This window comes from Stegastes partitus, unplaced genomic scaffold (assembly GCF_000690725.1).
Source record: "Stegastes partitus isolate 25-593 unplaced genomic scaffold, Stegastes_partitus-1.0.2 Scaffold44, whole genome shotgun sequence".
Taxonomy (NCBI): Eukaryota; Metazoa; Chordata; class Actinopteri; family Pomacentridae; genus Stegastes; species Stegastes partitus.
Genome location: NW_007577775.1, coordinates 566,466 through 627,622, shown reverse-complemented (window position 1 = coordinate 627,622; position 61,157 = coordinate 566,466). Strand labels below are relative to the sequence as shown.

At 42.4% G+C, this 61,157-nt stretch overlaps 1 protein-coding gene across 3 annotated transcripts; it reads right to left on the bottom strand.

The window, feature by feature from the left end:
• Nucleotides 1–1,515: 1,515 nt before the first annotated feature.
• Nucleotides 1,516–49,016, bottom strand: lmx1bb (LIM homeobox transcription factor 1, beta b). 3 transcript variants are annotated; one of them, XM_008305992.1, is made up of 10 exons: nucleotides 48,962–49,016; nucleotides 47,317–47,348; nucleotides 46,819–46,941; nucleotides 46,206–46,392; nucleotides 8,735–8,967; nucleotides 6,024–6,199; nucleotides 5,442–5,519; nucleotides 4,984–5,050; nucleotides 3,952–4,113; nucleotides 1,516–2,768 (listed from the first exon to the last, which is right to left on the bottom strand). In XM_008305992.1, the coding sequence occupies exons 3-10, from the start codon at nucleotides 46,886–46,888 to the stop codon at nucleotides 2,611–2,613; spliced, it is 1,131 nt and encodes a 376-aa protein (XP_008304214.1). In that variant the 5' UTR covers nucleotides 46,889–46,941; nucleotides 47,317–47,348; nucleotides 48,962–49,016; the 3' UTR covers nucleotides 1,516–2,610. The 3 variants fall into 3 exon arrangements, with proteins under 3 accessions (XP_008304214.1, XP_008304206.1, XP_008304201.1); XM_008305984.1 differs by lacking the exon at nucleotides 48,962–49,016 and having other exon boundaries at nucleotides 47,317–47,429; XM_008305979.1 differs by lacking the exons at nucleotides 47,317–47,348; nucleotides 48,962–49,016 and having other exon boundaries at nucleotides 46,819–46,986.
• Nucleotides 49,017–61,157: the final 12,141 nt, after the last annotated feature.

Sequence of the window (61,157 nt, the reverse complement as noted above, 5' to 3'; positions counted from 1 at the left end):
TTTATAGATATGACGATTTCACATTCTCCTCCTGCTGAGGAATAGCAGTTGAGTTTATTAAAGCCTGTCATGAGCATGACATTAGAAATATATTGTGTGTGTGTGTGTGTGTATATATATATATATATATATATATAGACCACAGCGCACTAATGCTCTGTTCCTTTATAGATATGACGATTTCACATTCTCCTCCTGCTGAGGAATAGCAGTTGAGTTTATTAAAGCCTGTCATGAGCATGACATTAGAAATATATTGAGTCACAGTGACACGGAACATCGTGAATGCATTGTTTATCTGCACGGCCACGTGACTCCACAGACAGTGGGTGGAAGCCTGCCTGGCCACATTGAAGAGCTGTCAGAGAGATGAAGGAGCACCCAGATGGTACATCCAAGCAACCGCCCGACAAGCCCTGAGGTTATAGGTGGGGTTTGCTCTCTAGCCGTGCAGCTGTATTGGTATGTCACCTGAACTTTTCGTCGACCTCGCCCTAAATACATAATGTTTATGCCTTAACGTCTTCTTTCTGTTACAGGCAAGCAACAAAATGAAGTTATTTGTTCCATTCTTAAGGTCAAGTCGAATAATAAACTAGATCGTTGAATTAAGAGATCGTTGAATGTGCTCAGATGTGGCTGAACTTTGAGTACCATTGACATGCTCAGAAGAAGCGGCAACCTCCGGGGCTCAAACATTAAGCCAACAGGGAAGTACCAAAACCTGCAGTACCTCGACTGGCCACCTGAGGCTGGTTTTAAAAGTGAGTCAACCCCCATTGACCCCCATGTTAAAATATCCAACTTTACAGCAAAAATAAACATATTATAGCTTGCTGTTTTGTTCTATCTATTCTTCGTGTTCATGACAATTGTATGGGTGTGAATTTTTATGTAATTCTATTTGTATTGGGGCTTAAAGTTACGCATAATTAAGGGTGGGGCTGCATGGGTGCCTGATTGGTGCCATAATATGACAGTCCATGGTTCTTGTCAGCCCCAATCATGCTCCATCTTTTTGCTCATTTTTGGACAAGCCGGAAGTTAGGAAGAATCAAGGACTAAAAAAGATCTTGATAGTTGAAGACAATGAGCTTTAAAACCGGTCTTGAGGAAACTAATGGTGACGACACAGAGGGTTCATTCATCCTTATATACAGCACAGTCACTGCTTCACAAAAATAATTCTAACATACTCATGTTTAATAGATATCCTAAGTATGGTGACCGTCTTAGTTATGCTGAGACATTTGCTAATTACAGTAGCATTAAACACAGTTGTGGTTTGTCGTAAACTAAAGGACCGATGCAAGAGGACAAGTCAAGGAGATCACCTGAGTCACTAGGATTTGTCCTTTTGCAAAAACAGACATCTGCACCAAATTTTGCGAGAATCCATCCAATAGCATGCAGACCAATAGACAACAATGGTATTGTTGGAGTCATGCCAGTAGCACGACGGAAAATCTTGATATTCTGAGGGCCCATTCACGAAAGCAGGTAATATGGGACTTGAAGTGTTTCCATGTGAATGGTCACTGGTGGTATTTATTTAATGTTATCAGGAGAAAGACATTGTTTATTCATCAAACCAGTCAACTTTGGTCAATTAGCAACTTTAACATTTTGAGAATGCACAAATGACAATGACAACAAAAGTTTTATGGACTGTACGAAATAAATAGCAACTTTGCTCATTTACAGCTTGGCTGAAGAAAACAAAAACAAAAACAAAAACAAAAACAAAAAAAACCAAAAGGGTTAATCTTCATATTGAAAAGGTATACAGATGAGTTGTGATACTCAGGAACTCACTAATTGCTCAACAAAAAAAATGCTCTCCTTTTAAATAAAGCTTTTCAGTTTTAATATGTACCTTCAAGAGCCTGTTATAGTTAAATAAATAGAATGCTTTCCATTTTTAACATGCACATCCAATTTGCCTGGGGAAAGTATTTACACTTCACTGATCCTACTTGTCCATCAAATGCTCTGCTTTTTTTTCTCCTCTAAACAATTCTTTCTCATCACAAGCTCTCATACATACACAAATGTACAGTCACTCTTGCAGACATGCTGCACCTATTTACTATTAACACGATATCTAAACCTATGGAAAGTGATCAAAATGCTAACGGTGAACATGGGAGTCCATGTAGTGTGAAGAAGAAACAGTCCAAACACCACATCTTAACCAGGGGGGGCTTACAAAAAGTTTTAGTTTACAATTGATCATGCACTGTATAAATTCACTGTGTTATTTGGTTCGAGAGTGTGTAATCAGTGGCTTCAATATCTACTTGTTTTCTTTAAGTGAACAAAGAAAAGAGTAATATCTCCTGTGACAAATAAGCAATCCTACCAAGTAATCTCTACCAATATTTAAGTCTTTTTTTTCCCCAGGAATCTTCACTGTCCTACAACAAGTGGTTTTACTATCTTTGAGTAAGCTTCCGCACATAACCAGGAGCTACTGCAAGGAGGTGTTTCTTCTGTCATGTCCGTGCTAGTGTAGAAGCTCCAGGCCGTCGCGCTTCAGGTTGAGATGGGCAGTTTATTCTGTGCTGACGTTTTTTTTTCTTTCTTTCATTCTCTTTCGCTCTTCTCTTTTCATGACGCAAAATAAGAGTTCTGCATGGAGTAGAGGCGGTCGATGGGGTTCCCCACGCGGGCCTGCATGGAGTTGACTTCCGACGATGCCATGAAGCAGTCACTGAGGCTGGTTAAAGACGTGTCGCTGTCTATGTCATGGAATGCAGAATCATTACCTGCGGAGGGAGGATGCGGAGATAGCCGTCAGGATTCGGAGCCAGAGGCGTCATTCAAAAAGAAAAGAAAAAAAAAAAACAACAACACCCCGCTCTGACTAAGAAATCAATGCAATCTTGTATTTGAGATTTATTGCAGCATTGGGAAATTATAATTACTAATAGTCACTTTGAGAAATTGCTGTTGGGTGTCATCACAATTGTGAGAGCTGTTTTGTTAGATATCATCAAAGCTCACTTTTTGCTGCCCTCGCTGGGACAATTGCGGTCTATGAGGGAGCATGTAAACAAGGGGCATCCTCCTAAAAGATCTGGTTAATAGCAACTGTTTACGCCTTTCATAAAACCTCAACATGTTATTTCTCTGGAGGGAATAGTTAACTTTATTACACTCTGGATCTTAATGATAGTGTTGCACAAAATGGGGACAGTGTTTTGAGACATATCTTTTAATGCCTTGCCAATATTGTTCTTTTCCCCAAACCAAAGGAGAGTGATGAGACTGGGGATTTGGGTTCTTACTACCGAGAAGAACTAAATGGAGGCAAATTATAAGGAAGTTATGAACTTCAGGAAATGGTCCCTCTGGGACATGTTGAGGACATCACTCAGAAATGTGTTATTCCAGTTACATCCTGTGGACTAACACTTGATTGACTGATTCTTTCCCCCCATGTCCTTGTTTGCATTTTAATTCTTTCCTGTATCAAACAGAAATCAGAGGCTTGTTGTTTTCCCATTCTGATTCATTAGCTCGCACAGCCCTCAATCATTGTCTTGGACTGTAGTTTATCCGAAGCTGTCCACACAGACCACATGTTTTTACCAACATTAAGAAACACCATCAGTAACGGGGCATGTCTCAGAAGTGGAGGCGAGGACTTGAAACCATATTAAACAGATTTGAAAATGCAACTTCAAAACCCAACAGCTTATGAGAACGCTTGTGTTATCTCATGTGGGAGGAGAAGCTGCTCGTTCTTCCCTGTGAGCGGCTTAAATCAGGGGGCTGTGGCCTGAGCACATGTCCCACACTGGGGAGCTATGAGGTTGATCAAGGGACAGGCATGTGTGCATTTTGTGAGCAGCAGTGGGCCTTTTTCTCGTTGGAGGGTGGAGGGGGGGGAGGATAGTGTATGTATGTGTGTGTGTGTGTGGGGGGTGGGAGTTGGTGGATGCTCACCATATGGGTTCATATGGTCCCCGGGCATCTGTGGGGGGGTGAGCCCCTGTTGGAACGGGTCTGTGCTGTAACCGTTCTGATCCATGGCGACCAGCTGCTGCTGCGGCGGAGCCAGGGGTGTAAAGGAGTTCATCATCCCCTCCATCCGATTAGACATCACCTCTGCAGGGCAATGAAAGCAAATGAGGAAAAAAAAAAAACAATAAGAAAAATGTATATATTTTAAAAACTTGATAAGACAGAAAACTGTAGCCAATGGGTGTACACAGAGGGAAACTATTAGGATTAGAGAATTAAGAGTAGGGAGATATGTTCCTTCCTTGTAGATTTAATTTCTGTTTTGCAGAGGAAAATGCCTAAAAATAAATATAGGTGCTTGCGAGATAGCTATTTTAACCTCCGAATACCTGGATCGCTGGCTTGGCTCAGTGTCTGTTAGCATTTCCATGGAAACCTACAGTAGTTCTTCCTGTGGCTTCTCCCACAATTCCCTTTACAAACACTGCTCTTGGCTAACCGACTGGTGAGAGGGACACAAAGCTCTTGCGGCTTCATCGCTGGAGCCCATCCCTCTCTGCTTCCCTTTGCAGCGGTTTTTTGCAAAATGATGTCTGCCATTCATTTTATTTGGCTTCCAAACCAAATTTTCCATCTCGCGTTTGAAGTCTTCTTGTTTACACAGTGATATATTTGTAATCTGTTATTTAGCTATTGAACACACATTTGATTACACTGAAACATAAGTCAAGAGGAGGAAAGTTTGTATTTTCTGATTCAGCAGTCACCAGAAAGAAGGACTTGTGTATGCCTTCTCACTGGGATGACATCAGCTTGAAGATCCCGAAGTAAAAATACTCTGTGATGAATTAAAACTTGTGTTTTCTTTGCAGAAAAAAGTTTTGGGGGAAAAAAAATCCGTTCATTCTCATTCTTCTTCAAAACACCCAGAATCTATTAATACTGCATTTCATCGCCAAGCTGCTTAAGATGATGAGGCTTTATTGTGTGTGCAGGGTATGTACAGTATCGTACCTTGGCCAAGTCTCTGAGAATTCTGTTGTTCTTGTTGTTGCTGCTGTCTTCTTGCCAACTTCTTCATCTGCAACGAAGGAGTCAAAGTTGTGAGGAACTCCCAAAACTAACATGCTCTCTTTAATTTAAAAAGGATGCTCCTCGCTGTTCACCCTTGAATGAACTGCATAAAATCTGTATCTGAGTGCACTCCATTGTCAAGTATCAAAGGTTTTCACAAGATAATAATCAGAAAAGAGGAGGGCGTAGACATTTAATGCAAGAGTGAGCTAGATTTGCAACTCCTTGCTCTCTTTTTTTTTTGCATTTCTGAAAGGAATGCAGTGATAAGTTTAACACACATAGTTGTGGTGATTTATTATTAGCTGGACTTTAAGATGGAACAAAGCTGTGTGTGTGTGTTTTTTTTTTTTTTTGACAACACAAAGTGTAATTCACCCTGCGTTAGTAGCTCTCACCTTAGCTCTCTGGTTCTGAAACCACACCTGGACCACCCGAACGCTGAGTCCCGTCTCTGCAGCCAGCGTCTCTCTCACCTGAAGACATCCAGACAAAATACTTTCGGCATCACACGAGAAAAACAAAACACCCTGAAATACTTTGCCTCTTTAACGTATCTGCCACATTTGCCAGCAGGCGCATTGCCTCTTTGATTTGCTTTGATTCCAGCGAACGTTGAATGAATGCAGTGGTCTTTTTTGGACCTCTTGCTTATTGCCTCTTCAAAGCCTTGGACCGGTTGCAGCGGCTGTTTTAGGGCCCCGGCTATGGAGGCAGCTCTCCTATCTCAGTGTGACATTTGGTGCAGACGGACTGCGTTACACCAGCCTGCCTCAGTTAACACAGAACAGAATGCTGCTTGCCACTTCAAAGCTCAGCTCTGAGGTGGGGGAGATTTTTTTAATTTGAGAATTTTATTTGTCAAACTACTGTAGGGCTCGTGGTTGGCATCTAAATCTCCCCTTCCCCCAATGAAAACCAGGGAATAAAAAAACTAAACAAAACCCCTCACTTTGCCGATTATTTGGGCTCCGTCTTACCTTTCTGCAGGGTTTTGAGGAGACCTCAAAGGAGGCCTTGAAGGCCCGTCTCTGCTGAGTGGTCAGAATGGTTCGTGGTCTTTTGGGCCTCCTTGGATCCTTCCCATCGTCCCCCTTCCCCTGGCTTCCTATGCCTTTCTCTGGCTTGATGTCCAACTCCTCATCGTCACTTTTCTCTGCAGAAAGAGACATATTTTCTGTTTCATCAGCACAAGCTTGAACTGACTACACCCTTTTTAGTCAGTGACAGTCCGCTGATAAATCTATTTTCATTCTTCCCTTTTCCGGGAGATTCACACACCACAAGTGCCTAATCAAAGGAGACACATGTGTTTTTGATACTTTGTTATCAATTTATTACAAAAGGAAAAGGCCACATGTACGATTAGACTTACAGAAGTCTGTGGAGAGCACAGTGAAGTATGCACATTTGTCACTGAACTGGACACTGTGTCACTGGTAATTTATTGCTCTCAGCTTTGTCTGATTTACACTAAATCAATCTCTGATAAGAATACTACATCAAGTGCAACATGAAAAAGGCAACACGAGTACATGTGGGAAATGCACCTCCTGCGACACGGTAAGCAGATGGAAGTTTCGCTCTGTTTTAAAGCTTAAAGTAATGATGGAACCTACAGTGTATGGCTTGATAAACTTTCACTGTCAACAGCAGGATATTAGAGTTTAGGGTAGTAAAATCTGTGTCATTTTTATTCCTGTATCCTACAACGTACTATTAAAACTAAATTATATAACAGGTATCTTTATAGGTTTTTAGAGCCGGCTGTTCAGCCAACTGTTTGCAGACATACCAAACTAAAACTTAAATATTTAGCAATTTATTTCCTAAAGAGCAACCCTCTAATTTTTTGGGGGGAATGATCATAAATATTTCTTTGTTGTTGAATACAGCATGAAAACATTGTGAAACTAGTTGCCACAGCCACACAACTAGTTCTTCCAGTACTAAAGGTGGAGCCTGCCATTCTGGAGAAAGATTATTTACATTTCGCTGGTTAGCATTTTTAGATAGCATGTGCCAGATTTACTGTCCCCTCTCTCTTCATCTTCCCCCTTCCTTTTCCCCTGTCCTGTGCACGAGCATGAATGTGCACAAGTGTGAATGTGCACAGGACAGGGCAGTGTATGATTATTTTCCAGACTGAGAGGATTTAACAAATAGTGTATTGGATGAAAATCATACACGCCACCTTACTTTCATTTGCAGTTTTTAAACACTTAAATTACAGTCACTTATTATAAGATTTGGGCTTCCCTTGAAGCTTCTCAAATAAAGAGTACAAACTTCTTTCTTTAAACAGGCACTTCAGAGTCCCTTAATGTATATGTAATAGGCTGGAAAAACTACTACTATTTTCCTGCTTAACCAGAACTAGGGTGCTGCCAAATGAGATTTTTTTATACTCTAAAAATGTTGTCTGTTTACATTTGTTAATGCTGTTATGTACATGATTATTATGTACGAGGGGTGGGTAAAGTGGGTCACATATGAGTTGCGTTAGTAACTGTGCATTCACCTCTTCAACCGAGTTGGCCTTAAGGATGAAAAATGAATTTCAGTGTAAGCTGAAAATAAAGTTGTATCATATCGTACATGTCACTTAATTCAACAAATATGGTGGTTTAATTCTGCAGGGAACCAAGCATTTCGTTTGCCACAGCGGCCACACAGCCGTGTAAGCATAACATGAAAAATAAATGAATGGATTTTTAAAAAAAACAAAAAAACATTAATTATCATTGTACGTGACGTGTCTCCAAATCAGAACCAGCAGTGCTGTTAACAAACCCTAATGATTTTGGGGTGTAGTGGCTACAAGCGGAGAGGCACACGCATGATGGCTCAGTGTCTCCTGTCATCTGGTTCTGATATGTATCTACATTTCTCCACTGAAAACCTACATTTCATCTGCCGCATGCCGAGGTTAACCTCTGTTCATGTCGACATTTTCTCCGTCTTGAAAATCTGGAGACGCACACAAAAGACGAGCCTGCGCGATGCGAGCGGGACGCGAGCGAACGAGCAAGACGCCGGAGCAAATATTCCCACAAGTTGACAAAAGTTGACACAGGCACAGATGTATTTGACAAATTCCCCGCTTTTGTGCATGTTTAAATGTGAGCCAGATGGTAGTGAACAGTGAGGCTTGGCGAGATGCCTCATTGTGTGTGGAGGCTATAGGCGAGGAACACTAGAGCTGATAAGAGTGGAGGCGCAGGCTTTCTGCAGAAAGGCCCCAAATCCCTCTGTCACTCACCATGATACAGTGATTTAATTCTTTCCAGCACCAGATCCTGCCCACGCATGGAGAGCCATTAATACGGGGTGGCTTGGCTTCGTCCTGTTTCCACTTCCTACTGTATCATAAACCTACGCTCCCTCCTTGAGTGAATGCTGCAAAAATCAGCCATTGAAAAGCTGCAGATGGAGCCATTTTAGAAGGGCTGGGCTGCATACAAGAACTCAGATGTCTCAGCAAAAGATCTGGCAGCTAGGATTGTTTGTTTCTTTTAATATTAATAACATAGCCCTAAAAATCAGCAAGATTCAGTGTGGGCTCATGGTGGAGGATGTTGGCGACCGCTGTGATGGAACAGAGCATACAGAATACAACACCTCGGTGCCATGTGATGATAGCACCACCGTGTTGTTCTCACTAGTGTGCGAGAGGGTGCAGAGGGCTCACCTGAGTCTGAGTCATCGGGGCTGACCGAGCTGAGTAAGTCTTTCTCCCTCTCGTAGTCAATCTTGCAGAGCAGCTGACCCTCCTTCAGGACAAACTCGTCACCCTTCCTCAGCTGGCGGTCGCACACGCAGCAGCAAAAGCAGTTCAGGTGGTAGACGCACTCCAGAGCCCGCATCACAAACTCTGTGGGGGCGATTTTCTCCATGCAGCCGCTACACTTGGTAGCAAACAACCTACAGAAAGAAAAAAAAAAAAAAGAGGATTACTGAGGTGCGCTCATGACGGAGAATTTACACTGAGTAACCTCTGCGAAAAGAAACGATTGTGTATTTTACTTTTATCTGGTAACCGCCTGCAGCCACAGTGGTCGCTGTGCTCAATAAAAGCTGTAAAAAGTGTCACTTTAAGTGCTTTTCTTTATTTTGTCCAATAACCTTGCTTTATCTGCCCATCAAGGATTTTGGAAGTTGGCTTGTTGATCCCGTGGGCGGCCAAAGAGGTGACTCCTTTGGCAGCAGCTCGTCTGGTAAAAGTTCTAGGGCGGGCCCGGCCCTGCATCATTTCAAGTGAGCTCAGTCGTGGTCACCGAAACCCCCCTCGCAAATCTAAAAAAAGAGCCCAGGTCATGTTCTAAGGGCACCAATCGAGCCTTTTTATACATTTCTTTCATATCCACAACACTCTATATGCATCAGATACCGTATCAGAGAGCATGATTCATCGCTGGCTACTGGGCTGCCTTCCACTCTGTTCATATCTCATCTTACTGCCTAATATCGTGCCTCCATGGTGCAACACTACCTCTATCACCATTTCCTAGACAACACTTCCATCTTCTTTTATATCCTTTCAGGAAGATGTTTGCATTGTTTTATTGGCGACTGAGAGGCATTTAATTCGTCCTCTGTTGTTCAGAAGAAGCCACATTAAATGGAGCAAGAAGGCAGGGAGTGTGGTTGATCTTGTCCAGCCGTAAAGCTGGATTTATTAGCGGCCTCTTTGTTTGCCCTGGTCTGGAAGACAGCTGGCAACCGCCTATCTATTTGTGGTGAACATCTATTTCATTGTGCAAGGCAGGGAGGCAGCGAGAGGAGCAATTGACATCATCTGCTGGTTCGGGACAGGGATGAGCGATAGTGATGAATATAATGTGTAAATATGAGAGGAGGGAAACCAAAGGATGGTTTTGTTATGGTAATGCTGTTATAGGTACTGATTGAGTACTGATATGGCTTGCGTGTGTGTGTGTGCGTGCATGTGTTCGCACGTGTAAATGCATGTGTATGAGCAGCTGTATGCGGGCAGGAAACAAGCGCGGTTTCTGTGTGCTTTCTAAAATAATTGCTTCACTACCGCTCATCAGATCTGAATCAGGAGAGCTACATTTTATGCCATCTTAATTACATCTCAACAATTAAAAGGCCATTTCACTCCTTTCTGGATATTAATCCATTATAGTAAAAATTACAACCTGTAATCTGCCAGCAAAAGACAGTTACAGCATCTTATTTTCTTTTTTTAACCATCACGCAGCAGCAAAACAACAGAGATGTCAGAACTGGCACTCTCAGGGTTCATGAAATCCTTTAATCTTTCATTTATTACAATAAGTTAAGAAGATTATTATTGAACTATGGAAAAACCTCAAGGATAATCCCTTGAAAAAGAAATTTTGGCATGTTTCTCAAACAAGCAGGGTTCTTGTTTAAGTGACCTGCCAACCTGGATCTGTCTTCTAAACAAACCACCAAATTTGGTCACTGGAAAATAAAAGACAAGCACAGCACTTTAAATTAAAAAAAAAAAAAAAATTAGAAAAAAAAAAGTGAAAGAGAGAAATCTCACATTGACTTATTCCTACAAATGAAGAAGTGAATATTCAGGGGCTTGTTTCTAGTTTTTAGAAGGATTAGTGTGTTACATGCTGGGATCAGGGGAAAGAGGTGATGAATCTGTCAAGACAAGTTCCCAGCTCTAACTCTAATGTTTAGCTAATGATTGCCGGCTTAGGCTCAGAAAGCGAGCAAAAAGTTGAGGAAATGACTTGTTAGCACGGTTTTGATACGTCCAGGACTTCGCATTCACCTACGACCGCTCTCTCAAATCTTCTCATCTAGATGAAAACATTCTCATTCAGCCCTCTTTCCTTTCTTCTTTCTCCTCGCCGAGTCTAATCTTGTAAGCCATTATTTTTCTATTTCCCCTCTCTGTCACTTTGCATTATTTTTGCTGCTGTAATTCCTATTCGTCCCTTCTGGAATCTTCCTGTCCTGCTTTGTCCTCGGGTCTAATCCGGACTTTCTGCCTGTTTTCAGTCCCCGGTCCCCATTCTCAGCAGGGTTCAGATGGAATAGCCATGCATGACGCCCCTTCTATGGCAACCACACCTCCACAGGAAGGCAACGCCGACTTTTCGGATGGGCAGAGAAGGCCTTTGAGAAGCTGGCAGCAGAAGTAAATCCTTCTCTAAGGAACAAGGAGAATTAGCAGGGAGCAGTGGACTAGGGATTTAACCCTACCCCTCTCCTTTGAAAGGCACAGTCAGTCCCACTCCTGCGGCTAGCCACAATCAAACAGAGGAGGAGTGGGGAGGTGGCAGCGGGGAGAGGAGAACACAAACTCCCTGAATGACACAAGCAGTGGATTGTGGAGGAGCCTAATCCCACTTTAATACCTTTCCAAGTTCAGCTGCTAAAGAATGCTCTTTAAAACAACACCACTGTGTGAGCAGTGAAGGTTGACCAGGGGGAGGCACGCCATTCAACCTCCCCAACATTACCTGATTAGTGGTTTGAGGACCAGGCCTCTGGGCCAGCATGCCAACAGGAGACAGAGTGGAAGATGTAAATGATGATTTTATATATAGAAAAACACATCGACAGGGGCCGGTGATGACATTAGCCGGAAAAGAGACCACACATCCCTCCGCGAGGATCCGCGGGGATATTAAAGATATTATAGAAGCTGTAGGTGCGACTGAAATCAGACTTAAAGTGATTTAGGTGATCATTTACCACTTTCTCCCTCTACTTGATCCCGGTGACCCATCCCACTAAGACGTGTATCCGCCTAAAATCCACTTTCTGGACGTTCAGCTGCTTTGGTAACACGATCCCAAGTGTTGCAAGAAGAAAAGCTAGTCTGAGTATAAAAGACAACCACAAAGGAGGACCACCAGGATGACATCCCTGCGTCCCGGCTCGAGCTTTTCCTCCTCCCACACCTGAGCGCACAGATCAAGTGATGAGACCCTCCTGTGTGGATCAATGGCCGCATCTCAAGCACAGAGAACTGTCAATATTTACCCAGGCCTCCCCACAACGGGACTCATAAATGAAAAAAAGAGCCCATCTCAGCACATACCTCTCTCCCAGAGGAATCATTACGTCCCTCTTTTTAATCCTGTGTCCGCATACCTGTAATCCCTTGTCTGTTCTTTTTTTTTTTTTTTTTTATCATTATCGGCGGTTGTCTCTCCATCTCCGTGACAGATTATCGCACTGTTGAGGCTTGTAATGCTGCAAGCAAATGCAAGAAAAAACAGGAACAAAAAAAAAAAAAAGAGAGAGAGAGCGAGAGCATTATGAGGAAGACAAAAGCCAACAAGGAGCGAGGGTTGTTTTGTCTGATGAACACTTTAGCCGAGCAAAGTGCAGCTGAGAGACATCGGCCTCTCGCCTGCTCTTCTTCTTCCCCCCTTTTTCCAGGCACTTTGGAGAACTATGCACTCTCCCTTTGAACAGATTATAGGCAACTTAAAGTGTGACAACATCTTAAGCTCTCACCACATGTTGCCAATGATTTCCCTTCTGCAGACATTACATTTAATGCTTCTGCCGCAGTGATAAGCATCAGGAGGACTGGGCGGGATAAAAGAAACCCTGAAGAATAAGAGAGAAGAGGAGGAGGAGGAGGGGGGGAGTATGGAGCTGCTTATGGCGCTTGATAATCATGCTACATTTAGCAACACGTGCAACAGTCTCACCTACTCCCCCTTTTTGCTATTGAACAACACTCTGAGAAATACCATAACAATTTAGGGAAGAATAGCCGGGGCTATTATGTCACCGCATCCCTTCAAAGACAGAGGGGATGAGGATTATCCAGGCAGCAGCTGTAAGCTATTACTTTGAAGATGGGCTCTCGTGTTTGGGCAGGAAACCTGTGGCCATGCCAATCATACAGAGGTGAGAGATGAGGCCCGTGAGGCAGGTCAGGGAAGGGCCTCGGGGCAGGACGGAGAGAATCGACTGGTTTAGCGACCGCGTCTCAAATCAGTCTTTTTCTCGACAGCTGAACGGAGCATATTTTCAAGTTTCTTTTCTTTTCCAGGCAGATTAGAATAGTTCAAAGTTTGGAGAGCGCTCGCATTCTTGCAAAGAATTAGATAATAAGATTAATATCACTTGCATCACGACCAGAGTCTGCACAGCACAGATGAAAACTGAAACAAGGATGATAGAGCAACGTTGTTCAACATTTTAGGAAACACACTGAACATGTTTTCTGCTCTGACGTTTTTCTAATTATCAGGGCAGTCAGTTGGTTTAGCTTAGCATTAACACTATTAGATTACTAATAGTAGTACTTAGTAAAGTTCACTAATTAACACTTTATAAGCATTTATTTAATAGTCTTTGTGTTGAGCTTATTTCTTAAAAACTGGGGGTCGACCAACATGCTTTTTCTTAAAGCTGATATCGATGCTGTTGATAAGTAATCGAGGGTTTTAGATATTACAAATACATTTGCAGTCAGAATTAAAATTTTGGTGTTCAAATTTTATTTTATTTAATTCCAAGCTACCTTGAAATACCTTTATTTGTTTATGTCTTATATATTTTTAGAGAGGAAGAAGAATTTAAAGAATTTAACCGTCAGTGCTGATTGGCTATTTCTCATGATGTGTAAGCAATTCAATAGTGCTGTGAGGAAGACATTGCTCATGACTACAAAATGACTACAGATTTCTTTTGTAATCTGCATTTTTAAATCCATTGATTTTACTGAGAACCAGTTAAAAGCAACAACATCGCCTATCTGTCAAACTACTGCTTGAAAGTTTTTACCTACTTCTTCAAAGAAATATCAGCTCTTTGTGGCATTTTTGTGCCTTTATTGCACGTCACAGTAGAGATAAAAATCACGGGGAATGACATATAATAAATAATCTGGTCGGCTGTGTTTCATTATTTTTCCCAAATGCCTGCATTTAATGAGTAGCTAAATTCTCATCCAATTTTTCAGGTGGAATCTTGTCCTGTTTGCTGTCTGGAAAGACAACAAACAAGCCTGTCACAGCAGAGATCTCTAAATGGTTGAAAAGCCGTTTCTCAGCTCCTCACGAGACACGCCTTAGAATGTCAAAATTGGTTTTTAGCAACAGTATCAAGAGCTTTAGGTTTGGAGGAAAACATTTGATCCCCAGATGTTTAGCTACACGCGGCTGAAACCTTTTCAACTCGGTCTCAACGTCACGAAAATGCTCCGCTCTCTATGTAGTCCTCAGCATGCAGCTATTGCTAGATGTTGGCCGCACCAGGCTAAAAATAGCCGGCTCAATTCAGCTAATACAAGTGTTTAATTGCTTGCAGAGGGAGGCACGATAAAAGTAGTTTCCAAAAAGAGAGTTTAATACAAATCTTTACCTACGAAAAGGAGGTTAAAACAAACTTTCAGCCTGTGCGAGTAGTAAAGTGCAAAAAAAATAAAAAAAGTAGTAGTGATGATGCTGTCTGCATAAATGATCTCAGTAGCTGACCTTGTTTCATAGTATCAGCATTTCTCTTTGGAGCATAGATTCATGGAGAGTAATGAAGCCAAATAAAAAGTGCCATCCTTCTGCTCCCAAGGGCCAACTCCAGTCAGCTCTAAAAGCTGCTTAATCACCATCCCGTGCTTACTACATTAGCATAATAATGGCCTTTAAATTGAGGCTCTTTGTTTTTTAATTAAACTCCCAGCAGGTAAAAGTAAAACACATTAACGGGAGATGTGTACACCACTAATGGCCCAAAGGTGCCTTCTTCATCACGCGGCTCTGGCCACAGGGTTCTGCATGTTCCCCGCGCTGAAGCGCAGCACCGGCAGCCTGCGAGCTCACAGGGGAGGAATGAGACAAGCTGATTGCACTTGGCATAGCAAAGATAATAGCAGAGACGTGTTCGACGTGTTAGAGTATGCATATGCACCTGCCCTGCATCTCAGAGGGGAACGCACTTAGTAAGAGCTGCTGAACGGAGCTCTACTAAATCTGTTAAAAATGACGCTGGTTACAGTTAGTCTGGAGTGAAGTGTTTCCAGGATCCATCCATCCCACATGTCCGCTATTGTGAAAATAAATACGGCCACTTTATTTCTATGGCAGCGTGAGCTCCTTTGTGCTGGAATGCGCAGCTCCTCAGACGGGTCCCCGGCCAGACGGACATCCCAGGCATATCTGCACATAATGCTGCACTGCACAGCTGCAAAAAGAAATCCTAACCCTTGAGTCGTTATTCAAATGATCTCATTCCAGGGGCTGTGAGTTTCACAGATTACTCAACACTTGAGTTTAGCAGGGATGTGGTCTTCATGTGTGTTCTAACTTGCTGCGAGAGCCTAAAAATATTCAAATCGTACCTCTATCTTTTGTGATTTAGTCTAGAAAACGCTTCCGTTCTTGGTGGTGTAACTGAAGTGGTGTGACGCTACATGAGATATAAGGCTACACACATATAGTCAATACTGCATGTTCATACAAAGCACTAAAAGCAACAGCGGAATGCAGAGAATTGTCTTGCAGCATCAAGCGACCCGGTGCGTCTCCCTCACATGTATCTACTAATGAGTCGCCAGAAAAACAGCGTGGAAATAATCCTCCCCAGCCACACAGGTAGAACAAAGCTCACGGAGTGAAAAGGACAGTGTGTTGGGCAGCAGAGGAGGCTAAGTACACATCTAAATACAAGAGTAAAGCAGGCAAGCACACATGATGCTGTTTGGACAGCTGGTGTTCCTGAGTATGTAAAATGAGTGCAACATCGCATTTAGGCTCAGTTTTTAGAGCTCAGAACAAACAATATGGTCGCACACTCCCAGTTACAGCATCAGTGAAGAAATTATGACTGCAAGGATTTTTTTTTTTTTCATTTTGGCATTTTTTTTCTTCCTTATTTTTAATATTTTTTTTACCTGTTCTTAAAGAGAAGCTGATCCTTAAACAAATAAATGAAAAGACTGTTCATTACAAGGCCGGTATGAAGCGCTTTTGCTCTGCCTTTTGTCACCGGTGTAAGTGAAGCCGTTTGTAAAGGGCAGCACTGCTGGAGATGTGACATATTTACAACACCAGGCTATCAAATGAGCTCCTGTTAAAATACCTTTAAAATCATCTGCACCCATTTTATATATATATATCCATTTAATAATTCAGTTTGTTTACCAATTTCCAAGCTAATTGGAATAAGGTGAAGCGGAGTCCACGATTGATGAGACAAAGCGAGCTGCCTCTGTGAGAGCAGAGAGAATGACGGCTACAGTGGATGTAATGGCTATCACATGTTAAAGAACTACAACATGGCTGACGATAACCTCCCAGAGCAATTATGATTTTTTTTCAATTCGAGGTTGACTCCGAGTTCTCTTCAAGTCATAACGCTTTTGCAGCAATGAAAACAATTATGACCTCATGTCCAGTCAAACAGCGCTAAGTTCTCAGATTAAATCATGAAGCGAATAAGTAGGAGAGGCTTCATCCAACTCGAAGATACTTTACTTTCTTTATTGTAGGAAAATAAATGGACTCATCTCTCAGATTCAGTGCTGGAATGGTTAAAAAACAACATTTGGATTGGAGGGCTTTATAATTACTATTGACCCAGAGGTTCTGGGTCTAAGAAATAAAACAAACAGTAATATGAGGTGTTCTAAAGCACAAGTCTGCAAATATGCAAAGACAGGGTCTGGTGGAGAGCATCACGCTTTGGCTTCTTTTCTCCGCTCCTAATCTGTGGGCCTACACAATATTAAGACGGCTTTGGAGCCACTTGTGACCCAGCTGTGCACTAATGAAAAATTCCACAGCTCTGTGCAGAGGCCAATGGAGCTTGACCCCTTTCCACCCTGAACCAAGCAATGTCCATCTTGAGGAGTTTACCAGGGCTGAAAGATAGTGGATTAATAGGTAGAAAAGGAGAAAGAGAGACAATCTGGGAAAGTCTAAAAAAAAAAAAAAAAGCCCTTGTGTGGTTTCTCCCTTTTTTTTCTCCTCTTCCTCCAATCTTTAGTATATTGGTGTGAAGTAAAGTGTTTGCGCAGGTTTTAATGGGCAGAGATGATCTGGAGATCATTGTGACAGAGGATGGTTGTATGAGAGGGGCTCTGTTTATTTAACAGAGATTCAGTCTAAGCCCAAAATTAGTTTGGAGGGAGAGAATGTGAGGCAACCAGGAATTAGACGTTGTTCACAAGATCCGGATTCGTGCGTTTGTGATCCTGCCTGCCCCTTGATTCTCTGTCTCCGAGTCTAGACCAAGACAAAAGTCAGCGCTATAGAAGCAGATACCAAAAGAACAGCAAAAAAAAGTCTGCAGAGCTTTATACAGCAACGGACATCATCATGGTAACTGCTCGGAAAGGTCAATAAGCAGGAAGGGGTTTTTATAAGGATGTATATGTTTTGCTCTCGTCTGTCTTTCATTATCTTCTCCTTTTTTTTTTCTTGGCATTTATTTATCCCAACTTAAACATAATTTAAAGAACACCCAGATCAGCCACCCACTCATCGTTTTTAGCTGCTAACATTCAGACACACAGATGCATAGCCGTAGCAGATAACCATCTAGGAAAATAGCCAAGAAATGCAGAGGAAAATAGACAAAAAAAAAAGCAAGTCGGAGGTTGAAAGAGAGGGATAGATGAAAAGAAAAATGCGGCTCGTGCTTCATTTTTCAGGACAATGCATCTCACAAAATTCACCTCTCATATTTATAATCCATCCAAAAGAGGCTATCAAGGATTTTAATTATTTCATAATAATATATAATTAACTGAACTAGAAAGCAGAAAACGGTGACTGTAGATCAATTGAGCGGGATCGATACTCGGCACCTCACCCAGGAAAAAACCTTAGCTGTCAACTTAAATTCTCATCAGAATGAATGATAATAATCTGCCTCTCTAGGAGCATCCGAATCATCGACGCTCTCAAATTGTCACATACTTTAAAGGATGCGTCCACCGTTCCTTCAGGGAATAGAGCTAAATGTGCAACGGGGTGGGGCTGGGGGGGGGGGCGGAGGGGCGCACGGGTGAGAGAAAATGAAAAAGAGAAAGCAAATGAAAAATAAACATTGTTATTGAAAGACAGGATGCTTTAAGACCCGGGGGCCAGGGATTAACATTCAGATTAGCATTCAAATAATATATTTGAATTTCTGATCAGCAATCCTCTTCAAAGAGCTAAATCCCAAGATTAGCAGGTGTTATGCTAAAAAGCTGTGTTTTTTTGTCGGGAACGTAGCTACACTAGCCAAACAAATATGTCTTTGAGTGTGAAGAGCTGGCATGGATGTATGCTTGTAACCATGGCGACTGACTGGTAGTTAGGAGCCTTGGAGAGGGGTGCAGTGTTGGAATGTGTCAAACAGACAGAGGGGCGCACATACACCGCAGAGCAAACCAAAAACCTGCTGCTTCACTAAAGACCATCAGCTACATTATTGAGACCACCTACAAATTCCTCGGAGCTTTGGGCCGAGAGGGAGAGAAAGGTCATTTTGCATCATCATCATCTTTTTTTTTTCTTCTTTTTTTTTCAAATATATTTCTTTTATCTGTTCTTTTCCAGCTGCTTTGATTTAAGAGAGCCTGGCCTGACAGAGGGAGTCACACATTAAAGTGATGGATTTATGTCTACACAAAGATGAAGTAAAAAAAAAAAAAAAAAGAAAGGAAGAAAGAAAGAAAAGAACAACCCATTCTACCTAACATTCAGTTACTTCTGACTAAATGAAATGAAAGTGTTTCAAAATGCAGAGACACATATGTTAGATGTTTTAAATGTCAATTCAATTTACTGCAATGTATTTGATATGTCTATTGAGCTATTAAGAGCTCCATTATCTGCAACAGTGCAGTTATTTATTCCATTTAAGCTTCATGTTATTCAATTCTTTCGTCAAAATGGTTTACATTTGTATATTCACGTGCACATCCTCACACATGCATCACAGACAATTCTTACCTCTAATACATACAGAAAAATGCAGTTTTTTTAAAAAGCAATTTTGTTGACTATATGAGATAATCCATTAACTTCGGTATAAAAGTGCATTTCTAAAGAATTTACTACATTCAGAAGGCATTTTTCATCCACTATATACATTCACTAGTAAATTTTCAAATTAAAACTTTAGATTAAAAAAACAAAAAATATTAAACATATGTTGGTATTTATAATATAGCTCCAACTTGACCAACTGCGACATAAAAATTATGTTGATAATTCTGACACATATATAATTGTGTAATCATACACAGAGGCACTTTCTCAGAATTCTAAAAACTTTTAAGAGCTTTTAATTTTAGGGTCTTCTCACTGCTTATAATGCAGCATTGCTAATATCTCCTTGTGTAAAAAGTCTGATTTTCTTCACCGCTGACCAAGATCGACATGTTATTCAAAGCGGTTAGTGGTTTCTCGTCATACACATTCACAGAGCGTTAGTCATTGTTGTCATTACTCTGCCTCACACAAGGTACAAATAGCCCGAAAAGAACAATAAATGAATTGTCTGTGCTTGCTGCAACCTGCATTGTGTATGTGGGTGTTTGTGTGTTTAATCTTGAAAGGGAAATTTCTCTCTCCATCGTAGCAGCTAAAGTTACTGTGAAACTATTTTGTTCATGTCTTAAAGTATTCAAGCATGCATTTTGCCCCAGGAGGTCTGGCAGAAGAGCTGTCTGATGCCCTTGCTGCTCTTTCTCTCTGACTTTCCCCTGTCTTTCCCACACACAGAGAGACACACACACCGAAGCATTTCTCTGTCATGTGGTTGCTGGAGTGTAAAATCTCATCTCTCCAGCTGGAAGAGAACAGGTTCGACAAAATTCCCTTTTCTCCACGTGGAGCCTTTAAGGCACAGTGTGGAATGGTGAAGCATGGCACGGCACGCCTGGCCTCTCTACAAACCAACTGACAGTGTATCTGCATGGCCCCGCGGCGCTTACCTCGAGTCAACTCAGTGGCCTCACCGCAGCCCTTTAGTGACTGCATTATGACCCCTAACAGAGCACTGACACGGTTTATTTTCCCCTTTGCTTTGGCTCTGGATTCAATAAATTGACAATGTATTGTGGCGAAGTGCACGGAAGATACAGATGCCTCGACTCGGATGATTCATACATATAAGGCCTGGTTAAACAGCCTGATATGAATTCTCAAGAGAGTGTGATGCGCAGCAGCTGTAGTTATGCATATTTGCCTGCGAACAAGGCCGATCCGACTGGTGCCCCTGCTACTCATTGTACACCCCGATTCGGCTGATATGGATCCTTATTTGTCTTCAGACGCGATGACAATGTCTCCCGCCACAGTGACACCCGCGGTCGGCCCTCTCAGCAAGCAGAAAGGTTTGTATTCACCCACCAATTTTACACTCTCTTTAGGTCCAGGAGTGTCTTTGTGTGCTGGGGAGCAGCCCCATTCTCTGTGGCTGTCTGAAAAAGCAGCTGTTTCTATAATGCTGTGGCAGCACTTTATGTTGCAGAATGATAAATGAAGGGGAAGAGGCAGAGCTGAGGTGCAGCTGAAGCACACACACGCAGAAACAATGGCATAGGAGGGTCCATGAGCTACATGGATATGCTCTCTACGCCTCTCTCTTTCAAGCCTCTGCCTCTCTCTCTGCAGGTTAGGCTCCTGGAGCTCACCCATAGCCAGAGGTTATGAGAGCGTGTTGGAGCAGGGGGGGCTAACAGACTGACACGTCCCACCAGTCCCCGTGCAGACCCAGGGGGAATGAGGGGTCGCGCTCGCTGTCCCACCGGGACCTGTCGCTCCTCTGTCCTCGGGGCAGTCATCTTCCTTTCCACCACCGACCTAATGACAGAGCCCCGAGGCCTCATCACTCCACCTCCTCCCCTCCCGCCTCACCTCCCAGCTCCACACTTCTCTCTCCCCGTTGTCCTACCCAGGTGCCTGTCAGAGGGGTGTCTGCTCTGCGACTGGTGTAGCTGTCCACATAAAGGCCCTCCTCCCCACCCACCCCCCCCCCCCCACCGCCGCCGTGCCTCCTCCCCATGGCCTCGGGCTCAGCCTTTCATTTTGAAGTGGCGCGGGCCAGCTCTGCACCAGCCTGGGCCCTCGGCCTGCAGCCTGCTCCATTGTTTGGCCTCAGAGAAAGACTATTATTTCAACTCAATTTACTGTGAGTAAACACTGAGTGATAAGGCCCCCTGTCCTATCCCTCACACACACACGCTTCTCTGATCCCTCCCTCCCTGACCGTGGGCTGTAATATACGCTGCCAACAAATCACTGCTCTCAGCCCATTGCTATCACTGGCTTTAGAATGGAGCTTACTAATTCACTTTCCAACACAGATCAGAGGACAGGCCTCATGTGTTTCAGAATATGGCCCCACCACTGAGCGGCATTTAAGGGGCTTGTGGCCCTATGGTGGACTGTTATAAATTTCGAGCAACAGCATTTTCACATCCCTAAGATACTATTCACATGCTAAACCTGTGCTAATCAGATGTAAATATGCAAAGATATCGACTGTGAAACAGTGCGGCGACAGTTTATTAAAAGGGAGAATTTTAATCATTTTTGGCATCAGTAATATCAAAGACGAGCCATATGATGAATGGCTCATCTGCTCAGATAGATCAGTTGAGCTCACAATAATCATGACGGTAGCTTTTTGTGTTTCCAAGACAATGGACGCAGAGTGACTCACAGCTGCAGGAATGAGACGCTGTGGCCAAGTCTGCAATGTTGGGACTAACATGCAGCCAAAGCAGAGAACACGACTGAAGGTAGAAATCTACACAGATACATGTGATGAGACTTCTCAGTTTGGCTCTTTTTGCTTCTTTAAAAAAGCCTCACAAAAGAGCCCTGTTTGTTCTGTTTTTCATTGTCTCACCACAGAAAAGCCCTCGGTCCCTCTTCTGTGTGAGGAGCTGTACTATGTCTTAATTATACGGAATAATCAGCCAGCTTTAAATAGCAGTCGTTTGCTCTGTCTCCACCTTATGTGGCTAATATAATTATTCGGAGCCTCCTTTATCTTAGGCAGAAAGAGGCTGACACAGTAGCACAAACTAATGTGATAAAAGCTTAGCATATCACGGCTTGATTCAAGGATTTTAAAGGTAAGTGTTTATGACAAGGTAATAATGCCTCATGCAAAAGGCTGGACTGTAAATTGGTTAGTTAGGCCATGATGGATGAGGGGGAGCCTAACCTTATTTCCAATAGAGCCTCTTGATTTCTAGAGCTGAGGATAATGAATTTGATTTAATTAGGCCATCCCTCATCTAATTAAGAGTGGGAGAAATCTGACCCTGTGTGTAGTCTTAAAACCGGCTCTACTTTGAACCATATGGACATATCTGAACAAAGACAGCAAGTTAACCGTTTTGAACGAGAGGGATGCCGCTATAAAGAGTCATCACATTAGCCGTGATTCCTATTCATCTAACCCACGCTTCATGAAATAAGTAAACTTAATCACTTAAAAAAAAAAAAAAAAAAAAAAAGATTATTGTGTCAAATAAAAACAAACTACCTTCCCATTAAGAATGGAGTTGAGAAGATGGGACGGGGGATCAGGCAGCAGCTATAAAGGTCCAATTAAAGTAGTGATTCATCATCAGATTATTAATGAAGCGTGTGAGGGTCCTCTGCAGTATTGGTAATGGGCTGGTTGGCCTATCTCCCCCGAAACCCTCTGGGTAGACCTGCTCCTTACACTGCCAAGGTAATCTCTTTAAAGGCCAAGGAGATCCAGCCCACCAGGCCCCCAAAGGCACCCTTACGCTGCTCCCACCGCCTGCTACACTCCTCGCTTCACCTCGCAGGCTTGACAACTCTCATTATGGCTCCAACTTTTCTAGGCTTCACCTCGGAGAAACAAACTCTCTCAACTTGATCATTCTGACAGCCCCGGGTGTTGTATTTGTCATCCTCTGACTAACTGGAAGTGCTTGCGAGAGTCGGGGATCTGAGGAGAAATGATGTAAAGTCTGCCTTGTCCAGAGCCGGATATCCAAAAGCCAGTTCTGATTTGCTTCAGACTCTGATGATGTCCGCGGGTGTGGGCGGCTAAAACATCTCAAATCAGCCATTATTCTCCCTGCATATGCTGTAAAGCCTTATAATACTTATCATTGGCAGTCCATCTCCTCGTGCCCCGCTCACACTACACAACACCATAGATGCTTAGGTAGCCAACACACTGCAGATCCAATTACCTGTAATACACACTTCAGTTTATCTCACTCCCAGTCATTATCTAAATTGCCGACATATTATTAGGGTACCTGCTTGAGAAGTGTGTGTTTCTCTTTTGTCTCCTAATAGGGCCCAAAGGGAGTGTTGTTTTGTACGTAAGCCTCTATAGGCTGTAAAGGAATGGGCTTTATAACCGTTTTCCAAAACAGAGGCATGCGGGAAAGCACAGAACACTTCACCATTATGCACCAAACACAAACGTATCTGTCATGACATGATGAGTGGTAGAATCAGGAGATTAATTATGTGATTGCAGGGAAAGGAGCCCGGCCCTCAGTCAGAGTGGTCCCTCATTACATTACCTCGACCTCCAGAGGAACCCAATTGACTTCAGATGCACGCGGCTCCTCCACAGAAGATCTACACTGATTGAGAAGTGTGACAACTATTAACAGTTGATGCTGCGTGGCCTCAGCAGTAATTCCAGCAGGTCACGATCAAACCACTGAGGTTAAACTCAGGTTTTTGGGGTGATTTGGGAGTCACTTTCGTACTGAAACTCATCAGAAGGTTATGTGAATTTTGGATTTAAATGACATTTGTTTTCTAAATTTCATGTCACGGTACCACTTGACGTTAAAGGTTTTCTTTCTGGACTGCTTTCCAGTGAAACCCGGAGTCTAAGTGAAGTCAGAAAAAGCAAATTCCTCAAAAAAAAAAACCATGGATAATCATGGTGCATTTCACTTGAAATGAAACTGCTTTTAAAAGCAATCTCATTGTGTGTGAGTGCAATCCTGTTGACCGCCAACATTCCTCTTAAGATCATAGATATTAATGAAATTACACTCTTTAAACAGAGAACCTCAAACTGCAGTAATACTATAGTAGACAATTGTGCGATCTACGGTTCTATCTTCGCTTTAGCAGTCACTGTGCTTCTTTTTTTTTCACTGTGCTGGCACTTATTTAATGAGCGGACCAGCGCTGAGGCTGTCACGAGCCCACAAAGGGAGAACTGAAGGCCAATCGCACCTCGCATCATTCAAATCATGTCCATGCAAGTGAAATGTACTCTTGACACTGGCCGCTCCTCAGAGAGCCATATATGCAATTGCAGAATAGCTGCGGCTGAAAATGTCTCATCCATAGGGACGCTCACAAGCAATAACACACTATATGAGAGACAGACAGCTAGATTGAATAGAGAGACAGCTAGACAGGCAGAGATCAAGTCCAATCCTGCTCCCGTCATCTGGCTGTGCGTTCACAGGTCAGGCTTAGTTAATCTAATTCCTGGGCTTTCCCACAAAAAGCCAAGTGCCACTCAGGAGAAGTGGCAGGGAGAGAGGCAGAGAGAAAGAGAGGGGCTGGGAAGTGGATGTGGAGAGGGCTGGTGGCGGTGGCGGCGGCAGTGGTGGGCTTGAATAATTATGAATCAGGGAGCTTAACCTTCTGGGGAGTTAATTTGAAGAGCACTGGGGATAGGGGAGTGGGACTCTTTATTTCCCTGGGGTGCCCCTAATGCCATTGTGAGGGAATGGAGAGATCAGGACACGCAGCAATATCGTGTCTGTTAGCCACCATATGACGAGCTGACCCCAGAGCCGCGCTCACAATCACACCTGCCGTCATCAGGGCTAATTTGTTAAACATATCAATAGCGCTCTGCGGGCCTTTTCTCTGCCACGTCGGACCATTGATTCAGCCACAGCGCTGACTGACAACGGTCGACCCCTTGACTTCGCTCCCTCCTCCTGTCCACCATCAGACACATTAAATCATTCACTATCTCCAGGCTGCACTTCTTCTTTTTGTAATTGTACAAGTAAAAAGTTGTACAATTAAAGCACAAATAAATGAATCAATTTAATATCTGCTGGCACTCTTAGAACACTTTTGCAACAACCTGCATCTACACTACACCTACCGAGGGTGTGTTTACATCCATAAGTAGATTTTTCTTTTTGCCTTTTACCAGCCAGCCATACGCATGCACAGCAAAGCAGAGAGAGACACAAACTGAGGGACGAGGGAAGACAAAGAGGGGATAGAGACACAAACAGAGGGTTAGATAAATCACAGCATGAAGAAATGATACTTTGCAGCCCTTGGCTCTGTGAGGACTGTGAGCTGGAATTCTTTTATTTGGAGTGGGGGCCTCGGTCCCAAGCTCTCACCGGGAGAGTCTCCTGTCATGTTTGCAAGCATGGAGGTTGAGAGATTGGCTGGCTAGCTGGCAGAAAGACCCTGTTGTGTGGCTGTGGCAGCAGCAGCAGCAGCCGCCTATGGCAGCACAAACCTCGACATCTGGATCCTGTTTGCTGGGAGCACACTCAGACATGCCTGACTCTGCCAAGGGGAATCTCAGCCCTTTGATTTCTCCTCCCATGGCCCGCTCTAATTGTCATTCCTCATTATTTAGTCAAAGGTGGAGGATGAATCATAAACTATTACGGAGAAATGACATTTTCTGCTCCGAGAGAAATCCTCCTCAGCCTCGCTTCCCCGTCTCATCTCAGCTGATAAGGACCATGAATTTTATACACGGCTGGAGTAGAAACATCTCTCATGTGTGCTCATGTCATTAGGGTTTGGCCGAGAGGGTCTGTGTTCTTCTGAAACCACGAGTGATGCAAGAGGGGAAAAGTTGCAGCGGATTTGATGACAATGCTCAGTTAGAGAAGGGATCTTTGCTGTCAGGAGCTTCTTAACAACAAAATAACAGAATAGAGCCCATGATGAAACTGGGCTTTCACAGCAGCAATCGCAGGCATTACTGCTAATAAAAGCAACGTGTTTACAGATGCGTAAAAAGTACACATGTTAATACTACAAAGAGCTCCCTACGGGTCATTAATCAGCTAATCATCAAAAAAGATGATAATTTGTAGCTAACAGAGACAGAATCATGCAGGGTACTGTCATGCTGTCTATAAATAAATTCTCTTAACAAGAAAACTTAACCCATACCACAATTTCACATTTTTCAGCTTAAAAAAAATGCCCCAAAAAACCACATCGTATTGCTCAGGGTAAGTAGCTGATCGACTCAAGAACGATCGAGACGTCACATGTAAGAAAAAATAACAGTTTTCTAACTAAAAAAAAAGACAAAACAAAACAAAAAAAAAACTGTTTTTAATCAGCTTTTCTTCTTAAGATGTTATTTTTTTAAATACCAGATCAAGACAGACTGAATATGATCTAACAAATAACATAATTTGTGGTTGCTTTCATCACAGCAACAGCCGAGTGGAGCTGATAATCTGGCCAGTAATGACAGCTATGTGTCTGTGCACACCGCCGAGCCAAGTGTGAACAGGTTTTGTTGATCTAAAGTAGATCATAAAGGCGGAGCTACACCGCCTTTGATATTTCCTCTGTTTGTTTTGGAAACTCAGTAATGCGTGAATATGTCCCGTGCTTAAGAGTGTTTGAGTGTAAGATGTGGCCTGTTCATTACCCCTGAAGTGGAATGTGTGTTCTGCTTCCTCTGACACATGACAGCGTCTGTCTGTCACTCAAAGGCAACGAACAGCCGTACTGACAGATCGTTCAAATCTTTTCAAGAGCATTTCTAAGCCTAATTTTATTTCTGATTTGAAAAGGAGAGGAAGTTGTGTAACGGGGTGAAGTGCTTTAAAGCTCTCCTGTGTCACTGCTTTCTCAACCATGACCAAGTTTCGGTGAAATGCACTACTTACTGTACATTTGCAGGAATTCTGAATGAGAAAGATGTTTATCAGCCCCTTCTCTCTTACACTGCTTTAAGTCTTCTTTTTATAGTGGCCATCATTCACTCACCAGCAGCTAGATGAGCCATTTTTCCTACTGAATGTTAAGCCTACTATCAGATTAAGCAGTCTCTGATTTCAGCGCTAATTGTGCACGTCCACTTAAGAAGCTGACAGCCCGGCGAATGAGGAGGCTTGCAGGCCTCTGCAGCACGACACTCATCCATCACAGCCTAACCGATTGCATCCCTCTGAAGGCTCAACACGCTAACACCATTAGCTCTACTGCTGGGCATCTAACTAGCACATCACTCACACAGCTACATGCTAACAGCATTACGGCTAATGCTGCCCCTCTAACTAACACATCCGTCACAGAGCGAGAAATCCTACGGCTCTACAGAAACACGTGGAACCGCACTGTCTCTCCGAGACAATCACCCACATTATTTTGCCTCTGTTACTTTTGTTGCTCTGTGGCTAATACCCTCATTTGTCTCTGAAGATGCGGAATGCCACTGAAAGAAAGCTGTTTTGATTCTGTTTTCTTCTGCCCACAACAGATTTGGGCATACAGTTGAATACGCAAGACTCTGTGAAGGGAGCCATTCAAATTCGATTATGATTTCATATTTCACAAAGACAGTACACCACGAGGATGATTTTTAATTAGAACTAGAATCAGTAAAAAAGAATGGGGCATGGAGACAATAAAATGAGGAATGCATTCATCCATGGGATGATTCTTATTTAAGATCTGTGCCAATGTGCTAACAGCATTAATGAAGTTATAAAGAATTATGAGGGGAAATCAAATTTGCCTCGCCACTTGAGCGCCACTAAAATGCCAAACAATAAACTACCAGATTGCAAATTAGATCAGTAAAAATATCAAACACATTGCGGTGCAGGAAAATCCATAATTGCATTTAGTGCCTGGCCTCTCCTGGGGGAAGAGACACTAAAGATCATCAGCAGGCTACACGGGAGCCGCTATTGACAGAGCGGTAAAAATCGACAGGCTAACTAAATAAACACTCCAGGCTCCATTAAATATTCAACGGCTGAGATTTGACAGTCTAGCGTGCCTGCCTCTCCCCATTGCCTCCATTGGCTTCTCTCTGCAGCACATCTTCCTCCCTGTCTCCCCTCCTCCTGCACACCTCCTCCCCCTCCTCCTCTGCCCTCCCCTCTCCCTCTTCCCCCTCCTCTCCACTGTGACTCCTGACAGCAATAAATGATGCGGTGCCTGAGGGCGCTGCTCCAGTGGGAGACCTGGGAGGATAGAGCAGGAGAGCAAAAGAAATAAAGGGGAGACAGCCTATGACCAATGGCCATTAACCAAGGACTGAGACAGGGCCCTATGACATCGGCTGACACCCCACCCCCTCAACACACTCTCATTCTCTCAGGCAGCCTCACACGTGCACACGCACTGTTACAAACCTGATACACCACAGCCTTCCTCCCTCCATTTTGTTGTTTATATTCTAATACCACAAAGCCAGCTGAGCCGGGGAGCTCTGTGTATACAGAACGGCAGAAAGGTGGTTACCTCTTTCATTCTGCTAACTTAATCATAATCAAACAGTTTATCCTGTGTGTTTGAAACAAAACTGGCACCTAAAAGGAGGTGAAAAACCCCTCCAATCACGCGCCATCTAAACTCTCGCAGCCTCCTGACAAGATCATATGCATTCATCTGCTGTGGCGAGCCGAGCGAGGTTATGCAAATGAGAGATGACAGTGTTATTGTGTGAGGAATATCAATGGAGTAATTACTGTTCCATGTCGGGCTATTGGCCCTCCGTTGCCGCGCCCAGCCAGCGCGCTTCATTTCTCAGCCGCCCTCTCAGGGGAGAGATGAGCGGCGTGCTCTGGAGAGCAGAGCTAATAATGGCAGCTCGGATACAGGCAGAGCTTAGACGAGCCCCGGGGTCCTGAGCCGCAGACTGCTAAACGTTGCAGGGGTCTCAGGAGAGCCCCCCAGCGAAGATGAAATGATTAAAAAACCCACCCAGCCTGACTGACAAGCTGACCAACCACCTATAACTCTTTGTGCGGCGGGTCAAACCATCACTACTCGCTTCAATCATAGCAGCAGGTGACCTTTCAGGACATTAGCTGGCTGCCTGACAATGATTCTTAGAAGAGAGTTTTAGAGAAGAAGAGAGGGGGAGCAATATTGGCAGAGGAGAGTAAATGTTCCAGGTAGGTAACCATCTAAATGTGTTTTACACATTGGAACACAACAAGTTTCAACAAATGAATCAAATGGATTGAAGGGATTTGCAAATCAAAAAAAACAAACAAAAAAAGTGATGGAGATAGGTAAATATAAATTTATCTTGTAAGTACTTTGCCTCACTGACAGTGTCTGTAAGATCATAATCATCTGGTCTGGCTTCTCTTTAGTGTCTTGGCAGCCGTCCAATGAGCAAGCTCCTCTGGCATGTAAAGTGTCATCAAATTTAAAGCTCAAATTTGCTGGGGTGTTAAACAAAGCACTCTCCTCAGTGTGCGAAAGCGGCGACTGCCTGTAACATGTCAACTTTATCATCTTTTACATGTGAGGGATTGTCTAATAAATAAAAATGCTAAGAGGCCACAAGTTCACCTGATGGAGAGAAGGCAACGCCGAGAGAAACTTCAAAGAGCGAAGGCTGGTACAGACCCTGGAGCTGTGAATTAACATACCAAGCAGGAGGAATGTTTCTCCCACACACCTTAGGTGAAGCAGCAACCTAATCACTTTTTCTCTTCTGAAAAAAGGACGAAGAAATCTCCAATTCTGCGAGTGTGTATTTGTTCGTTATTCAGGTGAAGGAAATAACGTTTTCGGACATGAGCGCTGAATTCCTTCTGCATTTTACGCAGCAGCTGAAGTGACTAAATGTGAAGATTTCGCATTTTACGACGGAAACTAATGTAGAATTTTGGGACTGTAAAGAAATGATTTTATTTGTTTTCAGGATATTTTAGGGGGAGCAGATGTTTATATTATTCTTCCATTAATATACAGCTAAATGTTAAAGCTGTGGCACTCATCTAAAATGTTTCTTTTAGTTATGGAGAATCAAGTCATACCACTTTTTTCTTGGTGTTATTAAAAGATATAGAGAGTGCTGCATTTTTTCCTAAGTCAATGGGAGGATTCTAATAAAAATATGAAAACACACGAGGCTTTCTTTTTAAAAATGGTGAAGCATAAGCTTAAACCTCCCCCCCTTCACCAATAATTTTCATACAATCCCTACAGCTTTACTGCTATGATACACAAATTACTCTTATTTAACCTAGTTTAACCTAAAACACAACCATCTGCACCTTCTAATATCCGTCATGATCGAGGGCGTTGCGCTTACAAGACAGGGGCGATATGAAAAAGGAGGTTCATGAGCTGCACTTGTACCTTTACACCATTCATTTCCAGGTCAGGTGCACCTCTCGCCATGTCCAGACACCTCATACATCTTGCAGGCAAGGACCGGCTTATCTCCATACTTATCTCCCCAGTCATAATTCCCACTTAAAGCTGTAGCCGTGAGCAAATGACTGGGCAGGACGGGAATGGCAGGCGCGGGTGGTACACCACTCCCATTCCTTCAGGACTCTGACAGGCTACACAGCGAGGCAGAAGCTACCACAGAAAACACAAGAAAAACATGTCCAAGTGCTCATAAAGCAGCCAAATGCCTTTAAAAAAATCTGGTTTGCATGTAAACACACAATAAGAAAACAAATGCATGATTTAACTCCCCTAAAGTCTATAAAAGAGAAAAAAAGGGGGAATATATTTATTAATGTCAGTCCTCAGTGTAATCTGGCACTGAAGCGCGGGCGGGGTGGGGGGGATTCGGGGGGCATCTGTGAACATTTCCAGCTAAAACAGTCAACTCAATCAGCCGTTCCCTGCCGACGAACACCAGAAAGAGCCCAAGCTGAGTCACACACAAGGCTCCTGTCTGACGCTAAAATACTTTTCCTCGTAAGACAGACAGAGAGAGATGCTGAGCGTTTCCCCCCACAAACCCAGAAATTCACCGCGAATGAAAAAAGTCAAACACAGTTTTCATCCAATCAGCGCCTCATTTCAATCCCGGACAAGAGAGAGAAAATAACACGAGAGCAATATAAAGTGCCAAAAAAAGATCTACTGTATATTTGTGGCGTGAAATCTCAAATGCTTTCCTCCCTTCCTCGCTGCTATTGTTCTTTTTAGTTAACTGGCCTGTTTTTTTGGACTTGGAGGCTGTTTTTCACAGCAATAAAGCAGCGCCTGACAGAAATCTGCCTCTCCCTGACATGGTTTCTAGATGTCATAAATCCGATTGTATGACTAACTGACTGTTTTGTTTATTTTTCCTGCTTCTTTGCTTAATGTCCTTTCAGCAACGCTTTGATCCTGCTAACCTTATGGATCCTCACCATAAACACTTACCTCCTGAAGACGTTTTTATCACCCTGAGAGTCGATGCCAGGCATCTGCACGGAAGTACAACAACAGATAAACTTGCCAGTTACCAGCAAGGGCAAAGAGGACAACACGCTCTCTGAGTGAAATGTTTTAAAACTCCTCCATCATTCTCTGGTTATGGTTTTGGACTTGCGAGCCACAGATTTGGCATGAAAAGATATCAAGCGTGCCTTTTTTATCTATTCTGCTATTGAAACATGTGACTATCTTGCTGTAGTTAACGAAACCACCGCAAACCCTCATGTTTTGGATTGCAAATTACAACTGTGATGTCATTCTAGACCATAAGAACATCACATTATTCCTTTTCAAGCCTGCACAAATATAAATGATGTCCACATCAAACCATGTAAATGAAAAAATCGTGCGATTTTTTTTTTGTAAAATACTGATTATTCTGATCTTAATTTTGCTTTAAACACACAAAAAACGCATGCTCACACTCTTTAAAGCCTGCATGTCTGAGCATACGTACAAACACACAAACCACCCGTGAACACACAGTGGTTGCCAGTGATGTCTCTGTGAGCAGGAGACCACAGGAATTGTTTATCACTGCAGATCAGAGTGACTAATCAGAAGCAGGCTGTTTCTTCTTGAACCTGCGCGAGGTCGAGATGTTTCCTCATCCCACACTGAGATATGCATGTGCCACAGCATGACCTTCCCCTCTAATCCTCCTCCTCCTCGGTGCCTCGTCAGTCCCAGCGTCAAACCCAAAGGGACGCTCTGCTGTGGGGCAACAGAACACGGGGAACCATGTCTTACTCAAGCCAAATGTCCCCTTTAGTTCTGGTTTATTTATCCCACCCTTAATCTTAATAATTAGCAGATAATGCACATTCTTTTCCCCTTCTCTTCTCTCTCAGCCATGAGTCAAGTATAATCGAAGACGCAAACGAATAATTATGGTAAATAAAAAAATCAAAAAAAAAGAGCAACCAGAGAGAAGGGAATGAAATGTGATTACTAGGCAAAGTAAGAGTTTCCATTAGCATTTGCCAAAGTACCATTAAATGTTATGGGCACATCAAGGCCCACAGAGCATGTTGGTCAGCACAGTGGGAGTATGACATCTTACACTGTGCAGGGCCTCATTCTGGACCATGCAGACAGCTTCAAAAGAACTTAACCGTCAAGAAAAAACAGTCTAACCACACGGCACAAGCACCCCTCACAACCAGATAAAGGCTGAACCGACTTACCCTTGGGGAGAGCGTAATGCTTGACGTGTTATAGTTAGTCGAGCAACATTTCTTTGACATACGCAGCAACAAGGTGATTGCAACATCCAACCGAGGCCAAACGCTGTTAACCGACAGAAACAGTCCGACTTCCACGGAACGACACAAAAGCCGAGGCACTGTGATAGAAGTGATGGAGCTCTGTTGCCCATGAGGGATGTTTCAAAGCCACTCGAACGCTTGTCAGTGCAGTTTATTACTTCCTTGAAATATCTGTAAAAGAGGAACCATGGAGCAAAAGAAAACTGTTTAAGAGCTGGGGGTGTAAATCTCTTTTAATGCTGCTGATCCCTGTGTTAGTGCCGCTTCCAGAAACCGCTCGCTGTTTCTCCTTCCCTACGGTTCCCTCATTACGCATCGTCTAGGAGAAATGGCTACCTTTTCACTTCGCCTTCTCAAATATTGCAAACTATAAGCGGTTTTCTAAGTTATAACTGCAGAGGCTGTGTCTGCCAAGAGCCTGTCGCTTGTACTTAGTTTTTCTCCCCCTTTATTTCTGTGGCTGTTGGTTAAGAGAAGTCATGTCACGAAGCCAAAGTTGTGACATACAGAGGCATGCAGTCGTAGCACAAACTCGATATGGATATTCGGAGGTCGCGAGAACATCTTACGGCATATTCTGATGGACCTCCGGATGACTAACGGTCCTAGTCAACATTGTTCAAGGAATCCTCATTTTGATGAAGAAGCCAATGTTTTTTTTCTGTGTATTTTTACTTCCAGTAAGGATAGATTTTGACACGAGTCCTGAAGCCCTCCATCCTTACCCCAGGTTAGGTTAGTTCCTGGTGGGATGTTTTTGTGCGGAGAGGCCACCTCTCTTTCTTATCTTCCTGTCATCTCTGTGGGACGGCAGGGCACGACTCCTTCACTGGCTCCAGAACCACAGGCTTCCCCTGGACACCAAACCGCCGCTCCACACTAGACGTACTCTTTGAGAGGGTGGTTGTTTAGGGTGTGTCAGAGCTTATTAGCGCCAGAATGTGTGAAAAAAACAGAGCTGGGCGAAAGAGTATTTGCAAAATACGTTTTTATGGGTTTGTTTCGCTCATTTTAAGTGCCAGCGGAGTGGGCTTTAACCGCAAAAAGGCAGAGCAGGCAGACAGAAAATTTGGACAATCACAGGCGAGTATGCGAAGATTCATTTGGCATTTTGTGTATTCGTGATCGACAGCTTACCTAACACCACATGAAGGTCTGTGATTTGGTAAAGCCTCATGCCACTTATATGTGAAACTAGACAAGATAAATGACATATAGATAAATTCATACAGCCATTTTCTACCATTAGTTTTGGGGGAAAACTGAATAAATATCAGATTTCTAACCGGTAAAGCAGCGGTTTTTAACATTTTTTTTGTCAGACGCACCCACACAACCCTGTCAGATGAACTCCCCTGACACAATCTGTCATGTTCTAAATGTGTTGATTTCAATTAATTTCAATCTGGGTATTATTTAGCTATTAAAGGTGGAGTATGTGATTCTTATCCCATTGATTTTCTGACAGATTCAATAAATATCGCCCAATGGTGTGCTAGCTGTCTGTTCTTTGGTGTTTGTGTAAAGCCCTGGATCTGTAACTGGGGAAACGGATGAAAAAGCTCGGACCGATCCATTATTCTAGCAAGTCACTCACAAGGCAATATTAACAGTCATCCACCAGACTCCACCTTTATTGATAGAAAAGTATAAATCATATATTTTTTTCATTGCGTAGCCAGTGTTAACATCAGTTCTGTTACGGCCTTGTCACTCGAACAGAGTTTTTTATTTTTTTCTTGAATGCCTTCTAAATTGCAGCTGTTTGGTGATGCCAGTTTATACATCCATGTGGAAATGTAACACAAACGATGATGTTACACCTCAATTTGCCCACTGTTGCTTTGTGCAATGAGCATGTGGCTAAAACAGCAGCACAATGGCGGATATATGCCAGTTTCCTTATGTTTGTGTAGCTCTAGTAGCAACGAGTTTACAACCAAATTTGGCAAAGCTGCACCATTTCACTGGCACGCAAAAGCATCTTTTGTGTCCAATAGTACCTGCTCCACAGCATCTGCGGTTTAAATCTGCAGAACAAACAAACCGAAAGTCTTCACTGGTATTTATTATATCATGATGTAGACTGGAATGGCGTGTTTGTAGTTGTTTTTGCATTCCCATGTATGTGGAGATACTCTGCTAAACAACATTGATGTGAAAATTAAAAAATAAAAAAGGAGAACGATATATCTGTCTAGAGAAATAGCCATATTAGTGTGTAGTCTGTATTAGTACAAAACCACTCAGAGTTGCAACGGTTGGATGTTCCAATAATTTAACCAACCATTTTAGTCATTTAGCTATTATTTTACATTTTTCTCCATTACGGTTATCTAGTCTAACTATTTATCCATTTCTTTTTGCTAGTTTTTACACCATTTATCCAAGACTTGAACCTATTTTAGCCAGTCATCATTACTTTTAACTACCTATTTCAGCTGTTCAAACACAAGTCAGCTGTTTCGGTCATACATCCATTCCTACGAGCTGTCTGCTGTAACGTTTAACATTTCCCATGTTTTAAAATCTAATTTTAATTCTATGTTATCAGATGATAAGCTACTCCACAATCACGCATACGGCTGCTTGACTGGCAATGGATCACGACTCTGTAGCACCATGACATGACTCTTCACACTGTGTTCTGCCAGTAATGATGACCCTCAGCTGCCCACGAGACATAACAACGACGACTAAAAACACGCAAACAGGAGTATACGTTGCTCGTAGGAGATGGTAAAATATGAAAAGCAGAGCGAGAGACAGCGAGCTTTACTTATTCGTGTGTATAAATTGTGGCGAGGCTAAAACCTATAAAAAATCATGAATGGCAGCATGTGTGTAGATAGTCCCTCACATAGACATACTTGTGGGCGACAAGAAAAACATACACAGCGTACTGAAGCACTGAACCTGCATGCAGCTTGCAGAATGTTAATAAGGATTATGGTTAATGTACTTATAATATTCGTCGCAAAGGCCAAGCATGTTTTGCTACTGTCTTTGAAGCGGTTGAGACTTCTGCCAAGCAACACTAACCTTCATGTTGATGTTGTGAAGAAAAAACACTTTCTCTGTGTCAGATTTAACTAAAAGAAAGTGCAGCTTAAGTAAGTCGGAACTCTCAAGAGAAACCGATAGAAATTCCTCCTCTGTCAGACAGAATGGGGCTGTAAGTGCCGTAATAATTTTTCTAACATGTAAGCCATAAAGAGATGCTGATGCCAGAGAGCGTGCTGTGACCTCTCCGACCCTGCGCCTGCTGCCTGGCTTCTGGTTAGTGTAAGCAGCATCCAGCTGAAAGCTACCAGAGGCCTTCATGTGTATATGTGATGTTTCCAAGGAGAGATGGACCAATTAATCTGATTATAGTCGCAAATCCTCTGACATGTGTAGGCCTGTCTGCAACCATGTGCTGTGCAGATGTGTGTCCATGTGTGTGTTAGCATGTATGTACCTGTGTGTATCAGATAATGTGATCCACAGGCAAGAGTGAAGGTATAGGCTCGTGTATATGGACAGAATCTTGGCAGAAAAAACATGACCCACAAGATATATAAAATAGCCAGTGTGACATTTTGTAAACATTTATCAAATTGATTAATGGGACTGGGTCTTTCTAGAAAAAAATGCTTGCAGTGGAGCTGTAACTGTATGCAAATACATGCTGTGGGTGAGTGGTTGTTCCTCGGAAGTCAGAAAGCAGCAGTTAAAAGTACCTGAAATGAAATACTGGGTGAAATAGTAAACCATCTGTCAAAGCTTTCGCGGTCTGTTTAAAAACACAACACCCGAGCACTTAAACAGCCCCTTTTCATTGGCATGGCTGTGAATATGCCTATTCTGAGGGCGATCCTTTCATTTTCAAGCCAGAGATCTGAGTCAGTCACAGCTCAACGTATGTTTGTGCCACTGACTGCAGCCCGCGCCGAGGGGCGGGAGGAAGTGGAACGAGGAGCTGACAGACAGGGCCTGATACTGCACTTCCACCACAGGCCAATCCCCAGCTAACCCCTGTGCTGACAGCCAGGATGTAGCACTCATCCACGGGCCACAGCCCAGATTCTGGGGCCCTGGAAAAGGAGAGCAAGGAGAACAGGGAGAGGGCTGCTCGGCTGATGATGGAGAAGGGGGGCGAGTGGCTGGTGGTTTGGGTGGCACGCACCGCTTTCTGCCTCCGGAGCAGCACAACCAAAAGGAGAATCCACAGACTGTGTCGCCTGCCAACAGCATGTCCAATGCTTGGCCGAGTGACAGACCCACTACACACATGCAGGCGGGCACGCTACACACACACACACAAATAAAGCTGCACACACGCAAGCACTTTCGAACAGGAATGCAAAAAACACACGATTAAATGAACAGTCGAGCTGGAACCTATCAGATACCAAGAGATAAACATGCTGTATTAAGAACTGCAAAAACACAGACACGAAGACACGTTTTACACCACAAACCCTCAAAGTGGCATTCTTCCTCAGACCAGATTTTCTGGTTACTTTACATATTAAAGTTCAAGAGTGAAACCATCCAACATGGACATAACAGATGACGGGCCCATTGTATTTCCACTGACAGACTGATATTACTGACACTGCGAGTCATGTGAAACATTCATCCAGAGACTTTCACAGACAGACCTAACATTTTGGGTAGTTTAACTTTTCAAGCTGGATGTAATTGATAACACGACCTCATCAAAACTTCAAGCTCTGTGATATTTGTTGCGAGACAGAACCTTAGAAGAACCGAGGACGGCGGGTCCATAAATAATACGGTCCTGGTCGGCGCTGTGCAGAAGCAGAGCCAAGTGATGAACGCTGAAGGCTGAGAGGCCACCGGTGACCCCGACTGCACGCTGCGAGAGGGCTCCGCTCAGAGCCAGAGCTGTCTTTCCAGCTGGGATCACAACACAACTATGAGTCTCTGGTTTCAGAGCACAACTCCGGCCTGGGGCTGGGACGGCTCTCCCCTGTGATGCTGGGCCTGCGGGGCCAGCGTTAAGGCAGACGGACACCCAGGGGGTCAGTCAACCCACCCACTCTCAGGAGGAGGCAGCGACAAGCATAGAGGCCAAAGACTGATTGGGGCTGCCTCAGACCACAGATTTGCTTTTTTAACTGCTGAGTTTGGGTTTGCATCAAGCCTCAGCCTACTACAGCTATTTCTGTTCAATGGGGTTTCCAGTGAGCTTCCCCCAGAGGCAAATTCTGTGCATAAATAATGTGCTACGAGGCCAGGAGTTTGAATCAGACAATACTATGGGCGAGGGGAGAAAATCTAGATGAATAGAGCAAAAGCACGCGGCTTTCACCTGCAGCAACACATTTTTCTAATCGAGGCAACAATATAGAAATCTCCTTTCAGACAGCACTTTGAAATCACATATGCACCAAAAAACACTTTGAAAAATTTTGGTGTTTTATCCCCTTATCCATCCCTTTCAAAGACACCAGATCATTTTGCAGTGTTCTGTAGACGTGGAATTTCCCAAGAAGATGTATCGTAGCAGCTTTCTGGGAAATATTAATATCCAGCCAGCAGAGGAAAAGGTAAAGGGAGAGGAGAAGGGATCGGGGGTGTACAGCAGGGGGGTGGGGTACAGACGATCAGTATCATGGCATGGTACCTGATGATAAAATGCCTCTTCTATTGCAACTCTTTCCAACCCGCAGCGCACAGTTACCTCTACTATTTGACACCTTTTTATGCAGAACATGGCGTCTGTCTCCTAAGGGGCAGTGATTGTGGTGGTGGTGGTGGGTGCCTGGGTAAGTGGGGGGGTGGTGGTGGTTTGGATTTCAGAATGGGCAGTCATCTTCTCCACACACACACTCCCCCTGTCATCGCGGCTGCACTGCAGATTCTCCACATCTGCCTTGCCTTACACCGCTTAGCCCTGCTCTTACCAAGCCCCCATCATCTCTGCCTCCCTCCCACGTCTCCACTCCCCCATCAGGATCATCCAAATATTTCCCCTCGCTGCTTTTTGAAGCTTCCATGGGTCACGGGACCTCATGCACAAATCATGCTGGCTTGCTGTGGGGGGGCCGGTCAGAGAGGACGGGAGTGAGTCAGATGCATAGAAATCCAATCTGCAGTGTTTTCATACGGGGTTATTTTTCTTGCCAAGACAGCCATCACCAATCAGCGGCTGGTTCTAAACAGCCAGTTTAGGGAGCTCTCGCTGTAGATGCCGGTCCTGGCAGCTGATCGCAACCATATTCCCCAGCCACGCCAAGGGGAAGAGATGGAGAGTAAATTCAGAAAGCCTGACAGCCTGCAGTGGTTTAACATGGGGGTTAGCCCCAAATACATAGCTCTGGGTTTATGTTGATGGATGGATAACCAAATCCATTTCATTGTTTGCAATAAAACATAGATGTTAGTTTTTACACTGTGACAACACACTTGCTATGGTGCTGAATTATGATGTACTGTGAGAGAAACCTAACAAATGTGAAAAATTCAGGAAACTACCACTTTTGGAACCTGTATTTTTGAGATGCAAGTAAAAAACAACAACAACAACAACAACAACAGCATACTCAGATACACAAGGATAATAAAGGAATCATAAGCTCTACAGTGTGTGGGCACAGGAGGCTCAATACCTAATGCAGTATATTCATAACAGAGAATATTGGACAGGCGATAAAACCATGCTGGTAAACAGGACAGGCAGAGAAGGATGAGCCAGTGTGGACCTTCCCTCCCACCTGCAGAGCACACCGGCTCAGGGTGAGAGGAGATGCTGGGCAGGAATCTGCAAGTGCTGGTTAAAGTAATCACATTGGTCTCACTGCATCTGATCTGCAGTCTAACAGACTTCCAAACAGTTGAATGAGTAAATAAAGTGCCCCAGGGGACTCCCGCTGGAGATGGATTACCACAAGGGTGCACACACAAAAGGAGCTGAAGCCCCACAACCCGATGTGAGCTGCAGACAAAAGCCTTGCGTTGGACTTCGACCAGGGAACCGGCAAACTTTATTAATCTCATCCTAGACTGAACCTCCTGCTATTGCACTCATAGACGGACGCGAGCTCTGCTGTGACTGTGAGCAGGTACACACTCTGTCGTGACTGTGCATGTGTGCGTCTATCGCTGATTGTGTGCATAAGTAGGTGAACATACTGCGTGCATTTGCACATAAGATGGTATAATTATGATTGCGTGCATGCGTTTGTGCAAACATTTAAACATACAGTGCTGTAGATGCACATATTTGTCTGTGTGTGTGTGTGGATGTGTGTGTGTGTGTGTGTCTGTGTCTGCTCGAGTGCATAGACCACATAAGATGAGTCTCATGCTCACTTGGCTGTGGAGGCCGGGTCTGGAGGGGACTAAGGGCCACGGCATTCTGCAGCCCCATCCCACCCCGGCCCCATTCTTCCCTCTTTCTGGGCCTGACACAAATAAAAGGATTAGGAGCCCCCGTTTCCGTCAGACCCTCCATTCAAGACAAAGCTCCGACCAGCTTAGTGTCACACTTAATGATAAAAGTGCAAATCTCTGTCAGTCACTTTGGGCAGGAATACCGGTATTTGGGGGCTAATCTCATTTGATGAAGATTAAAAGGGTTAAAAAAGGACAAAGAAATGTGTTTTGACGCATCTGTGACAAAAATCTACACTGCTGCAATTCGGGCAAACCAAACTTGACGTGTAGCAACTGAGATGAGGCGCCGAAATGTATCTTTACAACACAGAGAGTGAGTGCGTGGCACTGGAAGGAGCTTAGATTCGAGACAAAGAAAGAAAGGAGCAGAGAGGGGAAGCAAGTGTACATACACATGCGCCCACACCCTCACAAAAACCTGGGGTGTATGTAGACAAACACACTGCTCTGCCCCATTCCCATGTAGAGCTAGAATGTGTGACGTGAGTGTGAGAGTAAGCCTTGGGCACACAACAGTCTGAATGCAGCACTTGCCACTATGATGCCAGTCCTCTCTAGTGTATCTGTGAAAAGCCTACGTGTTGGAAAAACATTCCAGAGTGGGATCACATATACACAGTTGGGGCCAGCAGCGATACTGCGAGCCAGCAGCAGAGGCCTTGTCTCAATTTCTCAAGCACGTTCGAGCGGGCTGCCTGAAGAAACAAGTGTGGGCTATTTCCAAACTATAGGAGCAAAATGAAACAAACAGCTCCGAAATGTAATTAGAAATACTACAAACGTGCAGAAATAAATGAGGAACTGTTACACTGTCACCGACGCACACGCATTCAAAATGAATAATTTCAGCGCAGTAAAAAAAAATCCAACCACTAAAAAATTTTCACTGTCCTGATTTCAACATGTAATCTGGCAAATCAAAATTGAAAACATTTGCTGAGTTTGTGTATTCCTCGGCTGGCCACTTTAAGAAGGCTATTACAGTATTTCACAGATTTAGCCAAAATCTAATTTGTAAATTGCATTTAATGGTTTGTGGTTGCCTTGCTTTTTGTTATGAAGAGTTGTCATGCTGTGAAAATAAACCTGAAGGCCCGAGGACTCGGAGCCAGTAATGAAAATCACTGCGTTGCCGAGCCGAGGGCTTTCTCTCTACCGTCACTGATTAGCATTCCCGATTGACTGACATGTCCCACTGGCTGCCTAACAGCCGGCTTTAGGAGATGAGGTTAAATTGTGGCTACCAACAAATTGCATGCTTGAGTTCCTCTGCACCCCTCTGCTATCATCCAGTGTAATGTGAGCACACCAGGCAGATCCCTCTGCAGATCCTTCTCCTCCCCTGCACAACAGCTCCCCCACACAAAGCCACAGAGACCTCTTTCCACATCCCTCGCCACCAGTCTGGCCTCTAAAGTGGTGATGGGCATTACCGTGGCTGAGCCTCTGTGGCTTCCCATAGCGTCCTGCAAAGTGCTTTGTGTTCCAACTGCTGCTACACACACTACACACCCCCAGCACCTCCTGCCACACACTCTGCACCCAATCACTTCTGCTAAAACGCACAGCGGAAATGCCTTAATAAACACAAATCTTAATGAAATCACCTGATTTAATAATATAATACCTGAGATTTACCGACAACATCACACAAAAGCATTATGAAAATACACACAGCTGACTACTAATCCTTTTACGGATGTAGCCGTAGTAAAAAATTTATAATAGCACTCTTCACACAGACAACAGTTAATTTAGAAATCACTCAAAGAAGCTGTTTAAGGGAAGCGAGAGGGGAAAACACAGAGAATCCAAGATGTGGCTAGTGATGCAAATAAATACAGCCCAACAGGTCTTTTAATGGGTCTAAATGTGTCGGGTGGGGGGCACAGTTAGCAAACCATGAGATGACAGATGATGCATCCTAGTATGCTGCTGGGACAGGCCGAGCCATGTTGACATAGAACCCAATACTTCCTTACAGAGGAACGGGGCCAGCTTCAGCTAGCTCCTTGCCGAGCACTAAAAATCCCAGCAAGCTGAAGCAATATTATCCGGCTTTGTGTTTCTAACATTAGATTTGTCTCTCTGTAGAGGTCCTCTTTTATTTATCCAAGAGCAGTGGCTAAAGACACATTTTTATCCTTTTTAGGGAGAATTAAAAAAAATATAAAATTAAAAAAAGTATAGCTGAAAGTTAAAAAGTCCTCCACAAAGGAACGTACACCCACAGACCTGCCTACAGAGCTGTCTCTGAAATACTTCGGCAGGATTGAGGACAGTCTTTAATTAACTGCAAAACTACCCAGCTGGGTTGACAACACAAAGTACATCCTGGTGTTTCTTTTTTTTTTTTTTTTTTTTTGGTTAGGGTATGAGTGTTCGCAAAGTGCCAGGCCATGCGGGAGTGTCCTAGAGTGAGTAAAACACACACACTGGGTGAGCTAACACAGAAACCCAGCCGTCAGCATCTATCCGGCACACACTGCTGCAGCGTCCCAAGCACAGCTAATTAAAAAACAACAATTTCACAGGAGGGCACTCCAAACAGTTCTAAAAAGCACCTCTCAGCACACCGGGGGATCGTCCAGCATACATGGGAGGTGAGACAGGTTCTGGGAGCTCTGCTTTTATGGCTTCATCACTGCTGTGTTTTTTACTACTCGTACTACCGTGACCTGAATATAATTTTGCTTACAGCATGTGAGTTTGAAGATTTGGAAAAATCTGCATGCTGATGTATTGGATAGGTTACAAATGAAACATTCTAAAATAACATTTTGCTAGACAGTAAAACTTTATAGAGCGTGGAAAAAAAAATCCACTGTGGAATGCAAGGTTTTTATGCATCAGCAGGACCCAAAAGCAGGCAGCATGGTGTATAATATAGTTAGTTAATGTTATGTTTTGTAGATGGAGCCCATGGCAGTTTCTAACAAGGCAGTCCATTACAGGGGTGTTGTCCAACACTTCGGTCAAGTGATAGGCCTTATTACATGCCTCCTTTCAAAGCATCTGCTTGGTTAGAGGAAAGGTCCCTCTGGGGAAAAGATCTCCTTCTTTCTAATGATGTATAATTGACCTCCGAACACCAGGGCACAACAAACTCTCTCGGAATGGTGTAATTCCACTCTACCTTTTACATACCGCCCGTCTCGTTCAAGCTTGTTCCTCCTCTACGGCTACGGCTCTCGTCCAACTGACAGCTCCGTCTATTTGCCTTCAATTTTATCAAACTTGCACTGAAATATTCTTTGCGAACGTCAGCGCTATATTGCTGTTTATATTTCTCCTCTTCTAAAATATATTCATTTGATTTTTTTTTTCCCTCTGGAAATGATGTCTGATATCTGTACATTTGAGGTCTTTTGGAACCTAAATCTTCAGCTATCAAAAATATCCCTTATTCACAAAAAAATACCTTTTTCAAATCAAAACAGGGATGATTAACACGGGTCAGCTGCATGGCGTAAAAAAGGCAAACATAAGGGGAAAAGGCTAATAAAATCCAATCTTGTTACTATACAATTGCACTGTATGGAGCGAGATGTGTTGAACTGTGTTGGTGGGAGTTTTAATAACACAGTACACAATTGTTTTCCCCCGTCTGCACTTAAACCTGTTCCAAAGGTGCGAAAAAAGACTGCTTGCCAATTCCTTGATTTATTATAGCTAGTGAGAGCTGATTACGGGGCATGAATCAGTTGCTGTAGGAATGTAATTAGGCACGTAGACCTCTGTAAGGCTAGGAGCGCTCTTCACAGCCCAAAGCAGTTTGTGGGCTGACAAATGCATCTTAAATGGGTGTCATAAAAGTCAAAAAGGTGCCAATTACATCTTTAAGTATCCCATCAATGCAAATGGAATAAACAACAACAGAAAAAAAAGGGGATACTTGTGTCGACGTAAGAAGGACCCACCCGCTAACTTGGGCTGGGAGGGGTTAAAACAAAAAAAAAAAAAAGTGGGAAGAATTAAAAGATGTGATGAATAATAGTGTGTGAGAGCAAGGACGGCGCCCAGCAGGTTGTTGTGTTTGGCTGGAGTGATTGGACTTGCCACACAAGCTCACAACATTCAAAGCAGAGAGAGGAGAAAAAAAAAAGGGGGGGAAATGGTCAGTTATAGTCCAAATATGGGTCTTGAAGAGCATATCAGAAACAAAATGCCAGGAAAGAGTATTATTTGGCAGCCAGATACATCCTGTCTGTCTCTGAATGTCTGTCTCTTAATCTCAGTCTTCTTCTTCTTTACACACACCAAAGACATTTAAAAAAAAAAAAAAAAAGAAAGAAAAGTACAAATGGACAGTGCTAAAACCAGGCATGAGAAAGAGATCCCCCCTCTCCGCCGGACTGTCTCAACTTCCAGCCACCTCTGAGCCGTGACGCCGTGACTCTGGTATCCCCTAGTTACTGCTATGAATTTTCCATTGTTATCAGCCGACTACACTCCTGTCACAAAGCTGGATGAATGGCACGCATGGCAATAGATGTAACTCTTTGTTGCTTGCAAGGTATCTAGCAGAGAGCCATAATGTGCCGGTAATCGAAGTAGAATTGTTAAAAAGGCCGGACACAAAAAGCTGAAAATTTAGTGACAAGCATGAAAAGCGCTCATGCGATGAGAAACACAGGGCACCCCAGGGTCCTCGCCGGCCAAACAGGAACCCACCTAATACTTGTAGCTTCAGTGTTTGCTCCACACTATCTGCCATCTCTGCTTATTTTAGGAAATAATTTACTAATTCAATCTGCTAATTTATCCAAGGTGAATGGCTGCCATGCTGAAATGTTTACAAGGTAGAATGTAACTATTTAATTTGTATTTTTTAAATACCACCTTTCACAAGTTTAAATTACAAAATAAAATTATTTTATATTACTATAAAACAATAATAAAGGGAGGCAATTCCTGAGTTATTTTCATTTATTTATAATTTATAGAATTATTATGAGCACCTGTAAAATGAATAATGCAGCATTTTATTCATTGTGTTGCGGTGAATTCGGCAGAGCTGCATTTAATCACACTATTTTAGGCCAGAATAAACTCTAAATGCTGCAGAGGTTTGAACATTGTGAAAGTTGCATTTTTACAGTTGAAGATTATTTCTGCGTTATTTATATTTTGTTTGTGCGTGCGCGTGACTCGCGCGTGCGCAAACGGCAGAACTTTTAATTAGGAGTTTCGCTTCGCAGGTAAAGTTTGGATTTCTGAGGAGTTCAATGCGCGTTTTATTTCTCGTTATTTCTCGTTAAATTGCTGCCATGACTGTAGAGCCGCGTGCTAAAATATATCAAATAAAATAAGATACACCAAAATTTAATGAAATTAAATCAGCAGCTACGACCGTAAATAATCTGTAACATTAATAGAATAAACAAAAATTTAAATTACACTGCAACAGCTAAATACAGAAAACACATTTCAGAGTTAAGGTTAATTTAAGGCGAGTGGTTTAAAGAATAAATGAAAACGTTCTGATCGGGTTAAAAACAAAAAAAAACTGAAACCGCGCAGTGAGTCTGTGTGAGTAAAAAAAAAACTACTGAAATGGTGGTTTCCATATTTTGTGTGAATGTGCAGCGGTTGATGGTGATGGGAAAAGGCCACATGATTCAACCAGAAAACTGAATTTGTATGACAGAGAGCGGAATAAAAAAAAAAGAAAGTCGAGGCTGCACGCCTGCGCATTCTCGGGCCTGAGTGGAATCAACGTCTTATATATTTTTTTTTGTCATAAATGCGGTGACTGCACACAGACTAAAGTGGAAATATCGTGGGCCAGTGTGACAATAACACATCCAGGTGTATGACAATAATGCACGGCCGCTAATGCTGCAGCCACTTTAAACACTCATGTAGTGCTTTATTTTACTAAATAAAAGCTGAGATTTAACTCCATTTTTTTCTGTTTTTATATTTTGCAGGCTAAGCAACGGCAACAGGTCTTTTTTTGTTTTGTAGAATTGAATCTTAAGGCTGAAGCAGTGTGAGAGAAGGCCTCTAGGTCAACCAAAGCATCACCTTCATTTTTTTTTTTTTTTAAACATCTCTGCACCACCCACCATCTAAAGAAATGCAGAAAGAGAAAGAGAGAAAGCAGAGAGAGCCTTACTGTTGGTAGTCGTGTTTGCAGTAAAGTTTCCTTTCTCTGAAGTAACAGCTGGTGGTGAGAGGCTGTTGACACACGGTGCACTGCAAACACTCTTCGTGCCATGAGGAATCGTTGACTCTCATCAAGAAGCGGTCGGAGATGGGACGCTGGCATCCTTCACACACCGATCTATGATGACATTCAGAGCCTGCAAAAGACGGCAGAGGCCCCCGTCAAGGAAAGAAAAGGAGCGAGAGAAGGCCTGGATCAAGGAGTGCAATGGGCTGAAAACCACCTCAGAACACACTGGGAGTTAAATCAAGTCCAGTAAAGTATATAATATCAGACTAAATAAAAAAAAAATAAAAGCAGGTTTTCTAATTAATTCTATGCTCTATTCAATAAGGCCTGCAGATGATGAGATCACCTCACATGTCTGCATCTTGGCATTAGAATAAAACTGCTTTTATTGCTGTTTTATTCATTTGTAAGGTGTAATCATGTTAGGGAATTTTAAAAAATAAAGCATGCATGCAAAAATATAAGGAATCACAGTGCAGTGTTTTACGCAAAGAGATTATTTTTTAAAGCTACACAGTAAAAAAAACAAAACCAAAAACCCAGAAGGACTCACCGAGCATGACTCCGAGCGTGGCTTGTCCCGATCGCAGGGGATGATCTTCAATTTTTATGCCGTCCAGCATGATGCACGTCTCGGACTGTTCTCCCGCGGAGAGGCGCTCCAGTGACACCAGACCTGTTGCAATATCCATAAGAATACGGTCAGACTTGACAAGAAAATCCACCACAAAAAAAAAAAAAAAAAGCTGGTCTGGAGAGCGGAGCGAGCGAAGGAGGCGAGGAGCTGGAAACCTGTTGAAAGCGTCTGAGCTCCGTGTGACACACAGATCGGAGGTGGAGGAAGACAAAAAAAAAAAAAAAAAAAGAAGAAGCAGGGGGAAATAAACTTATCTAGATGAACAGTGTGGAGGGGAGGTAGAAAAACACTGATGCTCGCACTAGTTAAAAGGTAAAGGGGGCAGTGTATGAGCCGGCTATATAAATCCCTGATGCGTCAGAGAAGCGTGGAGAAACAGAAAGCAAACAATAAAAACACTCTCGGAACAGTCACCTGTTATGATCAGAGGAGCGAGGAAGCTTTATCTTCTCGACCCCAAGCCGACGGGAGAGAGAGAGAGAGAGAGGGGGGAAAGAAAAAAAGCTGGTGTGAGAAGAAAAAAAAAATGTCTTCACGGAATATCAGTCTGCGGCAAAAAAAAAAAGGAAGAAGGAAAAAGAAGTAAAAGTTGACAACAAATCCAAAGATAGCAGAGTGTGTATGTAGATGTCCCGGCAGTAACTCTTTGGAAGTAACAGAGACGGTTGGTTGGTTGTGCCCCTGTCGCTGCAAAAGTCTGAGATCGAGATTGAAGCGAGTAGATCCTCCCACTCCTGCATGCATGGCTACACTTTTTTTCATTCCCCCATTCACTGCCATTGGGATGCTATTGGAGCAGAGTACAGTGCTGCTCCACGCAGTCCAATAACAACACACATGCACAGGAGAGGAACACTGTGCTGCACAAAAGTGGCCTGGCACCCAAGAGCAAATAATAATAATAATAATAATAATAATAATAATAATAATGCACTTTAATGTCATTCCAGCTTCATTAAATCGTGCGCATTCTGACAAAAATAATGGAAATTACGCAGCAGAAATTCACCTAAAAACCCTAATGCAGGATTTTTTAAAACACTGCGCATTTATGATAAATTTGCTATATTTTAGTAAGAACAAAACTGCAGATACGCTGTGTGTGTCTTTTGGAGCATCACATGCTCTTTTGTGTATTGTCTCCAGTGGAAGCTGCTGTTCTCTTTCAGCTGATGCACCTGGCGATCAGTGCAGATAACAGCGCTCTGTCCAGCTCTGAGGTGGCCTCTGCCATCCAGGGTTATCCATCTCTGGGTCAGGCATGACAAAAGAGATCAGTAATAATAGTAATAATCATAATAATAATGATGATGATGATAATAATAATAGTGGATCTCTCATGTGTTATTTTTGCAGACACACAGCTGCAGATCTCCTCTCACCGCTTGCTGGTAAATAACCGATCAGTTCACTCTTAAATCTGAACTGTGAGCCTTCGTGCAAATCAACCCCACCTTGACGCTTGGAAATTCAGAAATGCGTAATTCCAAAAAATGCATTCAGCCCGTGGCGAAATTTGTAGGCTAATAAAATTCAGAAATCCTCAGTGAGTGTGTGCGTTTTTTTTTTTTTCGTCAAGGTGTGATTAAGACGTTTGGAGAGGTGCGCAGTAATATTGCGCGGAGGCCTGTGTGAAATTATCGGGCTGCTAATGGGAGCTGCGCGCTGCTTCCCGAAGTCTCGCTGCATGAGATTGTTATCAACTTCTAGTAGTGTAACTGCAGGCCCAGACAAGGCCAAGGATATAAGAGTGGACACATGGAGCGGGCTGCTTTGCGTTTCAAGGAGAAGAGCCCAACTTCATGCTTGATTTAAAATTTTAGATTTGAAAATGAGATAAAGAGGAAAACAGCGCATGGAGGTGACTGACATGGCAGCAACTGTTTCATAGAATTATTATAATTACATCTCTAAAAAAATAAGAACTGATCTCACATGACTGAGTGTAAAAAGAAGTCTATTAGGGCGAGGACGCAAACGAACATTTTTGCATCCAAAAACTGGTTGAATTGTGCAAAATAAATAAATAAATAAATAAATCTGTGCAGCCAGCTTGTACCTTCAGTCCAGAAGGCCTGGCTGCGTGTTGTTCCTGGTATCCTTTGTGAAGCATCAAGGCGATGACCTGTAGCCCAGTTTGGAAAACAGAGAAGAGATTGTTGGCGTTGCCCTCTGCTGTTCGCTCAGAGAATCGCTGCGCACAGCCACACAAAATGCAAATAAAATGATATTTCACTTTCACTTACGGTTTTAAAAGGATCCAAGCATCACAGAAATATTAACAGAAATGTAATATAAATATTGCAATTATTCTATTTTTCTTTAGAGGGCAGTTTCCCTGTTAAAATGACTCCATACCTGCCCTCTTATGAAGTCATCCACCCCCCGACTTGGCTTTTCTTTCCTTCTATTTCCAGCTCTGCTATCAGCATGGGGTCAATTACCTCCGCCTTTGCACTATATTGGATTATCTTGCCACTAAGCAGCATTATGAGCTCACTACTATCAATACAATATAATCAATATTTTCTTTCTTTCCTTTTTTTTTTTTTAAACAAAACATATGAATCCGGCGTTACCCCCTATCCATCCATCCATCTCCCCCACCTCCCTCCCCCCTCCTCTCTCTCTCTCCATCCTCCCTCCCTCCTCCTCCTCCATTCATTCAGCAGTTATCGGTCGGGTCACTTGTGCGAATGAGGACATCAAACATTCATTCAATAAATCAATCCGCCAACTTTCAGCCTGCGGTGTTTTAATGAGCCTCTACATGACAGGCCCTCCCTCGTTTTCTACAGGGCAGAAAAGAAAAGAAAAAAAACCCCAACAACGCTGCAGCAGGTGTGCAGTACAGAAAGCAAAGGTTCCTTAAGTTAAGCATTTTTTTTTTTTTACTTAAAAGTAAGCAGAACTGTTGCACCCATCGGAAAGGTAAGAGACCGTTATAATGCGCCTTCAGAGCGACTAACACTCGGGAACAGTTTCCACAGTGACTGTGGAGGTAAAACCAAATGACAGGAAGGTTTTAAAAATTATTTTTTTTTCTTTGTGAGGGAGGAAAAAGAAAAAAAAAGAGAAAATATGATGCTAAAGTTGGATGGCACAGTTGAATATTGGGAACATTTACGCACAGCTTTTGGATGTTTTCAAGCCCAAATCGGCCGGATTTGATATTTCATTAAAAGAGGCACAAAGTTTAAAAAGAAAGAAAACAAAATACATCCACTCGTAGGTATCGTGTCTGTTTTAATTATAGTGTCATTATGGATTCATGTGATTCCAACAATTAAATAAAATTGAAGAAAAAAGTGCCACAGAAAGAATCGTGGCTGCTCAATTCCACAGTCAGTGAATTAACAGAATTATTAAACGACTTCGTTAAATTTGATCCGAAACAAACGCTTGAATCAAACTGAAATAGAAATATGTGGATAATAATTCTGCTTTAATTACATTTACACCACGCTGTTTAAAATCCACGCACAATCCATTCGTGTGTTCTTTCTTTCTAATAACTCAGTCCAGCGGTGTCAGTCAGGCCTCCTGCTCTGCTCAGAGCCGCAGGCTGCAATCAATGTATCGCAAAAATCAGAGCAAATAATATCCTCAATAGCCTTTTATTAAATTGGACGTGTGGACTGTAATAAGCGCTGCATGTAATCACCACTTTTTTATTTATTTATTTTCCACTACAGGTTTGCTTGACCTGGAAAAAAAAATAAAAAAATGTTCGCGTTTTCAATTATGCCTTAAAACAAAAGCGCCCCGATAAGCATTTTAAAATCAAATCCCTTAGTGAGAATGGGAAGAACACTTCAGCTCCTCAAAGGGGAGACTCAGCAAAGCGAAGACATAATGGCTCCCTAAATTGCAGGGCTAGAGGACTTTGATAGTTAACTCACTTTGATCTTTTAATGAGTGTTTCTAAGCTCTCCATGATGCTTTTTTAAAAGCTCAAATGAAGAAGAAGAAGAAGTAGAAAAAAAAACAGAGAGAGAGAGAGAGACTGCCTTAATCTGTTTGCTGCCGAGGTGAACATGTTAAAAACAGTCTGACATTGTGCTGCAGCAGCGCGCAATTTCTCATCCTGCACAGGACACTTTTTTTTTTTTTTTGGTCAAACAGACTGAAGCTATGTTGCTATTTTTTTTAAATAATTTTTATGTTGGTGCCGGTTTTCTTTCCTGGACGCGTCTCTAAAACCACCAGTGCGCCTTTGAGAGCGCGTCAAGCGTCTCTCTCGTCAAAAAAAGCACCGGAGCCGTCGATGATCAACACTGGAGCTCAGCTGAAGGTTTGAACGTCGGCAATACGCGATCAATCGGCTGTGATTTAATCTCTGTTAAGCCTTAATGTTTCTGCATTTCCTCGACGCTTTCATACCTTAAAATAACTAATATAATTACAGGCAGTAAACAAACAAACAAACAACAACAAACAGACATGTGATGGCCCAGGGCCCCACAGGCCTGAGGGCCCCCACATCTACCAACTCGTTTTTTATTCAGAATTACAAATCTAAGTCACAAATTGAGTCCATGCTTGTTTTTGTTTTTTTATGTTTTCAAAAAAAATATTTAAAAAAATCTCATTATATACCTGCTGAAATCTCATTTGAGCTCATTAAAATTCAAACATATAAGCTAAAGAGTGGAGTTATTGACATCCTCCTTCCCACTCACTCCCATATTCCTGCCTCTGCTCTGGAGCCCTTCTTATCTTACTGAGGCAGCCAAAAAATGATACTGCAGGATAATCCCAGCTCCCCAAGGATTAAGCCAAAGTATAATACTAGCACTGTCAAGCCATGGCTAGATTTGTTTATGTTATGATTTATTGGATTCAGCCCTTTTTTTTTTTTCTCCTCCTCTCCTTTCCACTGACAAATTTATTGAGTTCTTGACAAATGGCCTGACAGGCCTCTGTGTGACAGCGAGCTGACATACAAGTTTGAGATGGGAGGACTGAAATGTGTTTACCTGAGTTTGTAGCTCACCTTTTTGTTAATGCACGAGCTGGAAGGTAATTAACATGAGATCTAATTATGTAAACATATTTCCAAACACTGATTGGTTATAATATTTTAACAAAATGAGTATGTGTTGGATGCATAGAATTGTTTAACCTAGAAAAGTAGAAAAGATAGATAGATAGATAGATAGATAGATAGATAGATAGATAGATAGATAGATAGATAGATAGATAGATAGATAGATAGATAGATAGACTTTAAGGAAAACTTAGAAAAAGATTAGGACATCTTAAAACCACTTCATGACTTCAAAAGTAAACACTGACAATTTCACTGCTAACTTTTGCATCAATAATGAACTAAGCTGCTCTAATTCAGATGCATTATTGCTGAGTTAGAAGTTACAGATATAAAACATAATTTTTATTACCTGAAGCCTCTTTTTTAACAACTGTATGGAGATCTATTAACGCTTATGACTTTTAAAATTCAAGCACAAGGGCTTTGTAATAACAGTCATATCAACAACATCCTGTGAAAAGTGACCTGATGGCTGTAAGATATGATTGCTTAATGAGCTCCATTATCTTCTATTTCTAATAAATCATCATCATCCTATAAGCTGGAGTTAAACACCGCGGCGTGGTCTGTGTGACGGACCGGCTCATCTGATGACAGTGATCCATGATGCAGTCAGATTTATGCACCTGGTCCCCTGACTCAGTGTGGACACACATGACTTCACAGTGGAACAGAGATGTTACCAAAGAGCCATAAAAGCCACTATCTGAATTACAACATCATCCCCTGCTGGACAAATCCAGACATTACAATTTAATCTGATCCTCCACAGCAAAACTTCACACATCCCTTAAAATGTCATTAACTGAAGAAAACTACAGTAAAAATCATGTTAATAATATATTACTGGTTTAAGTGACGTAAATACAACACTTTAGTTAAACAAGCAGACTGTAATTTACTCTTTCAAAGCACATAAATGCAGAACTTAATTACTGTTTGTCAAATTATTAATGAAGTAAACACAATACTGGATTTATCTCATCTTAGTACTGAAGTCTTTTAAAAATAATTGTTGTTATAACGACAGGATGTTTTTTTCTATCTTTATTAACATGAAATGTAATTATTTGTTGCAATTGTTTTGTGTTCTTGTTGTTGCTTTTTTCCATTTAACAATAATAAATTTAAGCAAGCTTTTAGATAATTAGTTTTTCATACAGTTAAGGTAAATTTATGATTTTTATGATAATAGAAAGACATGTCTAATATTTCTGCTGTTAAGTTGTTACATGGTGTTAATCTGAAACACTAAAGATGTGTCGTCGTTTTTTCTTATTAACAAAATAATTACCTGTCAAAAGAATAATATGGAATCCAAGGACTTTTAATCCTCCCTACAATTTGCAATTATATGTCAAAAGATGTTTTTTTACTATTAAGTGTAATCATATTTATATTATTTGAACAAGTTTTGAATGTGCTGTATGTTCCTTGTTGTTTAATTTGTATTATGACATTTGTCAGTTTAGCCTTTATTCATTTTTGGTTTTGATATTATTTTTGTTTTGTTAACTTTTCTCTCCTCATATTGTTCTTTCCATAGATGTTTTTCAATCTTTTACAAAACAGTTACCAAATAATATACAAACAGTATAAAAGATCCACGCAAAAATAATTAAGTTTTGATTTTTGTTATTTAAAAAACTGAGAAGTTGAAACTTTTTAGTGTCGGCTCAATGTTGTGTCAGATGTTTAACTGCTTAAAAAGTCAAAACATTTAGAGAACAATGTGCACAAAATTAATCAGTAAAGTTTTAAAAATGCAAATTATTATTGGATAAACAAATGAAAGAGATACATATTTCTTAAATAACTAACTTTTCTTTTACTATTTATCTTTCTTTTTTCTCCCAAAATGCACTGGACTAATTGTGTGTCTTTTAAAATAATATAAATGCATAGTTTTCTTTTTAAACTATACTGCAGTCAGATTGATGTTTTATATTTCCATTTCAAAAGACAAATAAGAGAAATGACATATTTACTCTTGACATAATGTATTTGCTATGATTTGCAGTGAGTTTTTTTCATAGTTTTATTGTTGTAGAGTCACAAAAGCTAAAATGTAAATTAAATAAGGTCTCCTCTGCACTCTGTCATGCAATAATAATAAAAAACAAACATCAAATGTTCTGTGGAAGCCTGATGATTGATTTTTTTTTTTCTCGAGGATTATCTCTCAAACATTTTAAAAAGCTGGTCAAAGTTGGATCGCAGATGGCAACAGATGAACTTTATGAAACCCAGCGACAACAACATCTTTCTATTCTGTGATGTGGGGATCTCCCCTTCCCTTCTGTTTTATTTCACACACAGGCGATGGCCAAACAAGTCTTCCTGTGAGCCTAAGCTGTTCAGACACATGAGGAACAATTTACTGCATGGTAATTTTAAACTAAATTAAACCATGGTCTCCAAATGTCTCCATCTGACACACACCCACATGTATTTGTGACTTTCTCTGTTGATGAGCGCCTGAAGAATCTTACATCTTTGTCCAACACGGACCACTTAATATCCCGCACAGAGGTGCAGAGTGGAGGAGTGACAGAGAGCAAAAACAATGGTTTGCCCTCTCAGAAACGTCTTCTAAAAAACTTTAAAAACTTTGGCTCATGTGCACTTAAGCAACTGATGTTTTATTGTCATGCCAGAGCGGGATGCATGGCATTTGCTGCTACATGATTGTTTTCATCATTAGCGAAATGGACTCAGCTCAAGTAAGATTTGCAGCTCCTTTCATCAGATGATCATGTTATTCAGTGGATTTGTCTCCGCAAAAATAATGTTTCCTCTGACGAAAAAGTCAGAGCCGCAGGAGGCCAGAGGCATGATTTTAGGATGTGTGCCACTAACAACAAGCGCAGGCCTTCATGTGGAATGTAGAAATTCTGTTTCTGCTGAACAAACTGCATGTGGTGGCAGACTTTGTGGCTGAAGCAGTGAACGATATTCTAAACATATCTACATATATGCTGGCTGTGACATAGAGCTGCAATTGAACGGTTCTGTTTTCAGGGCAAACATAACTAGAGGATCAGTCGAGGCTCGGGCCAGCCATGCGCTACATGTGCCACATTAACAAGACAGAGACAAAGAAAAAATAATAAATAGGAAATGAATCACTGCAATGGAAGCAAAAAGTATGCAGAAAATGTCACTACCGAGGCCAGCAGCAATAAAAACTCCATACAATCTGTACGTGTGTGATTCTTTTTCCGCCGTCTCAATCAAACACGGCGGATGTGTTCTGTGTGTACTCGATGCGAGCGCGTGTGCACATATATGATTGTGAGTGTGTCATTAATAGGCTGCACTTCAGAGAAAAAGGTAGAAATCCACCAGATGTTTTGCAGCTGGGTGGATCTGGTAGTGAAGATCTAGACAGCATCTGTCACAGGCGAACATTTCTAATCTGTCCTGAACATTAGGCAGAGAGCACTAAAAACCCATCGCCGGGCTGCATGTGCTGCTCAGTTCACAATGTGCTCACCACAGGCTCTGCAGTTTGGCCCCGAGAAAGTTCAAAATTAAACGAGAACAAAAGTAATATTTATCACGCCGAGCAGTAAAGGAGCAATTTTAACTACACCATTCCTCTATGATTTGTTCTAAACTCTCCTCCTTAATGCACAGTGTGGCTGAAAAACTGTTAGAAAGCAGAACAGGGGCTAACTGAAGTTATTAGGACAGAGTGCCTGAGGCTAAAGACCAGAGCTTTGAACTAGAGGTCCAGCAGAGCTTAGTGAGGTCAAGATCTGTCTGACAGCAAGCAGAACTAACATCACAATGTTCTGGATGGACTGTTTCTTCAAAGAACTTCAGTTGTGCATTACAAAAGAAATCACTTTCAATTATAGCACACAATGCCATTTACTTTACAACAATCATCCAAAATGTAAAGACTCCACTTGCAGAAATGTCCTGACAGTAAATCCGATGCTGATAGATGCAGCTTTGAACCCACTTTCCATATTTTTATTGCTTGAAATTTAGGGTCTTAAATTTCAACAGTGGCCACACGACTGTACGTCAGAGCTAACTATTATGCTTTTAGCTGACATACTTGGCTTTTGGAAGCTGTGGGAATCACTCCAGGCTGACCTCGATGGTCTCTAGATATTTCCCTTCCCGGGTTCATGTGCCTAGTTACCAGTTGGTCAACCTCGCGCCCTGTGAACTGACCCTGTCCTCCCTCCGAGGTTTGAAAGGAAAAGAAACCCAATCCTCCGGGGAACGCTCCGACTTACAAGAAAACTGCTGGCCCGAATCTCTCAGAAGTGCTGTGTTTTCCCACTGGACCACTTTCAGCTTAATAAACATCTTAACTAGCCAGAGGTCCCACGGGAGCTGCTGGGAAATCCTCTGGGCAGCCAGAGCTCAGGAGCTGGCCCTTTATTGCATCCAGGTGGCTGTTAAAAAATGCTGGCTGGCCATAAATGTCCAATAAAATGCAAGTGGCACCTTCAAGGGTGGACAGGGTCAGTGCACCTGTCTGTGGACGAAAACTCCATTCGCTCCCCTGTGTCCGATCAGTTTGATGCCGCACAGTACACTGTGCCAACACGGTGACGATGGAGAGATTACTGAGGGGGCCTTCCGGGCACAGGCCCAAAGGTTTAACACGTATTGTTAGAAAGTCAAACAAATGACCGCAAAGAGATGCAAAACAACTGCCAAAAAGACTCACAACAACTATAAAGAGAAATAAATTACCAAAAATGTCCACACAGAGACTCAAAACTACAACAAAAAGATGCAAAACAGAACGCAAAAGACAAAGAGACACAAAAAGACGGTAGAAAGAGACTCAAAACTGCCATAATATAAAGAGCTGACTATAAGGAGAGGAGAAACAACTACAAAGAGACACAACAGGACAGCAGAAAGAGGTGCAAAAAGACAGAAAAGAGCCCTGAAACTGCAATCAAGAGACACAACTGAACTACGTAGTGAGGCAAAACAAGTACAAAAAGATGCTAAATGACCACAGACACAAAGAGACACCAAACAGTTCCAACAATCCAGCTGGCCATTCATACATTTATACAAATCAGCCTCGTGGTAGCGAACAGCACAAACACGATCTGAAATATAGATGCAGAGATGGCCTCCTGAGCAGAAAAGCAAAAGCTATCATGCTGTCGTTTGAAGCTAACTGGGAAATTAGGGGGATGCTCATTGAAATTCTGTCCAATAACTTCCCGTTTGTTTACGACTACTTCACACATACATGAACGGTGGCAGCAGCCTCCCTTCATCTGTCCAGTCTGGTCGCTGTCCAAAGGGAGAGTTAATTGTCCCACAGGTTCTGGACAGACCTGAACGGTGTATTGGGCCTTTGATCTGACTTGAAAGGAGTTAATTGATTTCTGTGTTACAGGCAGTGTTAGAGGAAAGAAAGAAAAAAAAAAAAAAAGAAAAGATGCTTGCTGGTCATTTCACAACATGTGCCGAAATATCTGAGAGAGAAAGAGAGAGAGGGAAGGAGGGGGGGGTGAAGAGAGAGATCACCTCACACCCGACTCCATCCCTGCTCAATTACAATAATTTGACTCACATGGGCTGGCTGCCGCGGCAGAGAGAGAGGGGAGGAGAGCCGCTGAGTGGGGGAGGAAAAGGGGATCCCTGCTCTGGGAGATCACTCATCTTACCTCTGGCTGAGGTACGGGAAGACAGATTTGATGTGCGGCTCCCCTCAGAGTGCAGCCCGGGGGCTTGTTAAGGTGGCGGTACGCAGAAGACCACACGTCTAACCTCTTGCTTTCAGTCTCAGTGGGGCACTCCAACGCGTGATGACGTCAACATGGAACAAAGAGACAAGAGGCAGCAGGAGGTAAGTGGAAGAATCAAAGAAAAGTGCTTCACTCCTTACAATATGAGCGTGTCTGTTTCTTAGAAAATTAGTCATCAATTTTAATGTGTAATTATCAATTATTTTTAACAAGTTTTTCCTGTTTGAGACCATAAAGGTTGAGGTTATCCCAGCATGCACGAGGCTAAAGGAATCACCATCAGTTTTTATGTTTTGTTCTTGTGAAAATATGAATCCAGAGCATCTTTAGCAATGTGACTTGCTGCATCACCTGCCTGTGGGTCTGTGGGTCCAGCTCTGGTCTGGACCTGCTTTGACAGGCCTCCTGCCTACACTCCTTCACCTCACTCTGTCTCTGGTCACCCCAGCTCAGGGGGAAACAGGGCTGTCAGAGGGAGAGTGGCAGGCTAAGCCCGTCTTAACACAGCACCTCAAACCACCTCATAAATACAGGCTTCCTTTTCCAATTTCCAAGCGGCCCATCTACCTCTGTCTACATGCTTACACACTGCTCCATGTCATGCGCCGGGGTGTGAGTTTAAAAATGACCACGGGACATCTGGCGGACTCACAGAGGGTGGGGCTTTGATGTGCTGCTCTGCAGTTCAGTTCAACTTCAGCTGAGCCAAATCCTTGAGGAAACGCTTGCAGCCAGACTGAGGAGCCTGAAGCAGGCCTGGTGGGTTAGAGATAGCAAAGGAAGGTTATAGATGCCTTGAAACACATCTGCCATATGTGAAAAGCATACAGACAGCAGCTCCTCACTGCTCCGCTATCATGTAAACTACTGCAGTCCAAAAAAGATTGTTTCCATTTTAATTTTAAAATGTGGTCTCTGAAAATCATCATTATTTTCCATATCATAAAGTGGGGTGAAAGGAAAAGTGAAACCATGTGAGGCAGCTTTTTGATGGGCAGGGTTCACGAGGGAGTTGCGGTTCTGAGAGCAAGCCTGCTCTTTGCCCATCTGGAGGGTTTGGCCACACTGCGGCTCTCACCATGAAAGCAAAACTGGCGATTAGCTTCATCTAAACTCTCACATCTGACCAGCACAGCTTACATCACACTCAACCTGCTGTCCATCTCGGACTGCGACACCTCTCACGCTCCTCACACCGAGCATGACGCTGAGACATTGTAGCGTGGCTTTTGCAGGAAAGGGGCCACATTTTCAAAGGATTAGGTCGGCAATATTTAAGATATTTGTAATTGTCAGCACATTTCATGAAAGGGCCAAAACAAAAAAAAAAAAAACGCAGTAGTCCATACTAGGGGATGCTGCAATACATCACTACTGACAATAACTGTGATATGTAAAAAGTGAAATATTGATAACATGTTAATAAAAATCACATTGTAAATGATTCAAGGTCATTAACTATCTGGATGAGTTTCCAACAAGTTTTGGAAAGACCAGGACTGTTATTTAGTGAGCCTTTGTTCCAACATTTTGTTTTAACATAGAAACATACAGTACAGTTATGGTTACGAATTCCCTTTCCACCTCCCGTTTACTTAAAAAAGACAAAAAATGACAAAGGGTGAAAGTGAATTAAATCTAAAGCATCAGACTTTTTCTTATTTTTGTTTCAAATTTTCTATAGATACTTAGTTAGTATTGATTTTGTGTATTCTTTCAGCCAAACTAATTGTGTACTTGAAAGTCTAATAATGTGACAGCAACACTTTTCTCAGCCGGTCTGTGACACTTTTTAGCAAAGATTAACCAAATAGGAGGCAAGAGTTAATTTGCTGGGGGACTATTTTAAGAATTAATAGACACTTGATGCTTTAGTGAATAATTACAGCGGCAGGAGGGTGTATGTAAGATCAACTATAAATAAATTAACTACAAATAAACTACAGTGCCAATGGTCTGATTAATGAATGTGTTTTAATAGGTTTTGTATGACAATGGAGCTGTAAAGCAGAGATTGTAATTGTTGTCTGTCAGTTGGAGGATTTCACTGGATTAGCTGATAATAAGAAAAATATATATTATCATCAAACTTACCTAAAACATTAACAAAAAAAAAAACACCCATAGTGCATTACATAATTAGTATATGGAGTTTTTTTTTTTTCTTTTTTAGAATAAAAATGTCAAAACATTAAAACGTTAAGCAAAATTGCTTTCACGCACAAAAAAAGTAGTGCTGGAAAAAGAGGAGTTAGCACATTCCACCTTTCACTTGTGCAGTCTACCTGGGAATCTGGATACATATGGCACACTGTACACATGCTCTTTATACACAGCGGGGAGGAGGGCTGTTGAAGCCTGTCACTGTGCTCTAGGGCATCACTGACATGAGTGTCACCTTCATGAAGGAGTGTGAAAGCTGCTCCCTCTGCAGAGGATTCCTCAGACCGTCGCTCTGATTTCAGCAGCAGAACAGAGGAGTTAACGCAAACACTCATAGAGGGTTGTCATCTGCTGTGTGCTTCATTAAACACCTGTGAATAAGAAAAGCTATTAGGAATTTTTGGTCAGGGGGAAAAAAAATAAATAAAAAAATACCTGCACTGTTAGCAGAATCCACAAGTTCGCAAAACTTAGCAGGAGGAGAGTCTAATTAACAACAGGGACGTTAATCTATTCATGAGCTTCTAATACTAATTACAGCGGAAAAATGTGCAAATGATTTCTCACAATTTAATTAGTTGCAAATGACACATGAGCAGTGAGGAGACGGTGATGTTTCAGTATTCCAGTGGAAAATCTGCCTCTGAATCTGGCAGCACGGTGGCAGCAGGGTGTTGATTTGTTTGTTGAAAAAAAAAACAACAAAAAAACAAATATTTAATTCAACCAACAAAGATGTCTTTGTGTTCTGAAAATTCCAAAGTAAAGTTTATGTATATTAAAATACACCAAAATTACCTTGATCACAGAAAGCTCCAACACATGGTATTTTTCACCTCCAAATTACTCACCTGTAGCTAGCTGCAGAGTGCAATTCTAATTTGAGAGCTGAAACTTAATGTTGTTCTGTTGTTAAAGAGCTGACTCAGTAGAGGAGTCGCTGCTGACGTGGGTGGGTGTCTAGGGTAAGTACTCCCGCGGCTCAAAGCACTGCTCGTTCTTGCCGCACGCTGCTCATGATGAACTTTTTGATGGAAAGATGCTGGAAAACGAACATCGCTCGGGCCTGTTTGTGTGTGATGAAGCTGCCTCTCTGTTCCCGTTTGTCCTCCCCGGCTGCTACTCACTGTCAGCGCGGCCCTGTTATTTTGATGAGCACAATGTGAGTCACAGCTAACGTGCATTTATGAACTAATCTATTCAGGAATATTAATTAGTTCAACTTATTTTGAGCAGCAGCAGCAGCATTTGAATCACTTCCTGTGAGGCTTTCTGAGTAAGAAAAGACAAACTTACAAAAG

Coding starts and splice junctions, on each gene's coding strand:
- lmx1bb (XM_008305979.1), bottom strand. CDS start 46,957: ATGGATATTGCAACAGGTCTGGTGTCACTGGAGCGCCTCTCCGCGGGA. Junction 46,393..46,818: donor CACGCTCGGAGTCATGCTCG/GTGAGTCCTTCT, acceptor CGTCTTTTGCAG/GCTCTGAATGTCATCATAGA. Junction 2,769..3,951: donor GGACCATATGAACCCATATG/GTGAGCATCCAC, acceptor CTCCCTCCGCAG/GTAATGATTCTGCATTCCAT.